The sequence below is a fragment of the Rutidosis leptorrhynchoides genome, chromosome 6, assembly GCF_046630445.1.
Source record: "Rutidosis leptorrhynchoides isolate AG116_Rl617_1_P2 chromosome 6, CSIRO_AGI_Rlap_v1, whole genome shotgun sequence".
Taxonomy (NCBI): Eukaryota; Viridiplantae; Streptophyta; class Magnoliopsida; order Asterales; family Asteraceae; genus Rutidosis; species Rutidosis leptorrhynchoides.
The window spans coordinates 36,208,886-36,280,974 of record NC_092338.1 but is presented as its reverse complement, the minus strand read 5'-3'; the positions used below and the strand labels follow the sequence as shown (position 1 = coordinate 36,280,974).

General features: G+C 33.8%; 6 protein-coding genes across 8 annotated transcripts; 3 read left to right on the top strand and 3 right to left on the bottom strand.

The window, feature by feature from the left end:
- Window positions 1-27,577: 27,577 nt before the first annotated feature.
- Window positions 27,578-33,782, top strand: LOC139852630 (auxin response factor 1). Of its 3 annotated transcripts, none has more exons than XM_071841945.1 (15): window positions 27,578-27,831; window positions 28,379-28,490; window positions 29,075-29,181; window positions 29,377-29,472; window positions 30,034-30,090; window positions 30,204-30,356; window positions 30,438-30,522; window positions 31,014-31,104; window positions 31,201-31,365; window positions 31,485-31,604; window positions 31,696-31,771; window positions 31,863-32,028; window positions 32,171-32,664; window positions 32,845-33,035; window positions 33,235-33,782. In XM_071841945.1, the coding sequence occupies exons 2-15, from the start codon at window positions 28,445-28,447 to the stop codon at window positions 33,407-33,409; spliced, it is 2,022 nt and encodes a 673-aa protein (XP_071698046.1). In that variant the 5' UTR covers window positions 27,578-27,831; window positions 28,379-28,444; the 3' UTR covers window positions 33,410-33,782. The 3 variants fall into 3 exon arrangements, with proteins under 3 accessions (XP_071698046.1, XP_071698045.1, XP_071698047.1); XM_071841944.1 differs by having other exon boundaries at window positions 29,066-29,181; XM_071841946.1 differs by lacking the exon at window positions 27,578-27,831 and having other exon boundaries at window positions 28,384-28,490; window positions 29,050-29,181; window positions 33,235-33,781.
- A 5,667-nt stretch (window positions 33,783-39,449) lies between these two features.
- LOC139852460 (protein SEMI-ROLLED LEAF 2-like) lies at window positions 39,450-47,300 on the top strand. The gene is made up of 20 exons (XM_071841758.1): window positions 39,450-39,594; window positions 39,956-40,094; window positions 40,235-40,309; window positions 40,404-40,519; window positions 40,619-40,733; window positions 41,994-42,122; window positions 42,239-42,286; window positions 42,399-42,592; window positions 42,710-42,906; window positions 42,991-43,274; window positions 43,360-43,509; window positions 44,017-44,364; window positions 45,110-45,259; window positions 45,345-45,423; window positions 45,521-45,645; window positions 45,718-45,909; window positions 46,169-46,306; window positions 46,405-46,542; window positions 46,693-46,890; window positions 46,989-47,300. The coding sequence occupies exons 2-20, from the start codon at window positions 39,960-39,962 to the stop codon at window positions 47,088-47,090; spliced, it is 2,913 nt and encodes a 970-aa protein (XP_071697859.1). The 5' UTR covers window positions 39,450-39,594; window positions 39,956-39,959; the 3' UTR covers window positions 47,091-47,300.
- A 2,542-nt stretch (window positions 47,301-49,842) lies between these two features.
- Window positions 49,843-51,583, top strand: LOC139852438 (polyubiquitin 11-like). Its single transcript, XM_071841733.1, has 2 exons — window positions 49,843-49,936; window positions 50,753-51,583. The coding sequence occupies exon 2, from the start codon at window positions 50,753-50,755 to the stop codon at window positions 51,440-51,442; it is 690 nt and encodes a 229-aa protein (XP_071697834.1). The 5' UTR covers window positions 49,843-49,936; the 3' UTR covers window positions 51,443-51,583.
- A 2,224-nt stretch (window positions 51,584-53,807) lies between these two features.
- Window positions 53,808-54,879, bottom strand: LOC139853551 (nicotianamine synthase-like). Its single transcript, XM_071842938.1, has one exon. The coding sequence runs from the start codon at window positions 54,780-54,782 to the stop codon at window positions 53,808-53,810; it is 975 nt and encodes a 324-aa protein (XP_071699039.1). The 5' UTR covers window positions 54,783-54,879.
- A 4,876-nt stretch (window positions 54,880-59,755) lies between these two features.
- Window positions 59,756-65,139, bottom strand: LOC139851642 (nicotianamine synthase-like). The gene is made up of 2 exons (XM_071840736.1): window positions 65,130-65,139; window positions 59,756-60,714 (listed from the first exon to the last, which is right to left on the bottom strand). Exons 1-2 carry the CDS (start codon window positions 65,137-65,139, stop codon window positions 59,756-59,758), a joined length of 969 nt encoding a protein of 322 aa, XP_071696837.1.
- On the bottom strand, window positions 61,717-64,595 carry LOC139851641 (uncharacterized). Its single transcript, XM_071840735.1, has 2 exons — window positions 62,373-64,595; window positions 61,717-62,053 (listed from the first exon to the last, which is right to left on the bottom strand). Exon 1 carries the CDS (start codon window positions 64,539-64,541, stop codon window positions 62,730-62,732), a length of 1,812 nt encoding a protein of 603 aa, XP_071696836.1. The 5' UTR covers window positions 64,542-64,595; the 3' UTR covers window positions 61,717-62,053; window positions 62,373-62,729.
- Window positions 65,140-72,089: the final 6,950 nt, after the last annotated feature.

Genomic DNA, 72,089 nt, shown 5'->3' with positions numbered 1-72,089 from the left:
TTGAGTGGAAACACAGTTTGGGTTTTAATCTTACGTGGGAAACGGAAGAGTTGATGAGAAACCGCTACCCTCATTTGTTTGACCAAGACCAGATTCGGAGGACGGAATCTCCTTAAGGGGGGTGGATTTGTAACAGACTGAAACCCGGGCTAGTTGTAAGTTGTCTATTTTGCCCTAAGGGTTTGTGCTTAGTCATAAGTGCTTTTATTTTAATTATTTAATTAGTGTTTTATTATATTTGTGTTGTGTCCAGATTGTGACAAGGGTCCCAGAACAGGTTTGTTTATTTTATTTGGACCTCGTTTGGGTTACCTAATCCTGTACAAAAGATATCAGATAACTGGTAAATACCCGTGTGTTGCACAGTGTGGGAATTAATCCCAAATATGTGACTAGTGTACTGTCTTCTTCTTTCCATTTCTAGAATTTTTCCACACACACCCGTACCTTCATCCCTCCCACCTAACCAAACCCTAATTCCTAAATTGTGTTCTAGAGCTCAAATTGTTCATACCATCTTGTTTCTTACAGATTACTGAGTCTATCAAGGTAAGTAACATGTGTTTTTGTGTTCAATTTGTTGTTAAATTCATGGTTTTGTGTAAGTTTGGTAAAAAGCTTGAATTTGTGTCAAAACAAGTGATTTAGGTGTTGTTATGGTCAAATTGTTGTGAATTTTGAGTCTATAACAAGTAGTGAACAAGTTGTGGTCGATTTTGGTGTTTAAAACGAGCTCTAGATCGAGATTTGAGGATTTCATCGTGAAGTCCGTAGCCTTTGTTCAGTTTCTGAGGAAGATGAACACAGTCCGACCGATTGACGGTGAATCGACCGACTGAGGGTGAACCGACCGACTGGCGAGTGAACCGACCGACTGAGATTTGCCTTCGGCCGATTGATGTATTACCCAATGAATCGACCGACTGGACAGGTCAGTCGACCGATTGTGTAGACAGTCGACCGACTGTAAGTGTCAGTCGACCGACTGTGTTTACATGGCAGAATGTTTTACCAAAGTGCCTTTTTCTAGCCGTTATGCTGCCCGTTTATATTTTGGTGTTCAGGATGTAAATTTTGAAAGTGCATAAGTGTTAAGCATGAAAATTTTAGCGGACGCATTTTTTTATGAATTTGCTATAATTCGCTGTCAGTGTGTCTAATCTTGATGGGAACACTATTCTAACTTGGTTTTTGCTGTTCTCAGGAGATAAGGACAAGGAAGAAGCTCAGAAATAATAACTGAGCAGTTGCTGGTAATTGGTGAGTGGGTCTATCTACGGATAGAGTATAAGTAGCATATCATGCTACTGTGGTTGACTCTTTTACCATGCATAGTGTAGGAATTGCCATGATAGAATAATATCGTTTGCCTGATGTTGTATGTGAATTATGTGTACACTGTGTGAATGGCACCAGTCGGGCCTAGGGAGACTGGGGACTCGAGACCGTGCCTAGGAGAGGTTAGAGTCCGTATGAGGTCAACCGTGCCTAGGGGAGGTTGGGTCCATAGGCTACTAATTGTGGAGTATAGTGTGAATGATGCATCCCCTGCATCTGGATAACTATACTGTTAATTGAGTAGCAGGGACTATCGGTAGACTCAGGCCCGATCAGCTGGGAGTCGTGTGCTCGTACAAGCCGCCGATCCTCGTATTGTCTTATTGTATGCTAGTTGGTAGTTAGCATGTGTTGTTGTTAGTATATAGCTTGTGTGTGACTTAAGCTATATCTGTTAGATAGATTCCATTCACTTAGCGGTGCGCTAATCCCCCACATATTCTCCCCTTGCAGGTTTAGGTACTGCTAGTCGGGAAGGGTGCTATTGCAGAAGACATGTTTGACAACCCAACTCTGATGTGGACTTTTGTATAAATAATGTTTTGCAATAACGTAACACCGTTGTGTAAACTTAAACGTAATGACGTGACTTATATTGTGTTTGTTAATAAAGTCTTCCGCTGTGTATTTAAAAAAAAAATGGCCGGTGTTACAGCAAATAACCAAAACACTTAATTGATTAAAGCTACACTTCGAGTGACATAGTTTACCAATGATTAAGTTTAATTTTTGATAAAGGTACTAGTCACGAAATGTAAAGTGCTAGTTTTCTAAACGTACGAAAATGCGTTCGAAAAACCGGAACCGGGACATAAGTCGAGTGACAACGTACTACTTATCAGAACAAAAATTACAAGTTAACTAGGCACGAGAATATAATATAATATATAATTAATTAATATAAATTATATAAATTATATATTTATTTAATACGTCGACGAAATACAAAACAAAAGAATGTGGACTGGCAAACAGAGCCATGCGATCGCATGGCTATATGCCTCGAGTCCCATGCGTTCGCATGGGAAGGCTGGACAATTCAGATGCTATAAAACGCGAAGTCTGGTACCAGTTTCATTTGCTAATCTCTCTCGATCTCATCTCTCAATTATATATTATTATTATTATTATTATTATTATTATTATTATTATTATTATTATTATTATTATTATTATTATTAAGATTAATATTATTATTATTAATTATTATTAGTAGTATTATTATACATAAAATACTACGACGAAGTCATGAGCGTGTCACTTTCAAAATGAGTTTTCAAGCGGGATAGAGCTAAGAAAATTATCGGTTATAGCTATGGAGGTTATGGGTAATGTACGTGGGTATTATTGGCAAATCAAACCTAGTGTTTATCATCTATGTTGCATCTACGTACTTCCCTGCAATATTGAATCACAATATTGATACGTGAGCATTCATATCTTATCTTTTATATATTAATTGGGTATCCATGTCTAGTGCTCGAGTATATATATTTATACAGGCTTGTATGCTAAATTTCGTCGTTAAACAGTTTATAATGAATCACGAATTAAATACATATATTATTGGTAAAAGGTATATGATATACATGTTTTTGGAAAGCTGGCAAAAAAAAATCAATAACTTTTCATTTAGAAATCGCGTAATTTTGATGAACGAATCAAAAGATATGGTCAACTGAATTATAATTGACGTTAATTGAAATTGCTTTTGAATCTGCAATTAATATTTAAACAACTTGTTGGTAAGATTGATAAATTAAATTTTTGAATATTACCAACCAAGTAATGAATCCTTATATAAGGTACGTCTCGTTTTGTTGAACTATTGTCAAAATTGACCTTTTAGAAACGACTTTGGATAACTTTTGTATGTTGATCTCGAGCATTAGGATTATGATACACTATGACCAGACCTAGCTTGATAGACATTTATTGACCAACATATGCTCTCTAGGTTGAGATCTACGGTTATTTGGTATTCCGAGTTTCGATCACATTTCGGTGAACAACTTTATGTGCTGCTAAGGTGAGTTTCATTTTGATAATGCTAAAAACGAACATATATTTCATAGCATTATCCTTCAAGAAAGACAAGCTTTTAGTTGCAATTGTTTTAATTTCAAGTAATTATCGTTTAAATAATAAAAGGTGAAGATAAAAGACAGATTCGAGGATTTGAAGACGCAAATGACCAAAAAGCTAAAAAGTACAAAGTACAATTCAAGTGGTTCTATTTATTGATGAGAAACGTCTTAAAATTACAAAAGTACGAGCCGCAAAACGCAAAGTACAAGATATTAAATTATACGAAAAGGCGTTCGAAAATCCGGAACCGAGACATGAACCAACTTTCAACGCTCGACGCAACGGAGCTGAAAGTACAAGTCAACTATGCACAAGAATATAATATAATATTTAAATAATTCACAATAAGAATAATAATAAATAATAAAAAGTTGTTAATTGAACGTAGTTAAGGGGTCATAAGTGAAAATTTCAAATTAATCATTTGCCTATAAAATGACACTACGGAGTAATGAAAGATACACCTTTTCTATTTTCTAAATCTCTTACTCTCTCAATATATTTATATTAATATTATAATTTTAATATTAAAGTTTAATAATAATAAGGTTATGTTAGCGAATGTTTTAAGTTTGTAAGTCGAAACTCTGTCCGTGTAACACTACGCTATTAATACTCATTGTAAGTTATGTTTAAATTATTTTTATTAATGTCTCGTAGCTAAGTTATTATTATGCTTATTTAAGCCGAAGTAATCGTGATGTTAGACTAAATATTAAAGATGAAATAATTGAGTTTTGGACCATAATTGAGGTTTGGACAAAAGATCGACACTTGTGGAAATTAGACTATGGGCTATTAATGGGCTTTATATTAACTAAACGATACCTCGTTAATTTAATATAAAGGTTATGATTTGACGTATCTATATATAACCACATACGCTTAATCGGGTACGATGAGCGGGATATTTATAAGTACGAATTATTGTTCATTTGACCGGACACGGGGATGATTTAATAGTTACTAGACTCATTAAAACAGGGATGGATTACATTCAAGGGTAATTGGTGTAATTGTTAACAAAGTATTAAAACCTTGGATTACACGCAGTCGATAACTTGGTGTATTCATTAAACAAAGTATTAAGACCTTGTTACAGTTCGAATCCCCAATTAGTTGGAATATTTGACTTCGGGTATAAGGATAATTTGACGAAGACCCTCGCACTTTATAATTATGACTGATTGACTATTATGGACAAAACCGTATGGACATATCGAATAATTCAGGACAAAGGACAATTAACCCATGGTAATAAATTAAAATCAACACGTCGAACATCATGATTACGGAAGTTTAAATAAGCATAATTCCTTTATTTTATATCTCATCGTACTTTTATTTACTGTCATTTTATTTATCGCACTTTTAATTTATTGTACTTTTAATTATCGTCATTTACTTTACACTTTAAATTAAGTTATATTTTGCATTAGGTTTTAATTGTGACTTAAGTTTTAAAATCGACAAACCGGTCATTAAACGGTAAAAACCCCCCAAAGTTACCTATAATTACTATATATCACTAAATCTAGTTTAACTACTTAATTAACTAATTTGACCTAGTAAGACACCCAATAATAGTGTCCACGGATCGACCTCCCGGAATTTACCTTAGCTATATTATTACACGATAGGTATACTTGCCTTTTGTGTTTTAGTTTAATTTAGGTGATTTCCTGTAGTAAATAAATATAAAACTGATAGCCGTTTCATACACACCCTCTAGAACACATCAAATTTTTGGCGCCGCTGCCGGGGACACTTTTTGTGTCTTCACGGGGTATTTAAGTTTTTTTTTCGTTTTTGATTGATTAAAGATATATTAATTTAAATATAATAATTTAATAAATATAATAATATAATATTATTGAAATAAAATATAATAATATAATAATATTGAAATAAAATATAATAATATAATAATAATTTTGAATCAAATTTGAATTGTAAAGTTTTAGAAAGTCGTATTTATTAAATACTTCAGGGGTATATTATGTAACTTATAATTAATAATTTCTATCATGTCACTTTCATATGAATAGTAAATTAATTAATTTGATTTCATTTATTATTCATGAATAGTAAATGAGTTAAAAAAAAGTTTTTTAAAAAAAATAATTATTAATTTCGTGAAAAAAAAGAAAAAAAAATATAAAAAAAAAATTAAAATCCTTAAAAAAGAAATATTAAAATCGTTAAAAAAATAAAAATAATTTTTTAAAAAAAAAAATATTATATATATATATATATATATATATATATATATATATATATATATATATATATATATAAGATTTTGTCTATAAAATTAAAAAAAAAAAAATTATTTTAAGTTTTATTACCTTTAGATTTTTAGACTCTAGTTACAACTTTTAGTATTAAGTTTAATTTTGCCATAGTTATTTTTATACTTTTAGATTTTTAGGCTTTGCCGTAAAATCCCTTAAGTGCTTTTTCTTTAGACTAAGATTTAGGTGGCTTAAAATTTTGCGACGCCGTGTTAAAATTTTAGTATCATTTTAAGTAATTGCCGTTTTTCGTTTAGAATCCCTTTTAAGTTTCGACACGCTACTTTCTTATTTTTATTTTTCGACCTTTTATTCTCTTCGACATTTTTCGACGCAATCTTTTTCTTTCTTATTTCTCGACGCTTTAGTTTTTAGGACATAGAATTTTCTATTTCTTCTCTAAAATTTCAAACGAAAAATTATTTTAAGTGGTTAAATTGATAGACATCCTAAATTTTCTGGTTCGTAGTAATAGTTGGATTTGTTAGTGGCAAGTTGTGGGCTTTCGATTTAAAGGGTCTTGGCTACCTGTTGCATCAATTGGCTATTCGAAACGTGGGCAAAATCTGAAAAGTCTATTAATTTGATAACTTATATAATTTTTATATTTATAACTAATAAGATATTCAGTGAATGCACCGAGCAAAACGTTCACCACCTTTCGTACGTTCACCACCTGTAACTCGATCAAGACATCTAGCAAATATTGTCGCCGTTGATTTTTCTTTAGAATCGTCATCTAGTAGACCAAGTACTCCAATTCAAATTTCCGATAATCAATTTTTTGAACCCGACCTCACAATTGAGAATCCGGAGGATATTCAGGGACAATTCAGAGATCCTGAACCATTAATTTTCCTCCGGAACCACCAATCATTCAAACGGAGATTGTCGAGGAACAACCTATTAAATCAGAATCCTCTAGTGATTCAGATTCAACAAATTTAATCATGGAGAATCTGGAACCTCTAAGTATAGAAGACCGAATGAGAGCTAAACGCACTGGCCAAGGTCACGCAATTACTAAACCAGACATTAATGCGCCAGATTATGAAATCAAAGGACAAATCCTACACATGGTAACTAATCAATGCCAATTTAGTGGTGTGCCGAAGGAAGATCCAAATGAACATCTTCGAACCTTTAATAGGATCTGTACTTTATTTAAAATCCAAGAGGTGGAGGATGAACAGATATATCTCATGTTATTTCCATGGACTTTAAAGGGAGAAGCCAAAGATTGGTTAGAATCGTTACCTGAAGGGGCGATTGATACATCGGATGTTTTAGTTGAAAAATTTCTTAAACAATTCTTTCCGGCATCTAAAGCCGTGAGACTTCAAGGATAAATTGTTACGTTCACACAAAAGCCAAACGAAACTCTATATGAAGCGTGGACAAGATTTGGAAAGTTATTAAGAGGATGTTCGCAACATGGTTTAGACACTTATCAAATAGTACAAATATTCTACCAAGGATGCGACATCACTACAAGAAAAGACATCGATATAGCAGTTGGTGGTTCCATTATGAAGAAAACCGCAACTGAAGCTTACAAAATTATTGATAACACTGCTTCCCACTCACATGAGTGGCATCAAGAAAAAGATATCGTTAGATCATCTAAAGCGGCTAGAGCCGATTCTAGCCATGACTTTGATTCCATTTCTGCAAAGATAGATGCTGTCGAGAGACGAATGGAAAAGATGACTAAGGATATTCACTCAATACGAATTAGTTGTGAGCAGTGTGGAGGACCACATTGACAAAAGATTGTCTCAGTATTGAACCAACAATGGAACAAAGAGAGAATGTTTCATATCTAAACCAAAGGCCTGGAAATAATTATCAGAATAATTATCAACCGCCAAGACCAATCTACAATCAAAATCAGAACTATAACCGAAATCTTCCATACAACAACCAACAAGGTCCTAGTAATCAACAAGTATCCAATAATACTTACAATCAGTAAATACCTATTTTTCAAAACAAACCACCACAAACCGATGATAAAAAGCCAATTTTAGAAGACATGATGTCAAAGCTAGTTGAATCTCAAACTTAGTTTTTCACATCTCAGAAACAAACCAATGAACAAAATGCTCAAGCATTTAGAAATCAACAAGCTTCTATTCAAAATTTAGAACAAGAAGTAAGTAACCTAGCAAGATTAATAGGTAAAAGAAAATCGGGAAGTCTACCTAGTGATACAAATGCTAACCCCCGGAATGAAACAGCTAAAGTCATTACCACAAGAAGTGGTATTACACTTAAACCACCTGAAATACCTATAATTTCTGATGACTCTATTCCTACTCCACAAGAACCACAATCTGATCAAGATAAGGAAAAAGAACCGGTAGTTGAAAAGGTTAATGAAGATAACACAGTTAAGGCAAAGCCTTATGTTAAACCATACCAAATACCACTTCCTTACCCGAGTAAAATGAGAAAAGAGAGACTTAAAGCCGAGCAATCCAAATTCTTGGATATGTTTAAACAAATAAATGTCAATCTTCCTTTCATTGATGTAATTTCAGGAATGCCTAGATATGCTAAATTCTTGAAAGATCTAATCACAAATAGAAAGAAAATGGAAGAACTCTCGGCTGTTACTATGAATGCTAATTGTTCTGCAGTACTTTTTGAAAATGGATGAGAGTGTTACCTTTTCTGTTGATAGAGCCATGCAACAACCGTAATCTGCAGATGATACATGTTATTATATTCAAACTATAGATTCACATGCAGAATTGTTAGAAGAATTTCCAGAATTACAAGGAACAGGAGAATGTTCTTTAGGAGAAGGAACTGAACCAATTAACGAAGTTGAAATGTTAGCTACACTTATGGCTAATGGATATGAACCAACAAAAGAAGAAATTCAAATGCTAAAAGAGAAAGACAGATATCGATATAAATCATCGATAGAAGAACCACCGACATTAGAGTTAAAGCCACTTCCAAACCATTTGGAATATGCTTATTTACATGGTGAATCTGAATTACCTGTAATAATATCGTCTTCTCTCACGAAAAATGAAAAATCTCAACTCATTTCTATGATAAAGCTCATAAACCATCTATTGCATGGAAGATTCATGACATTAAAGGCATAAGTCCTTCGTATTGCACACATAAAATCCTTATGGAAGAAGGTCATAAAACGTATGTGCAATGCCAACGAAGACTAAATCTTAATATGCAAAATGTTGTTAAGAAAGAAATTATTAAACTGCTTAATGCAGGTTTAATTTATCCAATCTCTGATAGTCCATGGGTAAGCCCAGTTCAATGCGTGCCTAAGAAGGGTGGCATGACTGTCATCACAAATGAGAAAAATGAGCTTATTCCTACTAGGACTGTAACAGGATGGCATGTTTGTATTGATTATAGAAAATAAAAAGACGCCACCAGAAAAGATCACTTTCCCTTACCTTTCATTGATCAAATGTTGGAAAGATTAGCCGGAAATAGTTACTATTGTTTTCTTGATGGTTTTTCCGGATATTTTCAAATTCCAATAACACCCGAGGACCAAGATAAAACCACATTCACGTGCCCTTATGGTACTTTTGCTTACAAACGCATGCCATTTGGACTTTACAACGCCCCTACAACCTTTCAAAGGTGCATATCGATTACAAACGATTCACAACAGTTGATTACATCGCGAGGTAATTGACCTCTATATGATAAATTTTACAAACATTGCATTCGTTTTTAAAAGACAAACTTTCGTTACATCGACAGTTGACAGGCATGTAAAGCATTTCATAATATATCCAAATATAATTGACTTAATAATAATCTTGATGAACTCAACGACTCGAATGCAACATCTTTTGAAATATGTCATGAATGACTCTAAGTAATATCTCTAATATGAGCAAATGCACAGCGGAAGATTTCTTTCGTACCTGAGAATAAACATGCTTTAAAGTGTCAACCAAAAGGTTGGTGAGTTCATTAGTTTATCATAAAGAATCATTTCATAATTTTAATAGACCACAAGATTTCATACTTCCATTTCTCATAATCATACGTCCCATGCATAGAGACAAAAATATCATTCATATGGATTGAACACCTGGTAACCGACATTCACAATATGCATATAAGAATATCCCCATCATTCCGGGATCCTCCTTCGGACATGATATAAATTTCGAAGTACTAAAGCATCCGGTACTTTGGATGGGGCTTGTTGGGCCCGATAGATCTATCTTTAGAGTTTGCGTCAATTAGGGTGTCTGTTCCCTAATTCTTAGATTACCAGACTTAATAAAAAGGGGCATATTCAGTTTCGATCATTCAACCATAGAACGTAATTTCGATTACTTGTGTCTATTTCGTAAAACAGTTATAAAAGTTGCGCATGTATTCTCAGCCCAAAAATATAAAGGGTAAAAAGGTAAATGAAACTCACAATACTGTATTTTGTAGTAAAAATACATATGACGACATTGAACAATGCAGGGTTGGCCTCGGATTCACGTACCTATATCAAGTATTAACACATTATAGTATAAATCAATTAAGTTTATATATTTGTTATGTATTAATTATTCTTATAATATATTATGATACTTATTTGATATTTAATTAATGTTATATCAATAATATTAGTTGAAACATAATTTTATGTAATATTAGTATATTTTATGTAATAATATATTTACATATATATCTTTTGTTTTGTAAAATTAATAATTGTAGAAATACCTAAGGATAATAATAATAATATTAATAATAATAATAATTTTTAAAAGTATAAAACTACCTTAGGAGTCAGTTTTAAAAAAATTGCACCAAGCCGGGCTCGAACCCGAAACCTCTCGCTCACTCATCAACACCCTTAACCATTCCTCCATTTCAGTTTTTCTGATTTATAATACAAACCCAAATACTTATCTATTACATGTTTCAACCCACTTCATCTTCTTCACCAAAATCTAAACAATCAAACAACTTCATTCTTAATAGTCAATCATCAAAATGGTTTTAGGACTTCTAAATAAACATGAAACAAAAAATAAAAATGTGTTCATGATATAAAAAAAATGAGGAAAAAAAACAAAAAAATCCTACTGCTTGCTGGTAGCCAAGAAAAAAAAAATTTTGTTTTCAATTTTGAGTTCGTTTTGGACAATCTTTACAACATGAAACATGTTTCAAATCATTCCTAAAAACTATTGAAATCGTCAATTGAACTTAAAACATCAAAACAAGCTCTAATTTCTCCAAGAATAAAACAGTTGACTTTTGACAATTTAACTTTGACTCGCAAATTCGAATTCGTTATCAAGAATTGGAACTTGAGATTTTGCAGGAAGTTTAAGTAAATGATTCCTAACAACTCTACATTTTTAGTTTTTTAAATTTGTTTCGAATTCACGTTAGTGTATATCACTGTGAAGAACTCAAGAACTCAAAAATTGATTTTTAGATTAAGAGTGTTATAGGTTATGATTACAACATGAATTGTGTTGCAAATCATTCCTATAATCTTTATGGATCATCAAATTAACTGGAGATATCAAATCAAACTCGAATTTGATTCAAGAACACTTAGTTGACTTTGAAAACCAAAACTTTGACTCTCAAAGTAGAAATTAATAGAAAGAATTGAGGATTGAAAACTTACAGATAGTTTAGATAGACGATTCCTAACATGACTGCATTATTACATTTTGAAAATTTGTTCTAAATCAAAATATGGTGAAAAAGATGAATGTATAGAGTGTCGAGCTTATTTTCTGGGTTTTCTTTGTTTTCAACTCAAATTGCAGTTTGTAACTTATATAGAGTGATTAGGTACATGATTTAACAGTTAAATTGATTTCCAATTGATTTGTGAAGTAGACTTGTAACAAACTGGAGACATGAAGTACGTAAATTATTTTCATGTGAAGAAAAAGAAAAAAAATTGATAGTTACTTCTAACAGAATGGGATTCCCTATTTTTATTTTTAATAAATATTAATAGTAAATACCCTAATAATATTAATAATAATTCTAATAAAATAACTAAATAATATCATAAAAATGATAATAAATAAAAATAAGAATTCGTTTAAATCATAAATAAATTTTAATCTTAATTATCTTGTACATTATTTTACATTTTCAATTCAAATGATTATTTTGTATTTTATTAATACAACTTAATATGCACTCTTATATTTATATATGTATATATATTTATATATTTATTTACACACAATTGTTCGTGAATCGTCAGAAATAGTCACAGGTTAAATGAATCTATATAAATAGTTCAAACATTTCGAGACTCAACATTACAGGCTTTGCTTATTGTGTTGGAACATATAAAGATTAAGTTTTAATTTGGTCGGAAATTTCTGGGTCGTCACAGTACCTACCCGTTAAAGAAATTTCGTCCCGAAATTTGAGTGAAACGGTCATGGCTGACAATAAGTATGTTTTCATGACGTATCCGAGCTAGAAATTAGAGTTTTATCATCAGTGAGTAATATAGGTAAAAAAAATTGATTACGCGAAGAGTATAATCGAAGCTATTTCAAGAGAGGGAACTGATGACGTAGTTATGATTGATTTCCGGAATTCATGGGATTTAAAGAAAATCTTCGTAATAAGATTTGGTTCTTCGGCGATATAGGAAATCAGATCTTCTTTGATTAAATGCAATAATCTGTTTCGATTGCTCTGTCGAATATTTTACTATAAATCCACTCCCTTCGTTTCCTTATTTTCACAGCTCACACCTTCCATTCTTTCTCCCCTTATTCATATTTTTAAAGCATTCATTAATATGCTCCATCCAGTTCTGATCCTTGATATACTCTTAACTTTCATATATGTCATTCTTCTCTTTCATCTACCACCGGAGGATTATATTTACTTCTACTATTATCTTGGGATTATAGTGTTTTTAATTTTTCCGTGCCTTTACGTGGCAATATGTATTGATATGCACGGTTTGTAATTTATGTGTTGTTGTCGAGCTTTATATTTTCTTTATATTCAAGAGTTCCATACTTTCGTCTCCTCTTCCCGACTTCAAGTCAAGCGAATAATGGTCCGGAATTCGTAGATATGGATTTTGAAATGAACATAGTTAATGTTCTAGAAGGAAATCGTAATGGCACGATCTTGATTTTTCAAATTACTAGAATATCTGAAAAGATAGAACTATTAAGAATATATGTTCTTGATATACTTGGAGATTGGGTAGAATGTAAGAGTCGTGTAACATGGCACATGATGACGTTATGATCTGTGAATCATCACGTTCCATTAGAAACTCAGCATGACTTACTGTAATATAATCACGTTGATCAAGTGTCATTATATTATACTAACTCATGCATCAGTTCCCAACATTACTTCAATAACATTCATATTTCAAGCTCGAAAGTTTACAGAATATAGAAACTAACAGTTTCTATATGATGTAACACTGATAGCACGAAGAGATTAATGATTTCAGATAAGAATTGTTATGAAAATATTCTCGGAAATATCAAAGATATTTATGATGATATTTTCAGAATTTCTGAGATCGAATGTTGATGAAGAAAATCCTTTCGCAAGGATTTAGAATAAATAAGGAGCAAGATATTCACTAAAGACTTCATCAGAAACAGAATCATCAGGGTTCTTTATGTACAAGTTTAGTCCTTGTGATTTGCTCAGAGTCTCCTTCATGGTTTGCTCAATTCGTTTTTCAGTACCAAACTTCCTTTTGAGCTTTTCCAACGTATCTTTTTTTTTATCAAACTTTTGACTGTTAAAATCATCCATAGTTTTTGTTGCTTCATTCAACTTTTCAAAATTTAGAGCATTAATTCACAGACTGGGTGCTTTTCTGAATTTCAGAATGAAAGATCATAGTTCTAAGAGATAAATGTTATATGGATACATATAACTGTTGATGTGGAAACGTTGCGAGACTCAAAATACAAATTTGATGATTCCCGGTAATTGGTATGGCAGTTCTCGTTACAAGATGCGGATGAGTATATGATAGGGTTTCAATGAATAAATATAATGATTTGTCAGAGAGATTTAAGCCAAAAAAAACAACGAGGCTGCTGGTACGTCTTCTGGTAATATGGTGGAATATAAAAGAATTCTCCGTTATAAAAAGGGTAATTGTATATATCGGGATTATAGTAAGGCTACTTCGAATGAAAAGTCGAAGTTGACTTGCTGGAGCTGTGACAAAATTGGCTACTTTGAAAAGGGATCGCAAAGTTATTTTTGCTAATAAATGCCAAAGGATCTGATGCGGCTACGTATTAAACTTTTACTCAGTTGCCGAGAGTTTCTCAGGTGCATAACTATATGCATAAACCTTTCCTTCCGTAGATGAAGTGCGGTTGATTCATCCAATCGATTGAGGTGTTTTCAAGAATCATGAAAGGTTTGAACGCAGATTGTAATCGTCAAGATACAGATGAGGTTTAAGATGAGATCAAGTGGCAAACTTGAAGATATGTTTAGTTTCATATGTTATAATCAATATTTTAATTCATTTTAATTATCCAATGTCGACAGTCCATATTTGATAGTCCACAATTAACAGTCCGATAATACATATATAGCTTAATATATAATATCCGAATTAATTAATACGTATCGGGACCCGTGTACATGTCTCAGACTCGATCACAACTCAAAGTATATATATTATTATAGAATCAACCTCAACCCTGTATAGAGAACTCGATCATTACTGCATATAGAGTGTCTATGGTGATTCCAAATAATATATATAGATGCATCGATATGATATGTCAAAACCTTGTATACGTGTCCCGATATTTAAAGTGCGTAAAATAAATAACAGGAATTAAATAACGATAACTAAAGTGCGTAAAGTAAATAACAGAAACTAGATGACAATAAATAAAATTGCGGGAATGTAAATTGCGATAATTAAATTGCAATAAATAAAATGCGATAAATAGAATGTAATCAGTTAGCTAGGAACAGTTAGCTGGAACAGTTAGCATGGTTTCTTAACAAAATTACATATTGTTAATTAGTCTGTTTCTAATCAATTTTTATTGTGTCCATTATTTCTTCATTATGCCACTTGTTGGATTCTGGTAAGTAAAAATCCAAATATGAAATTGAATTTGAATGAAAATGGTTATTCTGTGGTGAACGGATTCGTATATCGATAGATGTAGGTAGGATGGTAATCGACCGTTGAATCAGATTCGAAGACTGTACAATGTAACTTATTACTGTGAAATCTTAAATATTTCTCGGGTATTACCTACCCGTTAAAATATTTTTACCATTAACAGTTTGTACGAAAGAATTTTTAATCACAATCTTTATGAAAATGTACTTACATATATATTTTCTTCAGATGTAATTATGGATTTAATGAGTCAATGTGATATTAAACTCATCAGATTTACGATTAGAACTATGATACATAATCTCTAAAACATTAGAGTTTACATAATCGTCATGTCGAACGAATATAAATGATGTAGAATGATTTGTGGAACGATAATTATACTCGAGGTACAGAATGAGATGTTGAGGCATGGATTGTTGAAACTTGGGTTGTTGGTGGTACTGGTGCCATTAGTGCTAAGGCTGGTGATGTTACTGGTGTTGGTGATACTGTTGATGATTGCAAATTGTATACCGTGCTCTCTAAAGTTAATACTCGAGCTCGGAGTTCTCTAACTTCTTCTACTAACCCGAGTTGTTTATCAATGTGAGGTAGAGGTCGGATATCTTCTCTAGTTCCATTAATGGTAGTTTTAAGACGAAAAATTCTTGCAAATAGGGTATAAACAGTATTGCGAACGGGTTCGCCGGTGAGCGGGTCAAGTACTCCAAGGTTAGGTGGTAGATTTGATTCATGATATGGAGTACCTTTTTCCTTTCTCCATAGGGTGAGTATGTCGCGAACCCATCCCCATTTTCTCCAGTAATCACGGTAGTTGATTGGTTGGTGTGCTCCTGTCACGCTGTCTTCGGAGTCAGAGGAACTTGGTCGATTCGTAGAGGCCATCTTAAACGATCTCAGGAAAGATTTTTGGTATGAAGAGTTTAGTGGCATCAATTGATAGTTAGATGGTATTCTCAATGCATAATTTGCATAGATATATATAGTACCAGGATCCCTTAAATTAAGGAGAAATTTACGAGATATCAGGTAAGGTCTACAGTAACAGATACACTAAGATATGAATTGTCAGATACGCTAAGATATGAATTTTGTCTATACACTATTCATGCAGTCAATGCAGTAAAATGTGTCTAGACTAAGAATAATGAGTAGGTAATTTCCTAAGGATGAGCAGATGTTTTTCGATAAAAATGATAAGCAAAACTTTTGACATGCAGACACGATCGAAGTCCAGACTCACTAATGCATCCTAACGACTATCAGTTAGGCACGCTAATGCAAGACCTGGTTCGCTAAGACCACCGCTCTGATACCAACTGTAGAGACCCGTCCTAATCCATCCGGACGAAGTCCATATCGATTACAAACGATTCACAACAGTTGATTACATCGCGAGGTAATTGACCTCTATATGATAAATTTTACAAACATTGCATTCGTTTTTAAAAGACAAACTTTCGTTACATCGACAGTTGACAGGCATGTAAAGCATTTCATAATATATCCAAATATAATTGACTTAATAATAATCTTGATGAACTCAACGACTCGAATGCAACATCTTTTGAAATATGTCATGAATGACTCCAAGTAATATCTCTAATATGAGCAAATGCACAGCGGAAGATTTCTTTCGTACCTGAGAATAAACATGCTTTAAAGTGTCAACCAAAAGGTTGGTGAGTTCATTAGTTTATCATAAAGAATCATTTCATAATTTTAATAGACCACAAGATTTCATACTTCCATTTCTCATAATCATACGTCCCATGCATAGAGACAAAAATATCATTCATATGGATTGAACACCTGGTAACCGACATTCACAATATGCATATAAGAATATCCCCATCATTTCGGGATCCTCCTTCGGACATGATATAAATTTCGAAGTACTAAAGCATCTGGTACTTTGGATGGGGCTTGTTGGGCCCGATAGATCTATCTTTAGAGTTCGCGTCAATTAGGGTGTCTGTTCCCTAATTCTTAGATTACCAGACTTAATAAAAAGGGGCATATTTAGTTTCGATCATTCAACCATAGAACGTAATTTCGATTACTTGTGTCTATTTCGTAAAACAGTTATAAAAGTTGCGCATGTATTCTCAGCCCAAAAATATAAAGGGTAAAAAGGTAAATGAAACTCACAATACTGTATTTTGTAGTAAAAATACATATGACGACATTGAACAATGCAGGGTTGGCCTCGGATTCACGAACCTATATCAAGTATTAACACATTATAGTATAAATCAATTAAGTTTATATATTTGTTATGTATTAATTATTCTTATAATATATTATGATACTTATTTGATATTTAATTAATGTTATATCAATAATATTAGTTGAAACATAATTTTATGTAATATTAGTATATTTTATGTAATAATATATTTACATATATATCTTTTGTTTTGTAAAATTAATAATTGTAGAAATACCTAAGGATAATAATAATAATACTAATAATAATAATAATTTTTAAAAGTATAAAACTACCTTAGGAGTCAGTTTTAAAAAAATTGCACCAAGCCGGGCTCGAACCCGAGACCTCTCGCTCACTCATCAACACCCTTAACCATTCCTCCATTTCAGTTTTTCTGATTTATAATACAAACCCAAATACTTATCTATTACATGTTTCAACCCACTTCATCTTCTTCATCAAAATCTAAACAATCAAACAACTTCATTCTTAATAGTCAATCATCAAAATGGTTTTAGGACTTCTAAACAAACATGAAACAAAAAATAAAAATGTGTTCATGATATAAAAAAAATGAGGAAAAAAACAAAAAAATCCTACTGCTTGCTGGTAGCCAAGAAAAAAAAAATTTTGTTTTCAATTTTGAGTTCGTTTTGGACAATCTTTACAACATGAAACATGTTTCAAATCATTCCTAAAAACTATTGAAATCGTCAATTGAACTTAAAACATCAAAACAAGCTCTAATTTCTCCAAGAACAAAACAGTTGACTTTTGACAATTTAACTTTGACTCGCAAATTCGAATTCGTTATCAAGAATTGGAACTTGAGATTTTGCAGGAAGTTTAAGTAACTGATTCCTAACAACTCTACATTTTTAGTTTTTTAAATTTGTTTCGAATTCACGTTAGTGTATATCACTGTGAAGAACTCAAGAACTCAAAAATTGATTTTTAGATTAAGAGTGTTATAGGTTATGATTACAACATGAATTGTGTTGCAAATCATTCCTATACTCTTTATGGATCATCAAATTAACTGGAGATATCAAAACAAACTCGAATTTGATTCAAGAACACTTAGTTGACTTTGAAAACCAAAACTTTGACTCTCAAATTAGAAATTAATAGAAAGAATTGAGGATTGAAAACTTACAGATAGTTTAGATAGACGATTCCTAACATGACTGCATTATTACATTTTGAAAATTTGTTCTAAATCAAAATATGGTGAAAAAGATGAATGTACAGAGTGTCGAGCTTATTTTCTGGGTTTTCTTTGTTTTCAACTCAAATTGCAGTTTGTAACTTATATAGAGTGATTAGGTACATGATTTAACAGTTAAATTGATTTTCAATTGATTTGTGAAGTAGACTTGTAACAAACTGGAGACATGAAGTACGTAAATTATTTTCATGTGAAGAAAAAGAAAAAAAATTGATAGTTACTTCTAACAGAATGGGATTCCCTATTTTTATTTTTAATAAATATTAATAGTAAATACCCTAATAATATTAATAATAATTCTAATAAAATAACTAAATAATATCATAAAAATGATAATAAATAAAAATAAGAATTCGTTTAAATCATAAATAAATTTTAATCTTAATTATCTTGTACATTATTTTACATTTTCAATTCAAATGATTATTTTGTATTTTATTAATACAACTTAATATGCACTCTTATATTTATATATGTATATATATTTACATATTTATTTACACACAATTGTTCGTGAATCGTCGGAAATAGTCACAGGTTAAATGAATCTATATAAATAGTTCAAACATTTCGAGACTCAACATTACAGGCTTTGCTTATTGTGTTGGAACATATAAAGATTAAGTTTTAATTTGGTCGTAAATTTCCGGGTCGTCACAGTACCTACCCGTTAAAGAAATTTCGTCCCGAAATTTGAGTGGAACGGTCATGGCTGACAATAAGTATGTTTTCATGACGTATCCGAGCTAGAAATTAGAGTTTTATCATCAGTGAGTAATATAGGTAAAAAAAAATTTGATTACGCGAAGAGTATAATCGAAGCTATCGCAAGAGAGGGAACTGATGACGTAGTTATGATTGATTTCCGGAATTCATTGAATTTAAAGTTAATGGTCACAGAGTTAAACATTACGTACATGATCCGATGGAAGTTAACAACGAAGTTAATCACAATTTCAACACCACATCTAACTAAGTGTGGGGAGGTTCGAATCTTTTTAGGGTAATATATATTTCTGTTAGAGTTAGATATTCTGTTTTCGTGTAGTTCTCGAGAATGGAATCCGAATGGTCTTTCCCTAGCAGACCCTAAAGAACTAGTCTTCTCCCCCATTCTGAATTTTTATTTTTTTAGGTTTTACAAGATGAAGAATTCCTTTGATCTGAACCATGGTCTAATGCTACATGCTATGATTACTAAACGTAATAATGACACACTTCCGAGTGGATTGGTATCATTCATAAGAGAAAAAATGGACGGAGTAAGAAAAGAACTCAGAAAAGATCATCATAAGATACATTTTGGAAAAGAAAAATCAAAATCCGCAACAAAAAGAAGAGCACGACACCTTGAAAGATGTTACAAATGCGGAAAATGGTCACACGAAGGTAAATGTTCAAATAATCAAACATATTCAAATACCGAATTTGTTACTCTATGCAGAGAAGGACCGTTTATATGTTTAGAAGAAAAGATATTGAAGATTCGAGATTATGCTTACATAGCTATGGAGAACCAAATCACACGACTATCTTATGAGTCGGCTAAAGCAGGTCTCTGAGAATTCTTTCTCATAGGTAAGTATGTACAGTTTTTATTTTTATTTTATTGCTTTTAATCTTTTGATAATAAACGTTAAATCGTTCGCTATAAAGTATTAAATTGGTATTCAATAAAATTAGGTTCTGTAACCGAAATTATTGATATCGTACAAAAATTTATTACATCACTGCGAAATTTACCATTTATTCTTAAGGTATAAATATCTTTAATCAATCAACCCAAAATATTTCAGAAATTCGTCAGGAGTAAAACTAGGTTGTTGAGCCGAAATTACTTTACCGAAAAGAGGGGCGTATATTTTTGATGATATTTGATTGATTAAAGTGGGATAAAAGACCAAAAAGATTTTAAATTTCTTATTTTTACTTTGTTTTTAAAATTAATATTTAAATATTAAATTAATATTGTAAACTTGTTAAAATCAATATATTTAAGTTTGTAAATATTTGAACTTTTTAAAATCAATATATTTAAGTTTGTAAATATTTGAAAAATTAATATTTTTAATATAAGTTTGTATGTATAAAAACAAGAATATAATAAAAATTTGGTGTGAATTTTTAATTTTAATAATATGAATTTTCAATTTTATGCATTTTAAATTTAAAGCTTGGTGTGAATTTAAAAACAAAAATTTACTTTATTTTACTAAGATAAAAATATGATTTTTAAAATTCGTCGTGAGTTGAAAACTAGGTCGTTGAACCGAAATTGCTTTACCCGAGGGTGGGACGAGAAATTTTGTTATCATTATTTTTAATCTTATTGATCTAAAGTATGCCAAAAACATAAAAAAAAAATCAAAAATCTTTGCTTTTAAAACAAACGGCAATATGTTTAGAAACTTTGGTAAAATTTAATCAATTTTCTACGCTAATCACCCTCAATAATTTAAATTGTTACTGATTTCTTGCAAATGAGGGCATTGCAAGATCTTAAGTGTGGGAAGGGGTTAAATTCTTTCGGATTTTTAAAATTTTTAACTTATACACTTGGTTACCGTTAAAAATACTAGTAACGCAGTAGTTGTATTAGAATCTAGTGCTCTCTGATAATAAAGAACAGCCCTAGTCTTATATACTGACTACCCAATTCTAGTAAAAATTTTCAAAATTTTCAAATAAATAAATTCAAAATCATGTTTATACATATTTATGAACGATAAAACTAGGTGTTAACACCGAAATTATTGTTACCTCATAAAAGACATAAATTGAGAAACAACCCAAAATATTAGAATTCATTTAAAATGGAATAGAGGACAACAAAAATGCAAAGAAAGGAAAATAAAAGCCAAATGTGGGAAAATTTACCAAGTTATTTAAAACATATATCACATGTTTTTGTACAAATAATTGAAGATACTTTTGTTTTGGACAAAATTAACCATTTTATCCGGTAAATTGTTATATATTTGAAAGAAAGATGGATCTACACGATGAATCAATTCCATCATTAAAAGGAAGTAAAGTCTTCCGAAAAAGATACGCGCTTCTTGATTTAGGTCAGGAAGTTGTCGTCCAGACCAGCTGTAGGTTGACGAAAAATCTAGAAAAGTCATCTCTAAAATCAGCAGGAAATCCACGGACCTCAGCATCAAACAGGGTCGCCAAGTGGTCAGACTTATCCTAACCATGACAGGATCTGTCTCGTAAAATGGGGAGGGCACCGTGCAAATTAGCTTGATAAGACTAATGAATCAGATCCCCAGAAAAGGATAATCTCCTTAAAGATTAAAAATCAGCTTTTAAGACTGATATTACTCAATCCTTGAGATTGACTTTAAAGATTGAGAATTACAAACTCATGGAATTCGATGATATCTAAACTCGAGCTTGAACGAAAAATATTTTGATCAAATTACAAACCGATTTGTTTTCTGAAAAACCCATTTTTAATGCGTTCATTACCATTGAACGTAAAATCCTAGGAATTCACCTGGAATTCATTAGGTCACCTGAACCAAATCGGGTGTCAATCGTAAGAACGATGGTTGCATAGCATGGTCGAAGACAGGACCTTGTGCCATACCGAAAAACTATAGGGTGAGCTTTACTATTGCTCCTACAAAGGATAGTAATTGCATCCGACACGTTATAAACCATAATTAAAAGCATGTCAGGGGACATTGCCTTAACAGTTGCTTGTTCAATGCTTTCCTTTACAACCGGACGGTAGTTTATCGAAAGATAATATACGGAGCAAGTATACTGGACGTGTTGCTTTCCCAATACAAGGTTAGCAAGTGGGTGACACAAAACCGCAAGTTTTGAGCTAAAATTTTCAAATCTGAAACCCACCAAATCCACAAAAACATTTTGCAAACACCGGTGAAGGGTTATTCCGGAAAACTTATCTAGGGTAAAAGCTAGATTGAATTTTCAAAAAGATTAAATGTTTTCATAAAGATACAATTTCCTAAAGGATCTAATTTTTCATAGTCATGTGGGACTGTAAACCACATCGTTACTACCATTGTTCATACAGCCGTATTGAAATCACTGATGTACAAAGTGTGAAGAATAAAGAAGTGATTCTAGTAAAGTTATATTCAAGTTCTATATTGCTTGAGGACAAGCAACGCTCAAGTGTGGGAATATTTGATAATGCTAAAAACGAACATATATTTCATAGCATTATCCTTCAAGAAAGACAAGCTTTTAGTTGCAATTGTTCTAATTTCAAGTAATTATCGTTTAAATAATAAAAGGTGAAGACAAAAGACAGATTCGACGATTTGAAGACGCAAATGACCAAAAAGCTAAAAAGTACAAAGTACAATTCAAGTGGTTCAATTTATTGATGAGAAACGTCTCAAAATTACAAAAGTACGAGCCACAAAACGCAAAGTACAATATATTAAATTATACGAAAAGGCGTTCGAAAATCCGGAACCGAGACATGAACCAACTTTCAACGCTCGACGCAACGGAGCTGGAAGTACAAGTCAACTATGCACAAGAATATAATATAATATTTAAATAATTCATAATAAGAATAATAATAAATAATAAAAAGTTGTTAATTGAGCATAGTTAAGGGGTCATAAGTGAAAATTTCAAATTAATCATTTGTCTATAAAACGAGACTACGGAGTAATGAAAGATACACCTTTTCTATTTTCTAAATCTCTTACTCTCTCAATATATTTATATTAATATTATAATTTTAATATTAAAGTTTAATAATAATAAGGTTATGTTAGCGAATGTTTTAAGTTTGTAAGTCGAAACTCTGTCCGTGTAACACTATGCTATTAATACTCATTGTAAGTTATGTTTAAATTATTTTTATTAATGTCTCGTAGCTAAGTTATTATTATGCTTATTTAAGCCCAAGTAATCGTGATGTTAGACTAAATATTAAAGACAGGATAATTGGGTTTTGGACCATAATTGGGGTTTGGACAAAAGATCGACACTTGTGGAAATTAGACTATGGACTATTAATGGGCTTTATATTAACTAAACGATACCTCGTTAATTTAATATAAAGGTTATGATTTGACGTATCTATATATAACCACATACGCTTAATCGGGTACGAAGAGCGAGATATTTATAAGTACGAATTATTGTTCATTTGACCGGACACGGGGATGATTTAATAGTTACTAGACTCATTAAAACAGGGATGGATTACATTCAAGGGTAATTGATGTAATTGTTAACAAAGTATTAAAACCTTGGATTACGCACAGTCGATAACCTGGTGTATTCATTAAACAAAGTATTAAGACCTTGTTACAGTTCGAATCCCCAATTAGTTGGAATATTTGACTTCGGGTATAAGGATAATTTGACGAAGACCCTCGCACTTTATAATTATGACCGATGGACTATTATGGACAAAACCGTATGGACATATCAAATAATCCAGGACAAAGGACAATTAACCCATGGTAATAAATTAAAATCAACACGTCGAACATCATGATTACGGAAGTTTAAATAAGCATAATTCCTTTATTTTATATCTCATCGTACTTTTATTTACTGTCATTTTATTTATCGCACTTTTAATTTATTGTACTTTTAATTATCGTCATTTACTTTATACTTTAAATTAAGTTATATTTTGCATTAGGTTTTAATTGTGACTTAAGTTTTAAAATCGACAAACCGATCATTAAACGGTAAAAACCCCCAAAGTTACCTATAATTACTATATATCACTAAATCTAGTTTAACTACTTAATTAACTAATTTGACCTAGTAAGACACCCAATAATAGTGTCCACGGATCGACCTCCCGGACTTTACCTTAGCTATATTATTACACGATAGGTATACTTGCCTTTTGTGTTTTAGTTTAATTTAGGTGATTTCCTGTAGTAAATAAATATAAAACTGATAGCCGTTTCATACACACCCTCTAGAACACATCACATTTGCTCCCCTTTTAATTGCTTTTGCAATCTATATTTTTGGGCTGAGAATACATGCACTTTATTTTAAACGCAATGGATACAAGTACATACTAAATTCTACACCGAGTTTGAACCGAAAATCCCTTAGCTTTGGTAACTAGTAACTTCCGGTTATAAGAACTGGTGGGCGCGAGTAGTTATATATGGATCCATAGGGCTTAACATCTCTGTCTGTTCCAGGTTTAGAAACCCTAGCCTGAACTATAAAACAGATGTATGCTATTTGAGTTTAGTACACGTTGGATTGCGTGTATTGTACATGTTGGTTGCATGTATGTTAAAACAGGGGTACTTATTATAACATTAAAGTTTAGTTACCAGGGTGCTCAATCTTGTAGAATATTTTGATAAACGTTTCTGGATGAAACAACTGAAATCTTGTGATCCACCTTTATGTACAGATTATGCAAAACATTAAAACTATGAACTCACCAACCTTTGTGTTGACACTTGTTAGCATGTTTATTCTCAGGTTCCCTAGAAGTCTTCCGCTGTTTACTTATATGTTAGACAAGCTATGTGCATGGAGTCTTACATGGCATATTTTTCAAGGAAACGTTGCATTCATCAAATCATCACCATGTATCTTATTTTGACTGCATTGTCAACGGAAGTACTATTGTAAACTATTATTTACGGTGATTGTCTATATATAGAAATCATCAGATGTCGAAAACCTTTGATTTAAATATTCATTTATGATGTGCCTTTTTAAAAGAATGCAATGTTTACAAAACGTATCATATAGATGTCAAATTGTAAGATCCAGATTTTATCAGTTTTGTTGGACGCCGTCCAACAGGGTGGGACGCCATCCCAGATTGAAGGGCTGGACGCCGTCCAGATGGCCTGAAGAGCCAGCTTTGGTATTTTTTTATTTAAAAAGGGGTAGTTTGGTAATTTCACTTTGTGGACGACTTTAAGGCCCTAGATCAGTTTTAGTGAGCCTCATTACTCCTCTTCCATCTACTTTATCATCTTCCATTAAATCCTAGAGAGAGAGGAGGTTCTAGAGTGAGAGAGCTCCATTAAAGGAAGAAAGAGATTGAATCGGGTCTTAGTGCGAGTTCTAAAGTTGTTCATCTAGTCGCTAGCTACGTGGTGATTGTATTGGTAAGTTATAAAACTCAATTTCTTTACTTAAATTGTGTTAAGGGTTAGGATTTGGGTTAGTGTTGCACTTAAAACTCACTTGTTAGTGATTTGGGGGTTTTAGGTAAGTTTGGGTCATGAAGACCCAAAAGATGACTAACCTAGGGTTTTGAAAAGTTAAAGTGTGTAAATGGGTCTTAAAGGCTTAGTAAATCACTAGCACATTTGTAGTTAATGTTAGTGGGTGCCAATTGGGTTGTGGGTGACCCAAATGGGGGTGTTAACCTCGAAATGGGTCAAATGGGTCTTGGGCGACCTAGGTTGTTAAATGTGTATGAGGACACACAAAAATTGGGTTTATAAAGTGTTTAAGACCATATTTGGCTAGTGTTAGAATTTTGTTGGTGTTGACCCAAATATTAGGGTTAAGGGTGCAAATGGTTTGGAATTGCACCTTGGGTCAAAATGGCACTAGAATGGGGAGTATGTTGGTTGACCAACTTGAGTTGTGATTGATTATGTGCTAAATGTAATAGGTACGTTACATTGAAGTTGCAAGCTCGGTTATCTTTCGCAAAAGACTCTAAGGTGAGTGGAATAATTATATGCGTAGGTATATAATGTATTTATTTATTGTAGCGTGAGATGCGAAGTGTCGAGGTGTTAAGACATCACGTTTCACGTGACGAGTGAAGCATCGAGGTGTTAAGATGCCACTCGAGGTGAAGCATCGAGGTGTTAAGATGCCACCTAGGAGTGAAGTGTCGAGGTGTTAAGACGCCACTCCATAATAAAGGGTGAAGTGTCGAGGTGTTAAGACGCCACCCGATGGTGAAGTATCGAGGTGTTAAGATGCCACCCGGGGGTTAGTGATACGAGGTGCTAAGTACACTAATGGATGTTGTGAACTCCGATGGCCTTTCGCGGGCGCCATTCCCTTGTACGATTGGTTAACCATGGTTATTGTGTTGAGTTGTAAGCATATTATATGATTCGAGTTATATATATATATATATATATATATATATATATATATATATATATATATATATATGCCCTTGTTATGCTAGCTTGTGATATAGGAGGTTAATAGCCTCGTACTTGTGATGTTAAGCCCTTTTGCGTTGCTAGTATGTATGCGGTATTTGTGTAAGTGTGCAAGTAGGCATTTTATATATGTACGTGTATAACTATTGCATTCACTAAGCGTTAGCTTACCCTCTCGTTATTTACCTTTTTAGGCTCCGGCGTGGACAAAGGCAAAGGTATTCGGTTGGATTAGTGGTCTCCCGCTTATTTCTATAGGGGATGCTTTTTGGTTAGCTTTTGGAAGTTCGGCCAAGATTTGGGTAGTTTAACCCCAAACACCATGCTCTAGTGTCGTTTGGAAATTAAACTTGTATTGGTCGAAACTTGTATTTTTGAACGAAACGCGTAAAACGGGTCGTTGTGGGCCCGATGTTGTAAAACTTGTTTTGATGACGGAAACCTCTTAGTTTATTATATTGTGATATGTTGTAAAAAGGTTTTCGCTTAAAAGTGTCGGGAAGCGGGATTTCCGCTCGTGTAAGTTGGACCCCGGGGACAGCAGCTGCCAGGCAATCTGGACGCCGTCCAGATATGCTGGACGCCGTCCCGGTCTTAAGTGCTAGACGCCGTCCAGATAACTGGACGCCGTTCAGTTGTGCTACAGCAGATTTTTTTTTTCACGTTTTGGTGAATTGAAGTCTGGTTGTTACACAAATACCTCGCAATGAAATCGATGAATGACGTGTTCGTCCATATGGATTTGGAGCGATCGTCACAATATGAGAGTAGTAAAATGGATGTATATATAGAAGATTTAGGGAAAGAAAAAAGGCAAATTAATTCCAACGGTCCATTTCATTTTCGTAAACTTCGTCGCATGGGTAACTGACAGGGGGGACTAAGCGACTGGAGTGGGGAGTGGGGAGTGGGGCGACTTGTGACGGAGGTGGCGACGTGAGGGAGATGAGCTCCGACTCCCACCGCTCTTAAGAGATGTCATTACTAAATTCTAAATAAAATCATCTTGTTTTTCATCTATAAAAAAGGTACGTTTATTTAAGTAATTTTCCTCTATTTATTTATTTATGGATTTTGCTGAATGGTTGTTACAAATAGTGTGGTGTTCAGGGGTCGTGTCGGCCTCAAGCCAGGCAAAGACCATCAATCAATAATAATATCATCCATTCTCCGCTAGCCTTTTTCCCCCTTTTCACCTTTACTCTTTTTTTCATCCTTCAAAACCCTAATTTCAATTTCAATCATTCATTCTACTACACAAATTAACACTCGCATCCTTCTTTGATCCTTCATTTTCATCATATTTTTACTGTACTGATCTAAACAAGCACGAGGATCGTAGCTTCTACTTAATTTCAACTTACTTCTGCTTCATTCTAATATCTGCATTTACAGTAAATAATTTCGTATACTATACACCTATATATATTCATATACGTATATATTCATCGCTACGTTGTTAGCTGTGTTCCGATCATAATTGATTTCCTTTATGATTGTACTTGAAGTAGTGTTGAAATGCTGTTGACTTTAATATCTATATAACTAATTTATGTTCCTTTGTGTTTTAAATTTTTTTGATTTTAAGTTGTAAATTTAGGATTTTAGTTGAAGTTGATCTAAACATTGAATGTAGCTATTGATTGAAGCCGCAGTGAGATAGTTTAGATATATAAATATATAATACATATACGTATCTCTTTAGATGTATATTGATCTTAATTTTATTTTCTTAATGATAAATTTGAATTTAAATAACTGTTCAAACTTTGTTGACATGAATCTGCCTGTAATAATATAAGTACTTTTTGTATTTAATGTTTTTTATCTGTAGTTGGTGAATTTAGATTTTCAGTTGAAGTTGCTTTGAACAGTAATTTAAGAATGCAAGTTGAATAAGATTTAAAGATTAGGTAGCTCATTGATTTGTGTTTGTTGCAGATATTTGACACACTAATGTGCGGCGTGTGCCATACTTAGTCGTGTTTCTTATATCAATTTGTTTTCATGGCGAATATATCTGCGAATCATTTCCCTGGAGGGCAACAATCAGGTTAGTATCTTATACCTAGAACTATCTAGCTATTATAGCTAGTTATATTTTGAAAGCTTGCTGCTTGCCTTTGACTCTTATGTGAGAATGTATATGTTTGTTGTGATGTAAACCACTCTCTTCCGCTGTGTAGGCGATCATCTATGCATGCATTTTCAGTCTTTGTTTATAGGTATTTGTATTTTGGCACAAAACTGTGCAATTGGTTTGTGCCAACATCATCATTTTGCTAATATCATTTATCATGCGGTTTTTGTACATCTCTTTGGTGCATGTATAAATGCTCAGTGTTAATACTTAAAGATAAAAGTTTTAAGTTTTCCAATAGGACTAACATTTAATGACTGATTGCTTTTGCTAATATTATCGATTATGCGGTTTTAGCACATCTCTTTGTTGCATCTATAAATGCGTAGTGTTAATACTGAAAGATATTTTTTTAAGCTTTCCTATAGGACTAACATTTAATGACTTTCTGATTGCCTGCAATTACAAACTACCGCAATTGATCTTCAATCTTCATTTCATTTTTCAAATTTACATGTATATTGGCTATTAGTTTTCTTGCTGTTCAGGATCCTTAGCTGAAGCATTATACAAAGAATTGTGGAATGCATGTGCTGGGCCTCTTGGTAATGTTCCCCGTGAAGGGGAACGTGTCTATTATTTTCCACAGGGGCACATGGAACAGGTTTGTTATTCATCTTTCTAAGAGATCATGTTAATGCAAGAACTCATGTAGTCACCTTCAATTTATTGTAGAATTAAACTACTATGGTGCTTTCTAAAATAGAACTCATGCTTTGCTCCATTAGTTATATTGTATTATTGTTATTTTCTATTGAAGCGTTTTGTATTGACATCAATTTTTTGGTTATTCTTACAGCTCGAGGCCTCCATGCATCAGGGATTGGATCAGCAGCTCCCATCATTCAACTTACCCGCTAAAATATTGTGCAAAGTGATGAATGTTCAACTTCGGGTATGTTTGTTGTTATTATTACGGCAATAAATGTGATTCTATCTAGGTAGACGAAGTTGTTAGGATCCTATATGGAAACTGAGTTAGGTCAGTTGGTGTTGTGGATGATATGAATCTTTTTATTTTGTTTCTAATTTGGTTATATTTGTTTCTCGTTTTTGTCGGATTTTTACATATGTCTCTTATTAGGATTTTCCTCAACTTTCATAATAAGGACAGGATTCGAGCTAATATATTGAATTTCCTTTTAACTATATACTGTATGTTAACATATCATTCTTTCTTTTGCCTAAATTAATAAAACTACAAATGTCTCATCTTAGGAACTGTTATTATCCCCCAAGGTATTTTCTATGCTCATAATTGATATTGAATCAATAGATATTAATTAATTTATAGTGATTAAGTTATTTTCTCAACCTTAAACTGATATACGTTATTTCAAAACGAGGGTTATGGTTGTCAACTCTAGGGTTTTTTCGAGGTCGTAAAAATTCAAACTACACTTAATAATAGGCATGATTGCATTTCTACACACTGATGAATCTGTTTCATTTTCAGGCTGAGCAAGATACAGACGAGGTTTATGCCCAGATAACGCTTTTGCCTGATCGAGATGTGAGCATATTGTGCTATTTAACAAAGCATATGAAACATATGTTTTCCTATTTAGTTTGAAATATGCCATCTGTGGCCTTTGATCTCTGATGATATGTATTTTTATAAACCAGCAAAGCGAGGTAACAAGCCCAGATCCTCCACTTCCCGAACCTCCTAGTTGCACCGTCCACTCTTTTTGCAAGACGCTTACTGCATCGGACACAAGCACACATGGTGGATTTTCTGTTCTTCGTAGGCATGCAGACGACTGTTTGCCTCCCTTAGTAAGCTTTAGCTTTTTACCTACCTGTCCTTTATTTTTGCTTTCTCTTTGCTATGCATCTAAGAACGAGTTTTGTGATCAGGATATGTCTCAGCAGCCACCTTCACAAGAACTGGTTGCTAGTGATCTTCATGGCAATGAATGGCATTTTCGTCATATATTTCGAGGTTACACTCTTTGTGACATGTCTTAATAACGATGTGTTTGTTATAAATTACACAAGCTTAGTAAGCATGTTGTTAAATTGTATAGACCTTCAACAGAGTCAAAATGGAGAAGATAGAAAAAGTTATTGAAGCATATAATTATATTGTTTAGTATTTTTAAAATTAAGACATGAACTTTTGAACACTTCTCGCGTTTTCACCTCATTGTCAAATTTGAAGGTTTGGAAATTCTCTTACCTTTTAAACTAGTCGTACACAATTTTCGCTTTCGAACTTGAACTTGAATAAATAAAAAAATCCCTGTATCCGTAAATAAAAGTAAAACCAATGAGGTTAATCTATGCGTAACTAATCTTGTATTGAATCTTATTTTTGAGGTTGCAATAAGGTGTTTGTTGGGTAACAATTTTTGTTCTTGCTCCTGTATTAACATTCCTTCGTTGTGTGCTGAAATATAACTGGTGCTGGATATATATATATATATATTTCAGGGCAGCCTCGTCGTCACTTGCTGACTACTGGGTGGAGTGTCTTTGTTAGTGCTAAAAAGTTGGTAGCTGGTGATGCTTTTATATTTTTGAGGTTAGTTGTAAATATAACATCTGGAAGTTAATCAACTATTAATATATTGATGTCTAATGTTAATAGCATATCAATCCTTGTTTATGTGTTCATCAGAGGGGAAAATGGAGAGCTGCATGTTGGAGTAAGAAGGCTTATGAGACTTTTGAACAATATGCCATCATCTGTTATATCAAGTCATAGCATGCATCTTGGAGTGCTTGCAACTGCGTCACATGCTATTGCAACCGGAACCCTTTTTTCAGTATTTTATAAACCAAGGTATCCACCATTAGCTGTAGTTCGTTTGAGCCTACATTCCTATAATTCTTTTATTTAGTAAGTAGAAAATGGACTTCAGTTGATAACATTTTTACTGAATTTAGCATTTGTATTAACAGAACAAGTCGATCTGAGTTCATTGTCAGCGTTAACAAATACATTGAAGCTAAAAATCATAAGCTTTCTGTTGGAATGAGGTTTAAAATGAGATTTGAGGGTGAAGAGGCTCCTGAAAGAAGGTACCTATAGCAGATGACTCACTTTAACGTGGTGAAGTTTTTGAGTGCTTAAGAAGTGGTCATGAATCAGTTATTTTAATTGTTGATGCAGGTTTAGTGGGACCATAGTTGGTGTTGGAGATGCTGCATCATCAAAATGGCTAGATTCTGAATGGAGATCATTAAAGGTTTGTACACAAAAGCACTCATCGTTATATTGTCTGATTTTTACGCGTACCTTTCTTATTATTAAGCATACAATTTTGACATCATTTTCAGGTTCAATGGGATGAACCATCATCAATAGTACGCCCTGATCGAGTTTCACCATGGGAACTTGAACCACTTGTAGCGTCCAATCCAACTAATTCACAACCTCAACAGAGGAGTAAGCGGGCCCGGCCTCCTCCTTTGCCTTCTTCTGTTCCAGATCTTTCTGCACTTGGTATGATTTTGTTTTTTTTTAAAGCACTGCACTTAGTATAGTATCGTACCTTAATCTAAAAGCTTTTATATGAACAGTTCCTTTGGTTCATTTAAAAACTATTGGATCTTAACTTTTTTAATGTGTGTTTTATCTTCTATAGGGATGTGGAAATCTCCTGTTGACCATCCCTCAGGTTACCCATATTGTGACCAACAACGTGCACATGAAATATATCCATCGAATAAGGAAACTTCATTATTCAAGGGTAATTTTGTCAGCTACAGTGAGAATGGTTCATTGCCTATTGCTTCAACCAATTCTGCCTATTGGTCTAACTTAAGTGAAACAGTAATAGAACCAACGCATGAACCTGTTGCTGATAAAGAAAGTAGTGAAAAGAGACAAACTATTGGCTACAGGCTATTTGGAATCGAGTTGCTCGAACACTCCACTGTGGATGAAACTTCACCAGTGGTTAAGTCTAGTGCAGTGGCTGATGAATTACCAATCTGCCCTCATGATGCAGAATCTAATTGGCTTTCTGAACCCTCTAATGTCAAGCATTTTGAATTTCCTTCTGCAAGTTGTGACCCTGAAAAGTCCAGTGTGAGATCCCAGGAGTTGCATACCAGGCAAATCCGAACCTGCACCAAGGTATGTTTATATATATATGTACATGTACATGTGCATGTACATATACATGTATATTTGTTTGTCACAATTTTTGACCCAGTTTATCTTCAAATTTTTGTTATGAGGTATAATAATGATAATGATAATGATGATTGTCATTTTGTTGGTGGTAACTGATGCAGTATCTATTATTTGTTGCAGGTTCATATGCATGGGATGGCTGTTGGTAGGGCTGTTGATTTAACACAGTTCAATTGTTATGAGGATTTACTGGAGAAACTGGAGAATATGTTTGAAATTGAAGGTGAACTTGGTGTGATACCAAAGAAATGGCAAGTTGTGTACACTGATGCTGAGGATGACATCATGATGGTTGGGGATGATCCATGGCAGTAAGTACATGTTATAACTGTTTATTATACCCTTCCACCCATCAATAGAAAATGAGAGCTCAAAGCTTTTTGACCCATGTGATATTTTTACCCAACTAATAAATGCAATTTTGACCTGTTACCAAACATGACTGACCTACCCTTCTTACCCCCTTATTGTTTTAATTGTATTTTTTTGTTTGTTCTTTTTTATGTAAAGTGAGTTCTGCAGCATGGTGCGAAAGATCTTCATATATACTACTGAAGAAGCCAGGAGACTTTCCCCAAAGATAAAATTTTCTGAAAATGATGAAATCCTACAAGTGAAGCCGGTTTTAAATGCTCAACTCAGCACCGAAGAGCAGTCCTCAACTAATGAGGGCTTAGGTTGCTAAGTATTTTCATAATAACCAAAATCGTATTAATTTTGGAAAGAGTAAGCATTTTCCTCTTTTAAAGGGGGTGAAAGAGCAGGTCTATCCGCTTCTTATTGTTATTTTGTGTTCATTGGTATGCATTACTCTGCCTGTTTTCAGCTTATAATGGTGATGGAAGCCGTCTACGTGCTCTTATATCTATCCCGTAAAGACAGCTAGGGATTAGTGGGACTAGTTTCTAATGTTTTACGTCGTCGTTAATTTTTACGTCCTATAAAATGCACCGAATATTTGGGTTCTGTAAATAAAGTATAATTGTTGCCTCTCATGCCTTTTACTTAATTGTTTAGTTAACTTACATTTGCTAGTCCATAAAATTTGCTAAACTATGCATGAGATTATAAAAAGATGGTTACGTAACTTGTGTGGAAACTAATTTACATATACTTGTGTTTAACATTGTTGTATTGGTGACGAATTTTTGAATTTCTCCTGCAACTTTGAAACTTCATAAATGGAATACGTACTACTCTATGATTAATTCTGTAGTAGTCTAGTAGCTCTATTTTATTGCAATGGATTTCGCGAGTACTATCAATTAGACAGAAACGTAAGCTTTATGAAGTTAGAAATATGTTGGGCGAATAGGCGTTGAAGTAAAGGTACATGTTGCTAGGTATATGTTGTTGACAGAAATTGGAATTGATGTAAATGTATATGTTTTTGGTCTTCTTGCTACCTTTCTTTTTGCTCTTTTCTTTTTACGTTGTTAAAATTCAGAAACACTCGGCTTTCATTTTGCAAATAATTTGTGGATTTTTTTTATAAACTATCATTAGAATTGTATATGACCCTTTTTGAGTTTTAATCATAAAATCGCTATTGAACTTGGACTCTTTATTTGTAATAATTGGTGAATTGACTTCGGAGGTATGCGTTACTTAACAGAGATCTATTTGAAGTTTGTGACAAGGTAGAAATGCATACGTTATATAATGTGAAGACATGAGACAATTTTATTCTACATCATTTTTATTGTTGTCGTTTTTAGAATGATGATACTACTATGGCTAACTCACATATAATGTAGAATTACGAAGAAAATTTATTAGATGACGCAAGTGAAACTTAAACTCACAATCACTTATTTGATAAGTCATTCTCACACAGCTAGACCAAACAGTCTTTAATAATGATTGATCAGGAACTATGATATAGACATTAGTTTTAAGTTGAGTAAGAGCCCTCCCAACGGAAGCACCCTCACCACTGCCCAGCCGGTCGCCCAGGTGGCGCCGATGGCACGCCACCGCCCAAAGGGCCGCCCAGGGCTCCGCCCACCTCTTCGTGTCTGGTGTCGTGCGATTGAATCATAATTGAGGACCGAGAATTGGTAAATAAAATGACCGTTAGAAAAAAATAAAATAAAATAAAAATTACAACGGCTATATCAAACGTTTTTTTTTTTTTTTCATTTAAACACTGTATATAAATCACAAAACATTTACTCATTTTACACCACAAAAACTACACTCCATTCCAATTTACTTCATTTTTCTCATACATTTTTTTACAATCTTTTTTTCACAAACAATCAGTTCCAAAAAAACCCCAAACAAAGGCAAATCGAAACAACGCCCTCAAGTTCAAGACCCGAATTCGGTCGGTCGCATTGCTTGATCAATCGCAACAAATTATCGGGTTTTCTCACTTTGCAAATGCTAATTCATCTAATGCATTTGCGGGTATGTTTCCAAACATACACACACAACAAACTCAACATCAACAATACTTCACCAACCAAAATTATCAACAACAACAACAACAACAATACCCAATCCCACAAAATATTCCCTATAATATCAACCAACAATCTCAACCATTTCCCGTTTACACGAACCAACAATCTCAACAAACACCATATTATCCAAGACTTCGTGACGAATCCGATGATGAAGGAACCGGTCGATGTCGATGTCGAACCCGAAGAGGAACCGGTGGCCGATGTTCGAGGGAAAGTGAGGTGTCCGAAAGTTCCTTGGACCGACTTGGAAACAAAAATTCTAGCCGAGCGTTATGTGTATGTTTCGGAACATCCGGATGCGGGAAACGACCAAACTTATAATTCATTTTGAGGTGAAGTCCGAAGACAATACAATTCGTTAGTTAAAGAGCAAAGGTGTGCGATCAAATAAGTGGGAAATGGACTAAAATTCAAAGAGATGTGAAGATTTTTATTGGTATTTATTCGAAGCTTGAGAAAATGTGGCAAAGTGGTTGTTCGGGGGAGGACATTATGAATGCGGTCAGAAAACAATTCAAACACCAAACCAAGGGCCGACAATTTGCTTTTGAGGATGTGTGGCAAGTTTTGAAAAATTGTCCAAAGTTTATGGAAAGTGAAGGTATATCGGCTACCAACAAAAGAAAACAAGCCGAAGAATTACCAATTCCAACCGAGGCTAGTTCGATCCCGCAAATTAGCACGAACCCCGACCCAACCCAATTTGAAAATTTATTTAAAGATAACGACCCGATCCGACGTCCTCCGAGTCGAGCTAAAAGTCAAAGGGGTTCGTACTCATCCGATGCCGCGAGTCGTATGTCATCTGACGAAGTTCGGATAAAGATAGCTCAATCCGCCGAAGCATCTCAACTAGCGACGACTAAAACCATGAAAAAGCTTTGTGAAGAAAGCGAGACGAGGACAATGTTGAAAAGTTTGAAGCTTCTTTCCAAACCGGTATCACGAGACTTGCCTCCCGACGAATGCAAAATGATGATGAATTATCGAGCGAGACTTAAGAAAAAATTATGCTAAGGAATTGGCACGTCCGGACGACGACGACAGGTAGTTTATTTGTAGTATTTTATTTTATTTATTTTTACTGTAACGTTTTTTTTAATTATTGTAACTTTATTTTTATTTTTGATGAAATTTTAGTTTTATATTAATGATTTTTATGTTTAATTACCATATTACCATATTAACTACTATACAAAATTCATGAATAGTAACAAGGACATTTTTGTTCTTTACTTTTTTTTTTCCACCTTTCATTTATTTTCCATAAAAACCCCACAATTGTTATTAAAATAGTATGAATTAATCTATTATTCAATAAATTAAAATAATTACTATACTAAAATTAGAAAAACGTCATAGTAATAATAAAAACAACAATAATAATAAAAGACTACAATTTCTATAAAAATTAAATTACAATTTCTAAAAAACTAAATAAATTATCTATATATCTAATAGACAAAACCCTGTAGCGCTATTCATCAATAGTAATCAGGGGTATTTTCGTCATTTCATAATTTTTTTTTGGTCTCCAACGATAACAGAAGCAACTCTCATAAAAAAAACCAACCCTTCAATTTTACCAAAAGATGTCGAAAAAAATTCTTTTTTACCAAAAATATCAACTAACTTTTTTTTTCCCCCTCAACGATAAAGGAGGCAACTTTCATAAAAGGAACAACCCTTCAATGCTACCAAAAGATGTCGAAAAACATTCTTTTTTACAAAATAGATCAACTAACTTTAAAAAAAACAAAATAAAAAAAAACGAACGCTAAAATAAGCAACTTTCACAAAAGGAACAACCCTCAATGTTAGATGTCGAAAAAAATTCTTTTTTACAAAATAGATCAAGACTTTTTTTTAACTCGCATTCAAAACGGAGCCCCCGGCGCGAAGCGAGGGCTCCACAACTAGTTTTAATTATTTAATTATTTAGAAAAAAATAAATAAAGTAATAAAAAATTATGGAAGAAATGTGTAATTGTTGAGAGTATTTAGTCCTGAAAAGGAAGTGCTGATGTGGCGTCTAGTCCTGGAGGACTAAGATCAAACCATTGGGAGGGCTCTAAGAATGACTTGATCCATAAGTTTATAGAGGAATCTGAGGTTGACATTAGAATGGAATGCTTAGTCATATAATATTAATGTTAAATGCAGTGATAAAACGAATCGTATCACAACCTTTAGTTGGAAGGCGTAATTATCGAAATTAGAAGATGAATTAAGATTCAATGGTAAAATTATTAATTTTAATTTGAAACTTAAAGTGAGGTTAAATTTTATGAGGTGATAAAGTAAGGTGATTTTGTTAAGTAATTATTGTTCCAAAAACATATGTTTCGGCAGGGATATGCAAGCCCTGTGTGTTGACACTGTCAACCCATCCAGCCGCACCCCGTATGCCACTGGAGCCTGGCGAAACACCTTCACCCATAAATCACCACAATATGCCAGTACCCAGATTCGAGCATGCGTGAAGTCATTGTTCCAACACTTACATATGTGAGACCGATGGGATCACAAGGGCCGGGTACCGTTGAAGCAATGCTTCATTGGTTTTGTTAAGTAATTATTGAGTTAAAGTTTAGTTGAAGTCTAAGGCAAAAGGAGGTTGAACAATAAAATTTGAAGTACATGCATTGAATGGTGGCATATTACGTTATTTTAAGCCTTTCGAACTTGAAAGTATTGATCAATTGAATTGATGATATACTGTATCAATTGCATGTCTCAATTGCATGTCTCAATTGTATGGTTCTTATTAAGCCTCAGTTTGTTACCAGTCTAAACCTACTTACATGGTGGGCAACACGTCTTCTTCTCGTGTTTTTTAAAAGGTAGTTTTGACACAGCAAAGTGGGCCCTCCGACACCCGTGTAAACTATATATCAACTTTGTAGTTACGATTTTCTAACCACAGACTAACATTTTGCTTGTGCTAAATGTAGGAGTTTTGAATTGAGTGTCTTGAAGCTATTAGAGCAAAAAGAGTTATACTCAAACTAGAGAATATGAATAGAGACTTTCCACCCATAATTATCCCATCCGAAAGGAATCTTTTCTGTTTGGGTCACCTTACATTGCACCTGAACCTCTAAATATAGACTCATTTCTCCCAGCCACATCACAATCACTTGTGTATCATGAGTTTTCAGGTCAAGAGAGATGCATAACTGACGTTAAAAAAAAAAAAAGATACGTAACTCGAATTTCAATGGAATGTTTCGTCTCATTAAGCTTGAGTTAATCATCAATTGATGCCTCTTGATTTTCATTTTTCTTAATCTTTTGGATATTCATTCAAATTCTTGAGTGATTTTTGTTATTTTTCTAGCTTTTTTCTAGTCGTCTTTTTATAAATTTCTTATGCTGTTCCATAAAATAAATTATTGATTGATATTTTGTTGAGAATGTTAGACCTTTACATATTTTTATTTCAGTTTTTCCAAATCAAATACTCACTCACCCATTTAATCCACATTTTATTTTATTTACTCGGAGGGTTCCAACGGTGCATTGTAGCACCATGTTATTCATTAGTGATGCATTACACAAATGACAATCACTCGCCATTACTTACTCTTTCATGACTTTGTTTCAAATCATATTCTATCACGAGCTACATATTTTTATTAAATATACCATTTGCATTAATACTTATACATTGTATTATTTGATTATTTTAGTGGATTCAACTATAGAAGTGTGATGGTTGAGAATGTGTCTGTTATTTATTAGTGATGGAGATGAAATGTTGACGTGATGCTAATGTGACAGTCTCTGATTAATTAAAATTATGTAGAGTGGTCTAAATAGTTCCATAGTATGTAGTGGTACAAAAACGTTTACTTAACTCTTAATTGAATGACTAAACGTTGAATTCTGAATTTAACACATTTGTTTCTGACTTTGAATGAGATATGATGTTAAATAATTCAGAATTCAACGTTAAACTATTATGAGTGAAATACTCTTTTGATTATTAACCACTTAAAGTTTATCTAATCAAAATCAAAATATTAAATATAAAATAGTAACTATACACATGTTCATTCAAATTGCATTCTAAGATCATAACTCATCATTTCATTTTTGGAACCAACACAAAAAGGTGCTACGTATAAAGTTTAAATTCAAAAAAACTTTTAAAAGTAGTATTAGGAAAAAAGAAAAAGGAAAAAAGTCTTCATTGGTGTATTCAGTCTCCCAAGATTCTGACAAAAGTTTGCTTTCTCTCTTGTTTACACTCAATTCTCCAACTGTCACCCACGTGACCACCGTACCCTTACTTCACAAAACACAAGTCTTCCATATTTCAACAAATACAAACATCATTCATTCTCTACAAAACCCCAAATTTACATACCCAGATCCGCCTATCTTCTGGGTCAAGGTAACAACTTTCTTACTTTATTCCTTTTCTTCTACTAATTATTATTCTGGGTTTGCTTCGTAAGTGTTAATTTTGCTTGCTTTTGTACAAATTACGCTAATTTTTATTGGGTGTACTGTTTATGAATTTTAGGGTTATGAGTTTTTTTTTTTTTTATCTTTATTTTTTTTTTAAGATTGTATGTTGAGAAGCAATCTTTATACTTAGTTTTCCTTCTACATTCTGGGTGTTTTTTTTTTAGCAATTGTTTGTAATTATAGTAGAATTAGTTAATGTAGGTTTTTAACAGTGTATGTGTAATTAGGGTTATGATTAGTGTTAATTTCTTTGATTTTGACCTAAATGTGATGAAATGATTTAGGAGAATGGGTGTGATTTCAAGAAAGTTGTTTCCAGCATGTGTAAACATGTGTGTTTGCTGTCCTGCACTGAGCTCACGTTCTAGGCAACCTGTGAAGAGATACAAGAAATTGCTTGCTGAAATATTTCCCAAATCACCTGTTAGTACTTAATTCTTGTTTAGTTTCTTTGATTTTTTTATACCATTTTGTATATGCACAAATATTGTATTTATGTCACAAATGAAGTCCCTTTTGTTCATTATTATATATGAAAAAGTGGAGTTATATTGTTGGTGCAGGGTGGTTCTGTGAATGACCGGAAAATCACAAAATTGTGTGAATATGCTGCTAAAAACCCTTTTCGTATTCCGAAAGTTAGTGACCTTTTCCTTTTTTATTGTTTTAGTTAATGATTTTGTGACGTGAAATAACTAGTGTTAGCAAAACTTTGGAAATTGTTTTGTTTAGATTGCAAAGTATCTTGAGGAACGATGTTACAAGGAGTTGCGGGTAGGTCATGTTCAACTGGTCAGTGTTATTACAGAAGTGTATAGTAAGTTGATATTCATCTGTAAAGAGCAAATGTAAGTTGTTTTCAAATTACTTGTATTAGACGTGTTTCTAGGTTAGATGCATCTTAATTGTGGTTGAATAATGTTGTCTTCTTTTAACTTAATCTCCAGGGCGTATTTTGCTGTCAACCTATTGAACATTTCTACTGAACTTTTGGATGATTCTAAAAGAGATACAGTTCAAATACTTGGATGCCAAACTCTAACTAAATTCATCTATAGTCAGGTGACTTTCTTTTTCCTAATTTTTCCTGATATATATATATATATATATATATATATATATATATATATATATATATATATATATATAGGGGCATGATCAATGGGGAAGTAACCAATCGGGGGGAAGTGGGGGGAAGCAAATTTTTTTTCGTTTTTTTTTGAATTTTTTTTTCCGGCATCAAGATCACACGAAAATATGAACATTTAGAAGAGACACTTCGTGATGAATGTTATTATTTAGGCGGGAAAACGATCGACAAAAATAACATTCAAGATAATATTGTTCGTGAAGAATATGAACGTTTTTTCTTCTTCATGTTTTGTGAAGTAAAATTTAGCCCGATTTAGAGTTTAGGGTTTGGTGTTTTGGGTTTATTCCATAAACCCAAAACACCAAACCCTAAACCCTAAACCCCAAACTCTAAACCGTTCTTGTTAAAAACTCAATCTAAATCCTAAATCTAAACCCTAAATCTAAACCCTAATCCCTAAATTTCTAAACCCTAATATCTAAACCCTATAAACCCTAATATCTAAACCCTAATATCTAAACACCAATAGCTAAAACCTCAAAATACGCTCGAAAAACACGATAATTGTTATATATTACTTCTTCGAGCGTTTTCCCGCTAAAATAAAAACATTTATCACAAAGTGTCTCTACTAAATGTTCATATTTTTATCTCATCTATAATGTTCGTGAACAAAGTTTTTTCAAAAAACGAAAAAAAAAAAAAGTTTTTGCTTCCCCCCGCTTCCCCCCGAATGGTTACTTCCCTCTTGATCCTACCACTATATATATATATATATATATATATATATATATATATATATATATATATATATATATATATATATATATTGTTTTGTTTAGATGATGAGTTATTGAGCCATGTAGTTATGCAATGCAATGGCCAGGTTTGGTTATGTTTATCTTTAACAGGCCAAACCGGTTAATTAAGAATCTCAGGTAAAAAGGAAACAGGTCAAAAAGTTTAATTATTGTTGAAATAATATAAACTATAACTATTATAGTCTTTCCTGACACACGAATTAGATTAATGAATGTTTTTTAATTTCTAATATGTACAAAAAGTATTCCTGGTCACTCAACAGTCAACGTGACCCATTTTGACCTGCAACGAAAGTTTGCCTATTTTGATCAAACCCATTTAGACCCGTTTTCCTACTGTTCTACTATTTGTGGTAACTAGTCTGCTAGGTTCATATGGTATCTAACGTTAGACATGGTCTTCTGCAGGTGGATGGAACTTACACATACAATCTTGAAAATTTGGTTTCAAAGGTTTGTATGCTCGCCCGTAAACCTGAAGGAGAGGATGAGAAAACACGATTAAGGGCAGCAAGCTTGCAATGTCTTTCAGCCATGGTACACTATTAACAAATGGTTCATACGAAAAACAGTAGTTTACTACCCGTTTTATTCGTAATTTAGGAAAATATTGTTCTTTTCTTTGTCGTTAGATAACATTTTAAAAATTGCAGATTTGGTTTATGACGGAGTTCTCACATATGTTCGATGAATTTAACGAGGTTCGTCAATTTCTCCCAACTAGTTGATTTTATTATTAATTTTTGTTGCAAGTATAATAAAGTACATTTGTGACTATATTCAAACCACTGTGTGTGAACTCTCAAAATGCAGATGGTACATGTGATTTTGAGTAACTACGACTCCACCTCGACCACCGAACAAGACGATGAGCGAGGGGAAGCACATCATAATTGGGTGGATGAAGTAGTTAGATGTGAAGGAAGGGGGGCTATCAACGAACCCGATTCTAGCTACTTGACTGTAAAACCACGGGCCGTAAAAAAAGATCCTTCCCTTTTGACTAGGTTATCGTTTTTTTCCTCCCTCAAGATGAAAATCTTGTACTTCAATAACGTGTGCGTATCTGCTGTATTTTAGATTTAAAAGTTTTTTATTTTTTTTTCCTTATGAAAATGGTACAGAGAAGAGGCTGAAACACCCAAAATATGGGCTCAAATTTGTATTCAAAGAATGGTAGAACTTGCCAAGGAAAGTACAACAATGCGTAGAGTGTTAGACCCGATGTTTATCTTTTTCGATACTAACCGACAATGGATTGCTCCCCGTGGGTTAGGGTTGACTGTTTTATCCGATATGGCATGCTTTGTGGAGCATCTAGGTACTTAATTATTTATATGCATCTTTTATTATATTTTATTCACAGTATTTATAAATACTAAATTTGCTTGAGTTCTGATTTCAGAAAACAAGCAGTTGATATTAGCTTCAGTTGTTCACCATTTGGACCACAAAAATGTTTCACATGATCCTGAATTGAAGTCATACGTCATACAAACTACTACTTATTTGGCTCGACAAGTTCGGTCCGAAGTTCCGCTGAAAGATATCGGGTACGTGAGTGATCTGTGTCGGCATTTGAGAAAAAGTCTTCAAGCAAGTGTTGAATCGGTTGGAGAACATGAGTTCAGGTTGAATACTTTACTTCAATCATCAATAGAAGATTGTTTACTTGAAATAGCCAAAGGGGTACGTCTATCAATCAACAATTTCCACTGGTATATTTTTTTTATTCCGATTCTGAATTTTGATTCACGCTTTCTGTCTTTACCAGATTGCTGATGCCAACCCCCTTTTTGATGTGATGTCAGCAACACTTGAAAATTTACCTCCTAGTAGTGTAGTTGCCAGGGCAACTACTGGGTCAATTGTTATTCTTGCCCACATGATCGTCATAGCATCTGTTTCATCAAATACACAACAGGTATATCGATTACGTAATCAATAGTCAATGTTGTAAAAATCCCCGATTGCTCCCGATTAATCCCCAATTACTCCTCTTTAAGAACAGTCCGATCCAATCTTCTAAAATCTGTTTATTTAATCGGTCAATGTCGGTTAATGGGTCAAAAATCGGATTTGTTGGTTCGAGTCGGATGGTCAAAATCGGTCAAAGTCAAAATTGGTCAACTTTCTAATATGAATTAAAACTAGAATTTTAGCGTTTATGAACAAATGAACGATTATGTTTATGTTTTTAGAGAATCATCTAAAACTTAATGTTTATGGTTTTCTTCTATATTATACACAAAAAGTTTTGAGTTTAATTATTTAAATGTGTAAAAAGTCCAATCCGATTAATCCCCAAGTTGCTGATTACTCTCTCCAAAGTCCTGAATGAGTACTCCCCGAGTAGCGAGTTTTGCAACCTAGTTTAATATTTTCCCAATTGAACTATATAGTTTGAAGTTTAATAAACTTTTTTGTCCAGGTGTTTCCAGAGGGCCTTCTTCTTCAACTTTTGAAACTAATGTTGCATTCGGATGTTGAAATGCGTTTGAGCGGACATCAAATCTTTTCGGTTCTTCTCATTCCAAGCTCTAACCATTTGAGACGTGATGCTTCTAATAGTACAAGGAGATGGAGTTCTGATAGTGCATCCGTGTTTGCCTCGGTTACGTCTTTACTTGATAAGCTTAGGAGAGAAAAAGACGGTACAATAGTTGAAAAAAGTGAAAAGACCGAGGCAGAAATGAAACATGCATGGGGCCCTAAGAAATCACCCAACTTTCAGAAATTAAGTTCCATTACTGCTGGTGATATAACATTGACTAATGCAGTAAGCACCTGTCAGGCTGTCATCACGTTTTACGTATGGTAGAGGTGACAAACAAGTGGTTTGGGCCAGTTGGGTAATGGGTTCGAGTCATAATGGCTGGTCTTATTTTTACAGACCGAAACGTGCCGGTGTGACCGTGAATACTTTATGTCTAAACTTAAACTGTTTTTCCTAAATAATCAGTGTGGTAAATATTTTTATTTTTATTTTTTTTTTTGGGTAAGCAAGGAAACCCTCCTATAAACGAGCACATTGGCTCCCCATAGAAGGTAAAACCTCGGGTAATCAAGCCCCCCGAGCGCGAGACCTAGTACCGGGTGAATTGCGCATTATGCGCACCCTCTAGTCACACACCCTTTTTGAAGAATTTGGCATAGCCAGGAATTGAACCCGGGTGGTGTGCTTCATTGGGCAACTCGGTGGCCACTCAGGCAAGCCTGAATGGTTGAAATCATTGAACCAAAGTAAAATCTTTCCCTTAATAATTGAATTTTTTTGAATATATGATCACTAGTTTTATTCATTGAAAATGCGCTTTGGGTTTATGGGGCAATTTATTACCTCCAATAATGTGATCTTTTTTATCAAGTAGAAAAGTACAACACTTATCACGTCCCTAGAGCACTGCAACAACGCGACTTGGCACAATGTGACAATTTATTATTTATTCTATGTTGTTTTTATCATATATATATATTATATATATATATTTAATTTTTAATTTTTTAACTGATGATTGTGACAGGAACCATCTGTAATGAAGTTTAGTGAAGATCAAATAACTCAATTGTTGTCTGCTTTTTGGATACAAGCAAACCTCCCTGATAACAACCTTCAAAATATTGAAGCTTTAGCTTATTCTTTCTGCCTAACTCTCATTTCTATGCGTCTTAGGGTGAGAAGATGGCATCATCCTTTTTTTTAATGCCATATATCCAACTCTCACTTATATTTAACGTTTTTGATTTATATTACTGTAGAATCCTAATGACAATCTTGTGGTTAGCATCTTCCAACTTCCGTTGTCACTTTTAAAGATATCGCTAGATCAAAGCAACGGTACGTGAAATTGCATTTCGAACATTCGAATTCGGGGACAATTCAATTGTTTGGAAATTATTATGTAACTTGCTTTTTGCTATTTGCCATGTGTCAGGAATGTTATTACCTTCACACCGAAGATCGCTTCTCACATTATCTGCAGCAATGTTGATGTTTGCTGCCAAGATGTATCAAATTCCTGATATCGGTGATTTACTACAGCCAGTGCTTAAATCTGATGTAAGTTTAATCTGTAACTGAATAGCATTTGTAAGAAATGTAATTTCATCCTGTTGATTGTTTTAATTGTAGATCGATAACTACTTGGGTATCAGTGATGACTTTCAAGTTTATATAAAGCCTCGGGCAGATATAAAGGAGTATTGTTCTGACCATGATAATCAAGCGGCTAATGCTTTACTTGCTAAGTTGCAAAGCAAGATTTGTAAATCTTATGAGAAAATCATTGATATTTTAGTTGACAAGTTATCTAGTGTAACCAAGGTACAGTTTCTGCTGGATCGTTCATTTGTTTATTGTTTTATTGTTTCTTTCGGTTGCATTCAACTGAATAAAATTTCACAACAAAATATAAAATAAGTAGTCTGCTGAATGTGATTTCAAAAACTATATTATTATGGTACAATCTTATTTTCTTTTTATTAATGCGGCTTTAGGCATTTGTCCACAAGTTTGACCGATACAAACTGTTCTCTTTTATGGATTTGAATTGATATATCTGTCTTTTGTTTACTTTCATAAGATGGAAGCTGAAGAACTGCGTATACAGTTATTCGAAACATTCATGCCAGATGATGCAATGTTTGGTCCAGAATCGATGCTTAATTTGGATCACTCTCATAGAGTCGCTAATTCGAAAGCATCTATTTCCTTTGAGACGGTAACATTTTTTCCTATTCTTGAGCATTTATTTGTCAAATATCTGAATTCTCTTTTCTCTTTGCACTTTATATTTATATATAGCTGCTTTTTTTGCAGGATTACCCTACCAATTCATTAGTTGAGGATGATGTAAGCAGTGAATCATCTATTTCGGATTTATCCCGCTTCGTAATTAAATCTCCAACGCCGAGCTCCATGTCTCATGCTATTAGCGTTCGGCAACTTCTTGAATCAGTAATAATTCCTTTAATCACTCATTTCTCCATCTGTCCTATAAGATTGCAACAATCCTGTTTCACTGGAAAAGTTTGATTGTTGAAATTACTGTACTACCCTTGAAATTACCGTACTACCCCTGATATTGGCTGCAATTTTGGGTTTTAGGCACTCGAAGCAGCTGGTCAAGTGGCTGGAGCATCGGTCTCAATTTCTCCCCTTCCGTTTAGTGTGATGGCTGGCCAATGTGAAACCCTCGGTACAGATTCAAGAAAAAAGCTCTCCACTTGGCTTTCTCATGCAAATGACGATGCAAAACCAAATGACGCAAGTGCCCCTGGTTATCAAAATTTAAATCTCATGAGGGTATTCTTTTTTTCTGACCTTATTTCGTGATTGTGGAAGTTGTCGCTTTCTTAACGGCTACTCATTATCAACTAACTTTTTTTTTTTGGTATGTGTAGATTTTGGGTGAAGATGAGCCGGTTCGTGCTGGAATGAATGGTTTGAAGCTACCTCCTGCTAGCCCTTTTGATAACTTTCTAAAAGCGGCTAGATATAATTAGAAATGATGGATCTCTAGTTAAGTTCAGTTTGCCATATGCTTAGGATTAACTTTAATGACTCTTTAGGACTTGTAGTTTTATGTTGCTTGACGAGGTTAAGTTTGTAACGCATGTGAAACTGGGACCATGAGATTCGACTCAGAATATGTTCTATGTTATGTATCTTGCTAGGCTTATGAGCTTGAGATCCTTTATGAGTTTAATATACTAACGAAGCAAGATCTCAATCTTATATTATTTCTCACCTCTCCCAAATCAATAATTAGTGTCGCTAATCATCTTGTTTAGTTTATTGGCTTAACTATCGTGAAAATGGTTCGTTGGTTGGCATCGTGATTCTCATAAGAATAAGATGTTTAAGGTCCAAACTTAATTAGCTACATATCTTGGTGTGGCTGGACAAATGGTTGAAAATGATCACTGGATTGAGTAAATAAATTTGCATTCTTTGGGTATTCTGAGCGAGTCTTATTTGTTTTCCTGTTACTTGGCCTTTTTTTAGCGTAGTGGCTTTTATGTAATTTTCACCCTAGCGTCTTGCTAGGGGGTTTAATCAATAAGATTTTGCTGTTTGAATTTTTTTTGGTGTTTCTTAGAATTTTAACCTCATAAAAGTTTTAGTATTGATTGATACAATTGATACAACCAAAATGAGAATATTACCTTAAGGACACTCTATTTCTTAAAATTTTTGCAAGGAAACAGGAAGTTGAGACAAATACATTTAGTCACACAACTAATTTATACTTTATATCTATTTACTAATTTTTGCAAGGAAACAGGAAGTTGTATGAAACGAATCACGATTCAATAATTATATCTATTCCATATACTAATTCTAATTACACGTATATCAGTTGAGCTTATGAATTTACTGTTCACAGACATATTATATTCAGTAAATGGCATTTTCGTCTTTTGTATAGCAGCAATCAGGGCTATTTTGGTCTTTTACTTCAAGGCTTGACTTAGCTGCTCCCTCTTCTTCCGACGAAGGAAGCCAAACCCGAAAAATAAAGAAAAAGAAAAAAGGTGAAAAAAAGCCTCCAGAGAGAAAGAGAGGGGGCTTCCAGTGCTACGTCAATGGCAAACCAATATAATGCAAAGTAATCGTGACTAAACATAATTTAATTCTACGATGATAAAACAAAACACAAAAGGCTCCACCTATTCCACTTGATCAATAATCAACAAATCAAACTAACTATAAAAATTAAAGAAGACGTCTTTTAAATCTAATAGAAGACATAATGATAAAGGCTAAACTAACAAACTACTAATATTTTATATAAAATAATTACTTAGTGGGTAAACATAAATGGTTCTAGATAACTTCACGTGACTAAATTTGTTGACTAAACTTATCAACTCTAAATTTTTGACTAAACTTGTGGCCATCCTTGTTCAAGGCTAAACATTCAATTGGCCTATAAATCCTATAACTCATATCCTTCAAATAAGTTTCAATGCAACAAGCTCAACATGTTGGTAGTCGGCCCAAAGTTTCTTTCTTGGCCCAATGTACGTATCCCACTTTATTAAAAAAATTAATTTCACCTAAATCATAGGGATATGCATCATCTTCACCTTCTTCGAAAAGACCTTGTACTCTCGAGTCTAAAAAAATAGAACGCACATTGGTAGAGAAAAAACCCTCCAACTCCATCTTAGCTTCAAGTTCCCGACCTATCATCTTGTCAGTGTCTTTCTTTGATATAATTTCCTTATCATTCGGACTACAACTCTCCCGACCTTTGAATACTTGAACCAAAACACTAGATTGATTATCATAATAGGTTGAGAAAACTTGCTTCTTTTGGTTGTTTTCACCGGTCAATATAGCACCTTGAACAGCCGCACCATAAGCAAAAATTTCCTCTTCTTCAATTTCAAAAAAAGAAAAAAAAATCACCATCAGTATTATAAATGGGTTCGATATCCTAGATGGATTCTCCATCCTCGCCATCTGTATCATAGATGATTTCTGAATCGATTCGTTTCGAATCGTACTGCGTAGGGAATTGTTATTGGTTCAGTTCCAACTCGGCGATTCGCTTATATAATCGTTCAATTTTTGCGTCTCTAGGGTCTTCGTTGGCTCTTTTGGCATGTCTACGATTATCCCCATCGCCGCCTCGATCGGAGATTCTGCAATAGTTTCCTCGATAACCTCCACGAAACATTGTTTGGCCAGAAACTCAACTCTGATACCAAATAATGCAAAGTAATCGTGACCAAGCAGAATTTAATTGTACGATGATAAAACAAAACACAAAAGGCTCTGCCTTTTCTTTATTTCCACTAGATCAATAATCGACGAATCAAACTAACTCAAAAAATTAAAGAAGACGTCTTTTAATCCCAATAGAAAGTATAAAGATAAAGCCTATACCAACAAACTAATATTTTAGATAAAATAATTATTTAGTGAATAAATATAAATGGTTCTAGATAACTTCACGTGGCTAAATTTGTTTCATCATCATCATCATCATCATCATCATCATCATCATCATGATTGTAATTAGAAAAGTTTTAATTAAAATTAAACTTTTATTTTATTTTTCTTTTAAAAAAACAAAAAGAGATGAACAATCTGAAATTATGCTCACTTTCTAGATAAAGATCCCTACCGGTACGGTATCCATTAATCATTATTGACCTTTTCAACGCACACGTGTCAGATTTGTATTTGTTTGTCATATAACAAGATCGTCATTTTATCTTTCCTCCCATACCGCCTCTCCTTTTTCATCTATAAATTGACCCTATATCTTATCTTATTTCTCACACGGCAATCAAATTCATTGTTCTTTTCTCAATTCAAATTCTTCAGTAATCTCAAGGTATGATTCTATCATCTATCTTTTTTGTTTCTGATTTTTTGAATATCAAATTGAATTATCTTGTTATTTACTCGTTCAATCGTTTGATTCTTTTTTATTTATATCACTTTACGTTTAGGTTTAATTTATGTGATTATTTACAAGGCTTGCAACTTTTTATATTACCGTGTTGTTATTTACTCCTTTGATTCCTTTTATGTGAAAATTTTATTAAGAATTTCAATTGAGCGATTTATATGCATGATCGGCTAAAATATGCAATTCGTTCTTTCAATAAATTGAATTTGTATGTATGCCTCAGATCTGCTCTATTTCTGTTGCTATTTGATGATATTATTTAATCACGAGGTTATATAGTCATATAGATCTGTGAAATATAAGGATGATGAATTTGTTTTTGTTGTTATTACTAGTATGTATGCCGTAGATTTAGTCTATTTCTGTTGCTGTTTGATGATCTTATTTAATCACGAGGTTATATAGTCATATAGTAGATCTGTGAAATATAAGGATGGTGATTTTGTGTTTGTTGTTATTACTAGTAATATATAATATATATAATAGAGTAATTAGTAATTTGTCGTATGTAGGTGATTAATTTCGTTGAGAAATACGATTATTTTTCAGTTATCTACCATTTACTAGCTGTATTTTTGGTCGATCATGATTCATGAATGAATCATAGGTTGATAGAACCTGTTACCTCCAATGTTACCTGGTATATTGTATATAATTAGTAAATTAGTTAGTACAAATAGATTATTCTTATTTTATCTTCTTATTTTTGTAAATATTTAATTTATGTTCTTTCTACAGATGCAAATTTTCGTGAAAACCCTGACTGGTAAGACCATCACTCTCGAGGTCGAGAGTTCAGACACCATTGATAACGTCAAGGCCAAGATCCAAGACAAGGAAGGGATCCCCCCAGACCAGCAGAGACTTATCTTCGCTGGAAAGCAACTCGAAGATGGCCGTACTTTAGCCGATTACAACATCCAAAAAGAGTCCACCCTTCATCTTGTGTTGAGGCTCAGGGGAGGCATGCAAATTTTCGTCAAAACCCTTACCGGAAAGACTATTACCTTGGAGGTCGAAAGTTCCGACACTATCGATAACGTGAAGGCCAAGATTCAAGACAAGGAGGGTATCCCACCAGACCAGCAGAGGTTGATTTTCGCCGGTAAACAGCTCGAAGATGGCCGTACTTTAGCTGATTACAATATTCAAAAGGAGTCGACCCTTCACTTGGTGCTCCGTCTCAGAGGTGGTATGCAGATCTTTGTGAAAACTCTAACAGGAAAGACCATCACTTTGGAGGTTGAAAGTTCGGACACTATTGATAACGTGAAGGCCAAGATTCAAGACAAGGAGGGTATCCCACCAGACCAGCAGAGGTTGATCTTTGCAGGGAAACAGCTTGAAGATGGTCGCACCCTTGCTGATTATAACATTCAGAAGGAGTCCACCCTTCACCTTGTCCTTCGTCTCCGTGGTGGTAATTGATGAAGCTTTTGGTTTATGATGTTGTTTGGATCTTATGTGAATTATTCTGTTTATTGAACAATTGTTAAGTGTTTGTTTGGGATAATTGTTGGTACTATGATAAGTTTTAAATAAATATGCTCAACAATGTTTGGTGATTTATTTTGGCTATTTCTTGTGATGTTTAAATTTCTTCTCCAACGTGCAAGTTGATCTGTCTTGATGGTAATTTGGTGGTTGATTTAAGCATTGTTAAACTTTGGTTTATTTAAGCATTGTTTGTGCTTGCATAATTTGCTGCTGTCTAGCTCTAGCATTAGCATATAAGGGGGCTTTGTGAATCGTTTTTAGAATGATGATAGTACTATGGCTAACTAACATATAATATACGATGTCGATTTACGAATATATTCACTCAATGTCGCAAGTGAAACTTGAACTCACGTTGTTTACGTTGTTTGCTTAGCAAATCTTAGTAGCGATTTGCCTTCTTTCAATAATGTTTCTCTTTTTTTTCTTTTTTCTTTCCCTTGCTCGTTTGCTTCTCTCTCCTCATTCGTGCATCTAAGAGAATGAAACGGCTACTTCACTTACAACCGCCCTTGACCTCACATACGACCGAAGTCAAGGACTTGACTGGACCTCACCTACGACTGAAGTCAAGGACTTGATTGGATTGATGTCATTGATTGGATTCACTATTTGTGTTGTGCATTACTGCTATTTGTGCATTACTGCTATTTGTGTTTTCTTTTTTGGCTTCTTCGTATGGGTTCATCTTCCTAGACGCACGCAACGCTTACAGGTAAGTATGCCCGCACTTTCTCGTTTTATTGAGCTTTCCTGACCGGAGGTCCCTCAGGAAGCAATCTCTTGGCTCTCGAGTAGAGGGTGGGACGATCTTATCTAGTCGTGGGTTCTATACCCGCGGGTGGAGTAGTGACTTCCCTCTAATCTAGGGTTCGAGGAATGATTGTCTACACTCCACCTCTCCATACCCTACCCTCGTGGGATTGGGTATTGTTGTTGTTGTTGATTGGATTCACACTGATTGGATTCAAGATGTACTTCAAATTCCTTTTTCTCTTTTTTATGAGTCCTCATACAGCTAGAGCAAACAGTCCTTAACAATGTTAAGTCATATAATATGAATGTTAAGTGTTAAATGTGGTGGTTAGACGAATCTTATTTAAAACCGTTAGTGGGAAGTCGTAATTATAGAAGTTAGAAGACATTTTGCCGTGTGTTAGGACTTAGGAGTGACATTACAGGCACATCGAAGATGGCTTCTCACGTTATCAGCAGCAATGCTGATGTTTGCTGCCAAGATGTACCAAATTCCCGATGTCATTGAACTGCATAATTTTATTGAACCTAGCAACATGTTAGAGTAAAATAGGGGAAAGTTACACAGAATGATAATTTAGCAAGATGCTAGAGTAAACGTCAACCTTTAACTGTCATTGACTTGACTTTTCTCGACTTTGACATGACTTTTGACCATCGACCGCCTAAGTAGACGTCTATCTTCGAGTCGGGACGAACTAGTCAAAAAACACCGCACCGGCCGAGGTGGCCGCCGTTTACAACACTGTTACGTTGTCATACGTCAACGTTGTTAGAAATTGGGTATGAATTGACTGCCCGGATTGGTTCTTGAATCGTGTGTTCATTATCTCTATAAAGTATTTCGACCTAACGATTGCCTCGGTTTCACGAAATCTTTACATGGATAAGACAAGAACGCAATTAGTGTTTTTGGCAATGAAATCACTAATCATATTATCTGAGAGATTGTGTGTGTTTTCTGTCTGTTAGAATGAATGCAGAATGATACATGAAAACGTCCATTAAACTGTTGTAAAAACAGTTGGGATATGAAAGTGTGTATCCCTTCATTTTGGCGGGAAAGTCTGTTATACTGAAAAGGTGTACCCCTTGGACCCTGTCAGGCTGCCCCTTGGACCCCGCAAGGGGGCGCAGCCCCCTTGACCCACGCAATTACGCGTCAGTTAGTAGCCAACTCTTACGGGCGTGTACTCCACACTCTCCGAACCCGTTGTTAAGTAAAACTAGTTAATTCTTACATTCAAGTAAATCGCAACTAACTAAAATGCATGTTGGATGACACTAAAATCACCAACAAACGTCGTTTATGTTTATTAGTATTATGAAAGTACTGTTGGTACTATATAACCTCTAAAAAGGACATTATATTGAACATCACATAGATCCTTTATTTCTTCAATTTGAGTTACAAAACAGGAAGACAGACATATATTTAGTCACACACTGCACCTTTAGCCTTGCATATATAAATATAATATAAATATAAATAGAAGTTTAAAACAACATAAAGTACTAATCTTGAGGCGCACCATGCTGTCTACTCATCAATCATTTTCATATGGCCAAGTGGATTGTTGAATGCTTGGAAATCACAATACTTGCAACTTTGTGGCATGACAGACCCAATCCCCAAATCACGACGATAATTACCACGATCAATGTTAACCGGCTCCAAAAACTTGCGTGAGATCACAACAGAATTCACAACATCATCATCAGGATGGAAAATGGAGAGCACATCAAACCCTTCAAGGACACAAGGGTCTACAACAGGGTAAAGAAAAGCACGGGCACCATGTGCACTCCTTAGCATAAGGATAGCACCAGGCGCCATGTACTTACCCAAATGTTTGATAACTTTAACTTTGTCATCAATATCCATCCCCACAAGTGCAGCCAAGAAAACCACATCGTACTCTTTCAGTTCATCAGTTACATCCATTATATCGGTAGTGTGGAAAATCATTCTTTTGGACAAATCAGGATCAGACGAAACAAGACGAGAGGCCATCGAATTTGCCAAAGAGTCGATGTCATAGTTATGAAAAGTTGTATCCTTTAGATGATTAGAAGCCAAAACAATGGAAGTGAGAGGTAAGGGCCCCGACCCCACAAATGCGACACGCTTGGGAGATTGTGCTGACGTGGAATAGTGTTGGTTAAGGATGTCAAACTCCAAACGGCTAAGATTGAGGTAATTGGAGTAGTAAGGGAATACATTGAGATGCTGAAGAGGATGTTCGAAAGTGCCTAAAATTGTGGAGAAATGCGCTTCAAGGTGGCCCTCAGCCTCACCACAAAATCTAATGAGCTTAGACCTCATTTCTTGAATGTTGGGTGGAAGAGTGGCTATGTTGATCGTAGAGTGTGGGATACATGTATGGACAAGTTCAGTGAAGAGTTTGTCGACTTCTTTCGATGGTTTGAGAGTTTCGAGCTTTGAAATATTGTCATAAATCTCACAAACATTCTGAATCAAACTGATCTCTTGTTGGACTTGGATTGGTTCCATATCGGAAGTCTTATTTGTTTAGCTCGAAAAAGGGTTCTTGAAATTTCAAAAGGAATTTAAATCTGATTGTTAGAAAGCTGAAATCTTTTTGTGAATAATTGTCAAAGGGTTTCTTCTTATTTATAGAAACTTGTAGGTCCCCCATAAACAAAGGTGAAGAAGGGGTGAACCTTGCTTGGTTTTTATATTGACATAACCTCAACCACATAAGTATTATATTTATGGAGTAATACACAACTGTGTGAGCTCATGGATATTTGATTATCAACTGAACAATTTTCTGTATGAAATTTGTGAGGCCAGTAGATGCTCCCAAATCTTATGCTTTCATACTTGCCCTGTTCACACTGGCTACATTTTTTATTTTTTAGTGTGTATGATATCAACTTATTATTAATAGAACTTTACCATGCATAGACAAAATTTCATTCCTCGTCTCTGAACTTTACATCAATTTTGACTCCCTGTCCTTTTTCTTTTTTTTTGTGCATTCCTCGTCCCTAAACTATGAAAAGAGTACATCCCTCGTCCTCCCGTCTAATTTCTGTCAAAACCTGCCGTTACCCCTTATCACGTGCATGTCATGTGAGGGTATTTTTGCCATTGTTTTTTCTTCTTCTATCATAAAAACCCCCCAATTCTTTCGCATCCAAAAACACATATTCATATATCTTCATCATCAATCATCATCGATCCTTCATCTTCAACAAAAACTTCTTCATATCATCATCTATTTCGATCTTCATCATCATCAATCTAACATTAACAATTCAGATTCATAAAGAAGCTGCTACAATACTCGTGTTCATCATTAATCGATTTGGTCTCCGGAACAATTTAGCTAATCTCACATCGAATTGAAGAAAGATTCTGATTCCTAATCACTTCTTGAAGCTACGAAATACTTCGAATCAGATTGTGATTCAACGAATTTGTCCAGATCTCAAAGTCAAAGATGAGTTCATCTCGGTCAAACTTCCAATTCGAATGAATCATTGAGTTTCAGATCATTCTGTTAACTTTTGAGGATTCAAAGGAAGATTCTAAATGTTTTTCATGTAGTAATCAAGGTCTAAGAACAACTAGATAACGAAATTTGATTTTGTGTTCATATGTTGAGACACGCCACTGTTCATCATTGATTTTGTGTTCCAGATCTGTTCTTCATCTGAATCTTCACACCGCGATTCTGCTCGTAGCCATCTATTTGATTCCACCACCCTTAGGTTATCATCTGTTTTTAAATCTGGTTTTTTTTTTATTAATAGAAGTGGGTTTTTTTTAGATCTGTGTGTTTTTCCTAGTAAAAGTTGATCCGAGTGTTCTAATGGATTTGTGAGTGTTCTTCTATTATGGTATATTCTAACGGTATTTGAGTGTTCCTTTTAGTTTGATTCTCATTTACAGCTTTGTTCATTCATCGACTCATATAGGAAGTTAAAGTTTGTTCAAGAAGAAATAGTGAGATGAAATTGACTGAAGCTAAACAAATTATTTACTGTATGTTTTAATTTCATAGTCATTTAAATTAGATGTGAAAATATGGATTTTTTTTAGTTTAGAACTGAAAAAATAAAGATGATGAAGATGATGAAGATGGGGGTTTTTATGATAGAAGAAGAAAAAACAATGACAAAAATACCCTCACATGACATGCACGTGATAAGGGGTAACGACAGGTTTTGACAGAAATTAGACGGAGGGACGAGGGATGTACTCTTTTCATAGTTTAGGGACGAGGAATGTACAAAAAAAAGAAAAAGGAAAGGGAGTCAAAATCGATGTAAAGTTTAGGGACGATGAATGAAATTTTGTCCCATGGATAAGTGATGTTAGTCTTTTATGAAATGCTCATATAAGATATTAAGAACCTCAGAAAGCCATTAGGATTTAGGACTGATAAGTGGTAATATACAACAGATGACTTGGAAAAAAATCATTTGTTAATTCATTTCTTTATCGCATTCAGAAAACTGATTTATAACCATTGGCTAGGAGCTAAAACTACTAGTATTAGATAAAGATCAAACAAGTGACTTTTGTCAAGTGTGTTAATGCACTGGAAAACTATATATTGTCATATTTCGAATGGCAACGATGGTGTCACACTGTCACTTCATGTATCATGTGACTTTGGATTATTAAACAGCTTGTTTAAGTGTGTCATGGACGAAATCATTTTGTTTAGACAAAATTTCATTCTTCGTCCCTGAACTTTACATCAAATTTGACTCCATGTCCTTTTTTTTTGTGCATTCCTCGTCCCTAATGTATCAAATATCTACATCTCTCGTCCTCCCGTCTATTTTCTATCAAAACCAGCCGTTACCTCTTATCACGTGCATATCATGTGAGGGTATTTTTGTCATTGTTTTTTCTTCTTCTATGATATAAACCCCCAATTCTTCACAATTGAACCCAGATCAACGAGGGACCACCGACGCAAAATATCTTATATTTTATAACTTAAAGGCCGGAGGTCCTCTCGGAAGCAATCTCTTTATCCGTCGAATAAAGACATGAATGACTTTCTCTACTTTTGAGAGTGTTTTCACTCTGGGTGGAGAAATGACTTGTCTTTATTCTCGGATAGGGGAATGATTGTCTACATCTCACCTACCCCATACACCACTCATATGGTATTGGGTTTTGTTGTTGTTGTTATTTAAGAGCTGTGAAAAAAAATAAAAAAAATCTAAGATCTAAACCATACTATGGGTGCGTTTGATAAAACTGAATGATTTAGTGCTGAATGATTCAGAATCTGAATGGTCCAGAGCCTCTGAATAAGGTTTGCTCTGAATGAAAATAAGATGTTTGATAATCATTTAGAATGAACGATATGAACTGACTAAAACTACCTTATTAACGTGTGACATTAATAAAAAATTCAATATATTTGTTAGTTAGGTGATCAGGATATGATTTGAGGAGAATATTATAGATAATTTAGGCTCTTAATGGTTAAGAGATTGTTTCATCTCTGAATGGTTCAGAGCTAAATTCTGAACCATTCAGCACCATATGTCATTCAGAAGTCAGAAACAAATGCACTGAATGCTGAATGGTTCAGCATTCAGCGCTGAACCATTCTATTAAGAGGCAAACACACGCACCCTATGTTCATGGTGGGTTTCATCACGATTGCAGATCTTTTATTCCAATTATAATTTTGTAAACGGATTTCTTCATAATGAACCGTCAACATGCATATGGGTTGAAGACACAGATAAAAATAAATACAAAAACAAAAATAATGGTAACATTAACAAAAATAATGGTAACATTAAATGGGTTTCATCGTATTGAAATTCCCTTTTGTAGATCTGGCTTCGAAAATCAATAGTTGCACATCATCATTATCATCCTTCAAACCTTAACATCAATGTAGGAAACAAAAAACAGATCGAAACCATCAAATAAAAATACGGATCTACATTTACTTCTGAGAATAAAAAATTATATCTACAACTTTAAATCCGATTAACAAGATTTCTTATCTATATCAACAAGATCCAGCCTTCATTTGCATAAAAAAAAAAAAAAAATCTAATCGTCGTTTGCATACACAGGATCTAACCGTGTATGACTACTTAAACGAGATCTAAATATATACAATTGATTTCTTCGACTAAAAATAAATGACGGTTCCGATGGATGGATGACAGAAGCGATAGATGGATGACGACAGCGATGGATGGATGACATCCGCGATGGATGAATGACGACATCGATAAATGAATGACGGCAATGATGGATGGATGGATGGATGACGGCAGGGATGCAAAGATGTCGTATAAACCCTAAATTGATTTGGTTTCAATTGTGAAGAATTGGAGGTTTATATCATAGAAGAAGAAAAAACAATGACAAAAATACCCCCACATGATATGCACGTGATAAGAGGTAACGGCTATTTTTGACGGAAAATAGACGGGAGGACAAGGGATGTAGATTTTTGATACATTGGGGACGAGGAATGCACAAAAAAACGAAAAAGGACATGGAGTCAAATTTGATATAAAGTTCAGGAACGAGGAATGAAATTGTGTCTTTTGTTTAATACAAATACTGTAAATTTGATATATGAATAGTTGCACATGTCAATCACACTTTAGCAGGTTGTTTGAAAGCTTATTAACTTGGCCTCACAGGATAGACAAGCATATTTGGAAAAAGCACAAGTAAATCTAGTGTTGGGTGCAAACTCAAGTCTCACATTGAAAGTATTAAGAAACCAAAACTTGAATACAAGTTCATAGCTACTTTCTTATTCACAGATGGTCATAGATTGATATCTCCAAAGGTAACATTCGTGGCTACTTTTCAATGGGACGTGTACAATCACCCGGATAAACTCTAAATGAGATGTACAAGTCCACTGAGTTTATTAGTACTCTAAAATTAATTGGTGATCTCAAATGGTTATATGCATATATTAGCTATTTAGTTTCTTTTAGTATCCAATGTGCGACTTTGGTTACATTCATTAACCTATTATCTCCAACATGTTTGACATCATCCACAACTTTACAAATAACGAACATTTTTGCGAACAGGTTTCCAATGTTGGCTGGTTTGTCAATTTGTGGTCGGTGTTCTTAGATTCTGTTATTGGGTTTGCCATTGTGATCAATGATCAAGGTCATACTGCATTAATACTGGCTGAAGTTTTTCAGTGTTTATACTCATGTTAATTTTCACATCAAGTTTTATAATTGTAAGTTGGGTACGTCTACGTCATGTACATATATACTGTGTTTCAACACTAGTATTATGAAAGTACTACTCGTACTAATTAACCTCTAAAAAATGACATATTGAACATCACATAGATCCTTTATTTTATTAATTTGTGTTACAAAACTGGAAGTAAGACATACATTTAGTTACACACTGCACCTTTAGCCTTGCATATATGAAAAAGAGTTTAAAACATCAAAAAGTACTATTCTTGACGTACACCAGGATATCTACTCATCAATCATTTTCATATGGCCATGTGGATTGTTGAATACTTGGAAATCACAATACTTGCAACTTTGTGGCATGACAGACCCGATCCCGAAATCACGACCATAATTACCACAATCAATGTTAACCGGCTCCACAAATTTACGCGTGATGACAACAGAATTCACAACATCATCATCAGGATGGAAAATGGAGAGCACATCAAACCCTTTAAGGACACAAGGGTCTACAACAGGGTAAAGAAAAGCACGAGCACCATGCGCACTCCTTAGCATAAGGATGGCACCAGGCGCCATGTACTTAGCCAAATGTTCGATAACTTTAACTTTGTCATCAATATCCATCCCCACAAGTGCAGCCAAGAAAACAACGTCATAATCTTTCAATTCATCAGTTACATCCATTATATCGGTAGTGTAGAAACTCATCCTTTTGGACAAATCTGGATCAGACGAAACTAGACGAGAGGCCATCGAATTTGCCAATGAGTCAATGTCATAGTTATGAAAAGCTGTCTCCTTTAGATGATTAGAAGCCAAGACAATGGAAGTAAGAGGTAATGGGCCCGACCCCACAAATGCGACGCGCTTGGGAGACTGTGCTGACGTGGAATAGTGTTGATTGAGGATGTTGTACTCCAAACGGCTAAGATTAAGGTAATTAGAGTAGTAAGGAAACACATTGAGATGATGAAGAGGATTTTTGAAAGTGCCTAAAATTGTGGAGAAATGTGCTTCAAGATGGCCCTCGGCCTCACCACAAAGTCTAATGAGTTTAGACCTCATTTCTTGAATGTTGGGTGGAAGAGTGGCTATGTTGATCATAGAGTGTGGTATACATGTGTGGACAAGTTCGGTGAAGAGGGCGTCAACTTCTTTTGAGGGTGTAAGCGTTTCTAACTTAGAAATTTTGTTATAAATCTCACAAACTTTCTCTATCAAAGTGATCTCTTGTTGGACTTGGATTGGTTCCATATCGAAACTTTTAGTTATTTAGCTCGAAAATTTCAAAAGGAAGATAACTATTTGTATTTTAGAAGGCTAAAAACTGTGTGAATAATTGTCAAAGGGTTTGTTTCCTATTTATAGAAACTTGTAGGTCCCCCATAAACAATGGTGAAGACTGAAGGGATGAACCTTGCCTGTTGCTGGTTTTTATGTTGACAACACCACAAGCTCATATGTAGAATATAATTATATTAACCACTGTGTGAGTGTGAGTTCATGGATATTTAAATATCTACTAAACACTTTTTTTTTTTTTTTATGAAATATGCTCCAAGTTCTTATGCTTTCATACTTGCGCTGTTCACACTGGCTACCTTTTATATTTCTTATGTTATGGTATCAGTTTATTTTGTTATGGTATCAGTTTATTAGAACTTTCCTATAAACGAGCCTCCCCTAACGACCCGAAAACCTTAAAACAAACTAACCAATACTAGTGATACAACACGAATCATAACGTGAACCAAAACAAACGAACTAAGTGAAACGACAAACAAAAAAAGTAAACGAAAGATAATGAGACAAACCCAATTTATGAAATATGCTCCAAGTTCTTGTGCTTTCATACTTGCGCTGTTCACACTGGCTACCTTTTATATTTCTTTTGTTATGGTATCAGTTTATTTTGTTATGGTATCAGTTTATTAGAACTTTCCTATAAACGAGCCTCCCCTAAGGACCCGAAACCTTAAAACAAACTAACCAATACTAGTGATACAACACGAATCATAACATGAACCAAAACAAACGAACTAAGTGAAACGACAAACAAAAAAAGTAAACGAAAGATATAAAAAAAAAAAAAAAAAAAAAAAAAAAAAAAAAAACTGATATTATTATATAATGATATGCTTTCTACATCTTTCAGTTCCACATATTTTATATGAACTTGGGTCTCCTTTAAGATATAGGAGCTGATTGACTCACTCAATCCTTTCTTCAAATAACTAATAGGGGTTACGAGATTACTGGTAAGAGACGGTTAATGATAAGTTGAAAAGGGCCGGACCTAGAGGTTGAGAGATTGGGTTTGTCTCATTATCTTTCGTTTACTTTTTTTGTTTGTCGTTTCACTTAGTTCGTTTGTTTTGATTCATGATATCACTAGTATTGGTTAGTTTGTTTTAAGGTTTTAGGGTCGTTAGGGGAGGCTCGTTTATAGATAGTTTTTGTGTGCTTTCTATGCGCGAGCTTCCCCGTTGCCCCCGTTCTTTTGTATTCTTTGTTGATGCCCCCCGTTCTTTTGTATTCTCTGTTAAGGGCGTTTTCTTTTGAAAAATGACTTCGTTTCTATATAAAAAAGCAAAAAAGGGGTTAACAGATTACATATATTCATTTAGTAGTACAGAAAAGTACTGCAAAAGGCACATGTAAGTTCATGTTAAGAGGGGGAACAAAGTATACGGCTACTTTTAAAGTAATTACAGCAATATCTAACAGTTTACATATATTCATTGAGTTTGAGCATTATACAGTATGACAGTTCTTTTCTGGAAAAAATATTCATTATTGTCTAGCACATCACTGGTAAACATGAGATCATTGTAACTATTTTGAAAGTTGGGAAATATTAGTTTCTAAAACGACGGTATAGTAAACCAAATTATACCTTAATATAAGATCTTGAATGGGCCAAAAACAAGGTATCACACAAGACGATAAGCATGTAGCCTGTTGCGAAGTCGATGAACTGTATGTCTAGACTGAGGCAATTCTTTCGCTTTCCTAATAATACCGATTTTGACTCCACTTTGTCTTGGTACAATGCAAGTACTTCATCCACTTCTATACAAGAGTTTATAAGTTTGAATACAGTTGGATGACTTTCGACCCGTTTGAAAAGCTTGACCAGTTTAATCCATTTATCTTTCAAACATCTTATTAACCCAATTAACCCATAAGAGACAATATTAGACCAAAATTGACCCATTCACACATCAACAAAACTCTAGTGATAATGTGTGGGTTAAGTAGTAACGGGATTGTTATATATATGCCCATCAATATCAGGAACAAATCCCCGCTCCACCATTTTCTCTCTAACAATATCATACGTTATATGATTAGGTACCAAACCCTTTTCCAGCATCTTATTAAGATACATATTAGCTTCTTCCATCTTACCCTTCTCACAAAAAGCTTTAACCAAAACATTATACGTCACAACATTAGGCCGTCTCCCATCTCTTTCCATCCTCGTCATCACATTTAACGCAGCCCTAATGTTTCCTTCACCACAGTAACCATCCATTAACGTATTATACGTTAGTTGAGTCGGAATTAAACCCACTCGCGACATCTCATTAAGAAGCTTAACTCCCTCTTTTGACTCCCCTTTCTTGCAATACGCACCAATTCGTATATTATAAGTTACAAGATCAGCCTTCAAATTTTTATCTTTCATGTTCTGTACAAACTTATTAGCAGAATCCATATCCCCTTCCCTACTATATCCAGCAATCAACGCATTATAAGTTGAAACAGTTGGACTAACAGTATTACCTTCCAACATCAATTCAAGAACTTTAACCGCTTCTTCTACATTTCCCGCCTGAAAATACGCGGTAATCAAAGTATTAAACGTATACACATTCGGAACCAACCCCTGCTTAGGAATATCATCAAACGTCTCTTTACATTCCTTCACCATTTTCTTCTTTGAAAACCCGCTCATCAAAGCATTATAAGTAATAACACTCGGCTTCAAACCCAATTCCACCAATTTCTCCCGTAATTCAAGAGCTTCATCAATCTTCCCCAAATCACAAAGCCCATTAATCAACGAATTAAAAGTCACCACATCAGGTTTCAACCCACTTGCTTGCATTTCCTTAAACAATTTCATCCCCGCACCAACATTTTCATCCTTACAAAACCCATCAATAAGTGCATTATATGTAATCTCATTAGGATATATATTCTTTTTAACCATTTCTTTCATAAGCGCATCCGCTTTATACATTTTCCCGGCTCTACCTTTCTTACAGTAACCATCAATTAGCGTATTATACGTCACTACAGAAGGCAAAATCCCCCTAACTAGCATATCCTCAAAGATATCAACCGCCCTACGCAACCTCCCAGCTTTACACATCGCGTTAATCACCATATTAAACGTCCCCAAATTAACCTCGATTCGTCTCTTACACATTTCTTTATATACAAACTCAACCCGCCCAAATTTCTCTTCTTTCATCAACAACTTAATCAAACTATTACAAGGCCAAACTGATAACCTCAACTCATAATCACGTGATCTATCAAACAACTCAAACCCTAACTCTGTCTTTTCGTTTTTCGCATAAGCTAATAACAACAAATCAACAATAATCGAATGTGCACATACATTATCACAAACTCTATCAAGCACATGAAGAATCAAAGAGCACGAGTATTTAAAAAAATCATTCCTAACGATACTTTTATCGAATAATGACCTAATTTTACTATACTTATTAGCATTGGCTAACAGAAAAAACAGCTTACAGTAATGTTCAAGTGAGTAAGATACCTGAAACTCGTGTACGGACCATCTAAAGTATGGTAAAACGACGTCGTAGGGGGCGTTTGAATCGAAAAGTTGTTGGAGAAGTTCGTTAGGGGTTGTTGAGGCGGTTAGGAGTTTTTTGAGAGTACGCCGCTGTTGTGTTTTAATTAAATCGCAAGCTGTTTGTATATCAAACTGTAGAGGTTGTGAAGAAGAAGAAGAAGAAGAAGAATAAGCGATTGATAAACAGGGGAACCGTGATGGAGATCGTAAATGGCGAAGATGAAACATATCAGAATTTAGCTGACGAGATGGTGAACACAAGGTGTTCGACGATTTGCTTGTGGAGATTAGGGATGGCAATGGGCGAGAAAAAATCTGTGACCGGCGGCTACCTGATCCATGATGTGCTGGTAAAATATTAAATCTTAACCGCGGATATGGGTACGGGTAAAAATTTATACCCGCCGACGGGTCACGGGCGGGTCGTGAGTAAATACTACCCGTCACGGGTAAAACCCGACCCGTGAATACATGAGACTTTTTTTAATTTACCCACGAATTAATACTTACAATTATTAAATTTAAAAGCTGTTTTACTATTATTTGAATAATGATTAAAAATATAATATTATATACAAGTAAAAAACTTAATTTTCACGTCATTATACATATAGCTTGTACATATAATTTTATAATTAATAAAATTATTTGAATTTTCTAATAAAAAATTGTATACCATTATTACCCGCGGGTTACCCGCGGGCCACGGGTATCCGCGGGTCACGGGCATGGACGAAAAGTTTTTACCCGTGGGCGGGTAACGGGTCTCAACGTGCAAAAAAGAAACCCGACGGACGGTTCGCGGGTATATAAAACCCGTGCCCATTACCCGCGGGCGCCATCCCCAGTGGAGATCTAACGATGGCACCAAAAATGTTACTCCCTCAGTCCTATATTTTTATTTTTATCTTGTATAAATTCTGTTTTAATTTTCAAAAAATTAAAATTAATTAATTATTCAAAAAATAAAGATATAAAATTTGTTACTCCCACTTTATAAATTGTAGAGTAATATCTTCAGTTGCGAAATTTCTTTTGCCATCGTCAAGAAATATTTTTGGAATTTCTTTTACAGATCGTCGATAAATATTTTAGGTCAATTATTGTTATTGTTAAAACAATAGTAATAGAATTGGAATTGGATACTAATAGTTTAATTATTGTTCTTAGATTAAACTACGTTTAAAAATGTTGAGATAATGTAGGGAGTTGTAATCACTTGCATCCATAAATTTGCTTGAAAACAAAGGGACCAATGAGAACGCGACATGTGGCGCGAAAATCACATGTGATTGAAAAAAAAAATTTGAAATTTTTGTTTCGAAATTTTTTTTTTTCGAATTTTTTTTTTTGAATTTTTTTTTTCCGAAAATCATATGTGATTATGCATGTCAATCACATGTGATTATGCATGGCAAATCCAATCACATGTGATTGTACAATTCAATCACATGTGATTGTGCAGGTAAATCACATGTGATTGTAGAAAAAAAAATTTTAAAAAAAGAAGTTCGCAAAAAAAATTTAAAATTTTTTTTTTTTCGAAACAAAATTTTTGAATTTTTTTTTAATCACATGTGATTTTCGCGACACATGTCGCGCTCTCATTGGTCCATTGAATCTCAACTTAATTTATGAACTCAAATGAATATTCCTCATAATGTAGGATATAAATTGTAAAATAAATTGAAGATTATCTATATCTATAGCATTCTATAAATCATGAACTTATTAAATCCAATGTGTCTCCCTCTAATGACTCCTTAATTAAGATTAGTGACATGGCAACCCTGATGACATTTCTAATCACCCACTAATCCACGCTGGCATCTAAACTCCGGAATAAATTCACGCAAAAAAAACCCCAAAAAATCATCGCATACGCCTCATCTTCAGACTCTAATTCATCAAACCGCCATTACAATCACAAAATATCCTCTCAAAATCGCTACCAGAAGATTTGTTTGATTGTTCAAATCTCTGGAAAAATGATCTAAGGTTATTCATGATGGAATCGCTATATATTCAGATAATCGACGTGTTTAATTGTTGGTAATAGGCATCGATTGCCTCTTCAATTCTTAGGGTTAACATACGGAATAACATTTGGGTAGGGTTTTAATTGATTGATCCTATCAACCCATCATCAGATGAGATTCTTCAGAACTATTCAATAAGTGAGTTATTTTTGTGCTATATTATTCGTCTATACAATTACCCTTTTCCATTTAGTGTATTTGCTTAATTATCCTTATCAAGAAGTCGTATGCAATCTTTTGCAATTAGTTATCCGTATAAGAGTGTCACTAATTTCAGGTGTTGTTGATGGTATTAGACAAACCATACACCACTACCCTCTTGATTTAGTTGAAACTTTACTCATAGTTCAGGTAATATATCTAATCTTTTTACATATACATTAAAAATTATCTATTTTATGAACGGGCAGATGTGTTGCATAATATCTTATCAGTTCATATGGGTATAACTAAAATTAAGTAAAAGTGAAATTTATATCGCTTTATTAGTTTAAGTTATTTATATTATTGTCGTAGTAATGTTCTGATATAATATTCATTCACAAAGAGGTGTTTGATTTTTCAATCAAGGTGGCCAAAGTTACTTCTTCTGAAGGGGTACTCTTTTGCCATTTGTAAAGCAGTTGTGAAAGTCTTGGAATATAAGGTTGGTAACAAAATCCACTTACTGTTTGTTATAAATAATAACTATTACAACCATCTCAGATTTAAATGATGCTCGATTCGACAACAGGGATATTTTTGGGCTTCATGTTTAACGAAGCGATTTGAATAAATGGTTTTTTTATCCGCCTGGAATCAAATATCAACCGATATCAAGATTGAAGTTAAACGATTTCATTACAGGTTTGTTACTATCGATTTCTTTCTGTATCCGATGTTGACTGCAGGTTTATTGAAGTTCGAGTTTTATAAAGTTCATATAATTTATATATTCATAACCTTAAATCGATTAATTTGTTGTTTTTTGTAGGTGACTGTAAATTCGGGATATTTATATTGACATTACTCATATGGATATACATGAAGGATAGATTAGAAATGGATTTTGATCTTCACAAAAAACACAGGTTATCTGCTTTATGTTTATAGGTATTTTATAATTTCAATTAGAAATACACGCCAAGTATAACTCAGTGAGATTTATAGAACCTACTTTGACCCCCCCCCCCCCCCCCCCCCCCCAAACTAGTGATATGGAACAGTGGTTTAATATGTCAATTGTGTTGGACTTGCTGAATTGACACCTAATGATCTAAGGATACAGTTTCTTTTTTCTTTGATTTTATTTCACCACCATTTATATGAATTAAAGTTGTGACAAAACGATGATTGTTTATTTGTAAAATTACAAACAGTTTGGCACTTTTGTTATACACACAACAATCATCATTGTTCTTTACGATGAACCTTGGTCCTATATAGATTTCAAGGAAGTCCAACCCGAAGGCACATAAGGGTTTTAAATATATACCTTCAATATTACACATGTAATATGCTATATATCTATTGAGACGTGATCCAAATGTAAATTACTCTAACTATAATTAATTGACACCTAAACGCTAGCTGATGCAGGCTGGTTCAGGATATAATGTCAACATTGAATAATATTTATATCATCGATTGGCCAAATACTTTGTGTCATAACCCGACCTTAACCATAAGGACGAATACAATAACATATGATTTCATCGCGAGGTATTGACCTCTATATGCGACATTTTTCAAAAACTGCATTCGTTTTTACAATACAAACCATAGCTTTTATTACAAATACCAGGCTTAAACAACTTAATAATGATTATCGTTTAGCGATAATCTTAGACTTACAAACTTTACATGTGATAATAACAATACGACTTCCAACATATTTTACATTACAAATCCTCCGATATGCAGTTATATTTTTGACACAAATATGCATACTCAAGATCTTGCTTAAATTCAACATGTTGCAGCGGAAGCTTTTAGTTATCACCTGAGAATAAACATGCTTAAAACGTCAACATAAAGTTGGTGAGATATAGGTTTAATGCCGGCAGCGTTATAAATATAGACCACAAGATTTCATATATAAATGTTTTAATAAAAATATTCTAAGTTGTTGAGCACTTGATAACCATACTTAACATTTAATCAACGTCGCATATTCCCTTTATTATGAAATCTTACTACACCGTACCAAGTGTAGTCACCGAAACGAAGTACTGTGCAACCGTTGAATATTGGTCGTCCAGTCCGGTTGGGGTTGTCAGGCCCGATAGATCTATCAACAGGATTCGCGTTTACAATACCTCATGTAAATAGTAGTTACCAAGTTACAGGGAAGTATGCCAGTGGTACAACTCAACGTAGAATATATATTTTTAATCACTTGTGTCCATAACGTAAATCATAAAATGCATGTATTCTCATCCCGAAATATTTAGAGTTTAAAAGTGGGACTATATACTCACCTTTTCCTTGAAGGTATTTAACTCGACTTGGTCTCCGATAGATATCACGAACCTAACCATATATATAATATATCAACATATTTTCTTTTCAAGTAATCGTTACATATATATATATACTTATAATACTTTTAATATTTTCTTAGTCCGTAGTTAGCAGTCTGTTGTTAATGGTCCACAATTAGTTGCTCAATAAAATAAATAAAGACCCCATCGTATTCGTATTGATCAGAATTAATCTCGACCCATGGTACCATGTTGTCAAATGACGTGTTGCGTACATAAAGTACCGTGTTGTCAGATGACGTGTTGCGTACAATCATGAGGTCTTATGATTAATCTTCTCGTGTTGTTTACGGGTGGTCCTGAAATATATAAAATCAAATCATAAATAAATATATATTAAATATTATGTTAATTAGCCAAGATATGATTAATCCGATTTTGTCATAATATGATATATTACAGGTTTTGAAGTGTTTTAAAAATCAAATTAGAAGGATCTATTTAGTTTGCGAACAGGTTTGAAATCATTCAAACTATGTTCTTGTTGTTAAAAATTTTATAACACAAAATAAGATAGCTATATAAATATGAATCGAATAAGATTATGAATAAGGTTACTACCTCAAGTTACTTGGATAAAGCTACTGGAAAAGATAGAAAATAATCTTGATCAAACTTTCTTATGATGATTATAGGTTGTTCATGAAGCTAGTTCTTCATGAGTATTTGCTGAGATTGTGAAGAACACTTAGAGTTCCTAAGAGTGTGTTTTTGGTTAGAGAAAGATGGTTGTAAGAATAAAATGAAAAACCAAGGTGATGGTGATACTTATAGGACAGTCTGGTTGTTGAGGGAACAAGGACAAATTATTGTGTTGAATTTTTGAGTAATAATGTATGCTGGCTTACAAATAAGATTCCCTCTTATCTAGGGCAGATCTAAGGCTGATAAGGATATTGATTTGATGTGTATTTATCAATAGTAAATACATATAGATGATGGGTATGATACGGTAAAAGAAGCTCAAAATCGGGCCCTTGGACCCCGCCAGGGGTTGCCACCCCTTGGACCCCGCTTATCGAGGGCGCTGCCCCCGAACCCCCGTCATAATCAAGATAAGTTCAAACAAGTGTGCACTCCACACTTCCCCAAACTTGTTCGATATTTATCAAGATTATTTTGGTTACAAATTAATCCCATTACACTTAAATCATATTGGTGACATAAATCACAACACATTATAGATTGTAAGTATATATGTCAAAGAACGTTACATATAGTTATCGTTTTGAAAACTTAAGTTAGTGGTCTCAAAGTATACTTATAACTCATTGTTGTTAGTTCACAATGAAATGTTAAACCATCATTAAATCATGTTAAATATGTATAGATATGTACATATACATAATCGTATAATTATCGTGTGTTATATAGTTCGTGATATCATTGGTCAAATTGGACGGTCAAACGTTGTGTAAAACTCTTTTCAAAAATATAAGTCTCAACAGTTTGGATTGCTTATCATGTTGGTAAGGTTTAATTTATGTAAATATTAATCTCATAAGTATAGAACGATCGGAAAATTCCGGGTAATTACACTTTGTAACAAAATAAACATTAAACATTAACTATCAATTAAATTGTAAAGACTGGTAAGAGTTATAAACTTCAAATTCATAAAAAAGATTGATCACATCAATCGTCTTCTTCTACTCATTGATTGTTTTAATTAGCTATATATATTAATTCATAATGATTCTATATTATAAGGTATGACCCATTTTAGAAACCTGACGTATGGTTCGACCCACCCATTTTGCAACCCCTACCCTTACCCCTTGCAGCTAATGTATGTGATGTTATTAGTGGATATTATAGTTTCAGCCCAAGAAATTGTTTCCACCTACCAAATGGGCATCTGAGTTTGATACAACACTCACAGTCCTTTTTTCATTGGTTAGTTAGTCTCTAATGTACTAACACGTTCTCTCATCCCAAATTTATGTTACTTTTTGTAGTAATCGTTGATCTATTAATTTATATAGATACAATATATCATTTCTTAAATTTGTTGTAGTTTGTAGAAGTAATATACACGAAGTAAAGCAAAGAAGTGTAGTTCATATCAAAAATTGAGTAAAGCAAAGAAGTGTAGTTCATATACACTGAGTTATCAGAACACGGGTTCGAAATCAATTCCTAAGTATCACATTTCAGATATGATGTTTTTGTAAGTTTTACAAATTGATAAGTGCTAAAAAAAGATAGAAGAAACCTGTCCTCTAAGCTCATTTAGTGCCTTATTTGGATTTTAGGGTGACAAGATGGGCATAGTATACCTCTTGGATAACGCATGTGAATCGGTTATACATAGTGTACCTCTTGGATAACCTGTCCTCTAAGCTCATTTCGTGCCTTATTTGGAATTTAGGTTGACCCATTTCAACTTATCTATTTTTTGTATCTGACCCATTTACATTTACCTACTTGCATCTGACCCATTGAAGCTCCCAACTAAATGGGTTGTAACTACCACCTAGAGTCTGATTATAGTATAACTTGGCACAAAAATACGATTTATGGCTTCATTTAGATTTGTATAAGCTAATTTTTAAATAGTGAGTAAGCCAAAAGTTTGCAGCCTTGCAGAGGCACACTTAAAGAAGATGAAGCTAGGTTCTATCTCTAATTGTTGGTGTATTTATCTCTTTGTTTTTTTTTTTTTTTTTTTTGTGTATATGTTTATGATTATTGTAAATTGAGATTTAATTTAATATAAGTTTATTTGATGAATGTTAATTTTGATTGCACAGTAAGTGCTAGATAGAATGATTGAATGACAAAAAAGAAAAAAGCTTCAAGGTGTCCTTATCTTGTCTAAGGTTCCAAATAGGTTCCTCTTATTGAATTGATGAAAGTAGGGTTCCACCCGTGTTTCTACATTTTAGACGTCATATTTGAGAGCGCTTAATGAGAGAAGGGGAATGTAAAGAGAAACCAACAACATAAGCAAAAGTGGAAGCTGGTAAAGTATAGTTTAGATGCTCTTGCTAAGGTGAATGAGTTTTAGAAAGGCACGATACACTGCAAAGAAACAAATGAAAAGGTACCAAATATATTTTCCTTGTGTTTTCTTTATATGAGATTTGAATTAACAAGAAAACTACATTCAGTATTATTTGTGTGAGAAAATAATTGAACTCTTGACATGTTCTTAACCGTATTTTGTGTATAAGATGGTTGCAATCATGTGTATGCATATATATTATTTGGTT

Coding starts and splice junctions, on each gene's coding strand:
- LOC139852630 (XM_071841944.1), top strand. CDS start 28,445: ATGGCGAATATATCTGCGAATCATTTCCCTGGAGGGCAACAATCAG. Junction 29,473..30,033: donor TGATGAATGTTCAACTTCGG/GTATGTTTGTTG, acceptor TTTCATTTTCAG/GCTGAGCAAGATACAGACGA. Junction 31,366..31,484: donor TCAGTATTTTATAAACCAAG/GTATCCACCATT, acceptor TTGTATTAACAG/AACAAGTCGATCTGAGTTCA.
- LOC139852460 (XM_071841758.1), top strand. CDS start 39,960: ATGGGTGTGATTTCAAGAAAGTTGTTTCCAGCATGTGTAAACATGTGT. Junction 40,734..41,993: donor CTAAATTCATCTATAGTCAG/GTGACTTTCTTT, acceptor GGTCTTCTGCAG/GTGGATGGAACTTACACATA. Junction 42,287..42,398: donor TGTTCGATGAATTTAACGAG/GTTCGTCAATTT, acceptor CTCAAAATGCAG/ATGGTACATGTGATTTTGAG.
- LOC139852438 (XM_071841733.1), top strand. CDS start 50,753: ATGCAAATTTTCGTGAAAACCCTGACTGGTAAGACCATCACTCTCGAG.
- LOC139853551 (XM_071842938.1), bottom strand. CDS start 54,782: ATGGAACCAATCCAAGTCCAACAAGAGATCAGTTTGATTCAGAATGTT.
- LOC139851641 (XM_071840735.1), bottom strand. CDS start 64,541: ATGTTTCATCTTCGCCATTTACGATCTCCATCACGGTTCCCCTGTTTA.